The 72,089-nt window shown below is 44.3% G+C and overlaps 2 protein-coding genes and 2 long non-coding RNA genes across 10 annotated transcripts in view; 3 read left to right on the top strand and 1 right to left on the bottom strand.

Annotated features, from left to right (window-relative positions):
- The window catches only part of LOC115117470 (uncharacterized), a 6,196-nt gene extending 3,711 nt beyond the window's left edge, over positions 1-2,485 (top strand). The window contains exon 2 of the long non-coding RNA XR_003861697.2: positions 1-2,485. This exon is cut by the window's left edge and continues 1,392 nt beyond it. This is a non-coding gene — a long non-coding RNA (uncharacterized LOC115117470).
- The window catches only part of LOC115117468 (nuclear factor erythroid 2-related factor 2-like), a 12,196-nt gene extending 7,850 nt beyond the window's left edge, over positions 1-4,346 (bottom strand). The window contains exon 1 of the mRNA XM_029645937.2: positions 4,148-4,346. Coding sequence (XP_029501797.1) covers positions 4,148-4,189 — 42 coding nt within the window. The 5' untranslated portion in view covers positions 4,190-4,346. The remainder of the gene's footprint in view (positions 1-4,147) is intronic.
- Positions 4,347-20,585: 16,239 nt separating this feature from the next.
- On the top strand, positions 20,586-22,278 carry LOC115117471 (uncharacterized). The gene is made up of 2 exons (XR_003861698.2): positions 20,586-21,154; positions 22,029-22,278. It is a non-coding gene; the product is annotated as an uncharacterized LOC115117471 (long non-coding RNA).
- A 2,579-nt stretch (positions 22,279-24,857) lies between these two features.
- Positions 24,858-64,621, top strand: LOC115117467 (alkyldihydroxyacetonephosphate synthase, peroxisomal-like). Of its 7 annotated transcripts, none has more exons than XM_065019474.1 (20): positions 24,858-25,070; positions 31,274-31,372; positions 32,810-32,900; positions 33,006-33,126; positions 33,325-33,402; positions 33,824-33,895; positions 34,117-34,187; positions 38,081-38,161; positions 39,919-40,044; positions 40,375-40,483; positions 42,598-42,725; positions 43,331-43,493; positions 46,949-47,025; positions 47,141-47,253; positions 50,377-50,446; positions 52,009-52,070; positions 54,443-54,535; positions 56,028-56,127; positions 56,302-56,359; positions 62,176-64,141. In XM_065019474.1, exons 1-20 carry the CDS (start codon positions 24,895-24,897, stop codon positions 62,295-62,297), a joined length of 2,010 nt encoding a protein of 669 aa, XP_064875546.1. In that variant the 5' UTR covers positions 24,858-24,894; the 3' UTR covers positions 62,298-64,141. The 7 variants fall into 7 exon arrangements, with proteins under 7 accessions (XP_064875546.1, XP_064875533.1, XP_064875529.1 ...); XM_065019461.1 differs by lacking the exons at positions 31,274-31,372; positions 62,176-64,141 and adding exons at positions 46,579-46,683; positions 64,366-64,621 and having other exon boundaries at positions 24,863-25,070; XM_065019457.1 differs by lacking the exons at positions 31,274-31,372; positions 62,176-64,141 and adding exons at positions 46,579-46,695; positions 64,366-64,621 and having other exon boundaries at positions 24,863-25,070.
- The last annotated feature ends 7,468 nt before the right edge of the window (positions 64,622-72,089 follow it).

The raw sequence follows: 72,089 nt of genomic DNA, 5'->3' as shown, positions 1-72,089 counted from the left end.
CATTTTCGTGTTTGCTTTTAAATCCAGGTCTAGGCTTAATCTGTGTCCAGGAAACTTCCCCAAAAGTTGTTGTTTCATGATACCTTGTTGCATACCGCCCCTTAAATGGGAGTCTGATGACTATATATTTTTCTCACAAAAGAAACGCATCTGGTTAAAACAACTAAGTAGACTCACCTCCTAAACATGACTAAAATCAGGTTTAGTCTTAATCTAGGGGGAAACCTGTTATTCAATTGATAAAACCAAGGTAGCAAGATGGCACAGTATTATTATCCCTCAACCAATTGTGCTATTGTGTCTTTTTTCGCGTTATTATTATTTATTTTATTTATTTCACCTTTATTTAACCAGGTAGGCCAGTTGAGAACAAGTTCTCATTTACAACTGTGACCTGGCCAAGATTAAGCAAAGCAGTGCGACAAAAACAACATAGTTACACATCAACAAACGTACAGTCAATAACACAATAGAAACATTAATGTACAGTGTGTGCAAATGTAGGAGAGTAGGGAGGTAAGGCAATAAATAAATAATTACAATTGAGTTTTAACACTGGAGTGATTAATGTGCAGATGATGATGTGCAAGTAGAGATACTGGGGTGCAAGAGGGTAAGTAATAATATGGGGATGAGGTAGTTGGGTGTGCTATTTACTGATTGGCTGTGTACAGGTACAATGATCGGAAAGCTGCTCTGACAGCTGATGCTTAAAGTTAGAGAGGGAGATATAAGACTCCAGCTTCAGTGATTTTTGCAATTTGTTCCAGTCATTGGCAGCAGAGAACTGGAAGGAAAGTCGGCCAAAGGAAGTGTTGGCTTTGGGGATGACCAGTGAAATATACCTGCTGGAGCGCGTGCTACAGGTGGGTGTTGCTATGGTGACCAGTGAGCTGAGATAAGGCGGGCCTGAGGTAGAGTATCTCAAGATAAGCTGTAGACCACACTATTTTACCAAGAGTTTTCATCAATATTCTTTGTAGCTGTCTATTTACCACCACAAACCGATGCTGGCACGAAGACCGCACTCAATGAGCTGTATACGGCAATAAGCAAACAGGAAGAAGCTCATTCAGAGGCGGCGCTCCTAGTGGCCGGGGAATTTAATGCAGGGAAACTTAAATCTGTTTGACCTCATTTCTACCAGCATGTTAAATGTGCAACCAGAGGGAAAAAAAACTCTCAGACCCAGACCACTTTTACTCCACACACAGAGACTCGTACAAAGCTCTCCCTCGCCCTCCATTTAGCAAATATGACCATAATTGTATCCTCCTGATTCCTGCTTACAAGCAAAAATTAAAGCAGGAAGCACCAGTGACTCGGTCAATAAAAAAGTGGTCAGATTAAGCAGATGCTAAGCTACAGGTATTCTTCAAATGGCATTGAGGAGTACACCACATCAGTCACTGGCTTCATCAATAAGTGCATAAATGATGTTGTCCCCACACTGAAAGAAGCGAGACTAACTCAGAAGCATATAATAAATCCTGCTATGCCCTCTGACGAACCATCAAACAGGCAAAGCGTCAATACAGGACAGATTGAATCGTACTACACCGGCTCTGACGCTCGTCGGATGTGGCAGGGCTTGCAAACTATTACAGACTACAAAGGGAAGCACAGCTGCGAGCTGCCCAGTGACACCAGCCTACCAGATTAACTAAATTACTTCTATGCTCGCTTCGAGGCAAGTAACACTGAAGCATGCATGAGAGCATCAGCTGTTCTGGGCAACTGTGTGATAATGCTCTCCGTAGCCGATGTGAGTAAGACCTTTAGACAGGTCAACATTCACAAGGCCGCAGGGTCAGATGGATTACCAGGACTTGTACTCCGAGCATGCGCTGACCAACTAGCAAATGTCTTCACTGACATTTTCAACCTGTCCCTGACTGAGTCTGTAATACCAACATGTTTCAAGCAGACCACCATAGTCCCTGTGCTCAAGAACACTAAGGTAACCTGCCTAAATGACTACCGACCCATAGCACTCATGTCTTTAGCCCCCAGGTGGTAAGGGTAGGCACATCTGCCACGCTGATCCTCAACACGGGGGCCCCTCATGGGTGCGTACTCAGTCCCCTCCTGTACTCCCTGTTCATTCATGACTGCATGGTTAGGCACGACTCCAACACCATCATTAAGTTTGCAGATGACTCAACAGTGGTAGGCCTGATCACCGACAACGATGAGACAGCCTATAGGGAGGAGGTCAGAGACCTGGCCGTGTGGTGCCAGGATAACAACCTATCCCTCAACGTGGTCAAGACAAAGGAGATGATAGTGGACTACTGGAAAGGGAGAACCGAGCACGCCGCCATTCTCATCGACGGGGCTGTAGTGGAGCAGGTTGAGAGTTTCCAAGTTCCTTGTAGTCCACATCACCAACAAACTATCATGGTCCAAACACACTAAGACAGTCGTGAAGAGGGCACGACAAAGTCTATTCCCCCTCAGGAGACTGAAAAGACTTGGCATGGGTCCTCAGATCCAAAAAATGTTCTACAGCATGGGTCCTCTTTTACAATGCTGCTACTCTCTGTTTATTATCTATGCATAGTCACTTTAACTCTACCTACATGCACATATTACCTCAATTACCTCGACTAACCGGTGCCCCTCACACATTGACTCTGTACCGGTACTCCCTGTATATAGCCTTGCTATTGTTATTTTACTGCTGCTCTTTAATTATTTGTTATTATCTATTATCTATTCTAAATTATCTATTTTTTACTTAACACTTAATTTTTTTCTTAAAACTGCATTGTTGGTTGAGGGTTTGTAAGTAAGCATTTCAATGTAAGGTCTACATCTGTTGCATTCGGCGCATGTCACAAATAAAATGTGATTTGATCAAATTTTATTTGAAGGTCAGCTACATAACTACAACCAGTTTTGGGTTATTATGATAAGCCTAAGGCTTAAGCCAACATATATTTCTCAATTTGACACAATCAATTGAACTCTACAGAGGACCTGTGTAGCCTACATCATGGAAAAGAAAAGAAACTAAATTCCAGGCTGGGCAGCCTGAGATTGTGCAATCAGTTAGTTGTATGGAGCGAAGTAGGCCCAAATATGGTGGATGAATAAAGATGTCTTACTGAGGCTGTTTACCATTGAAAAAATTGTCAAATTACCTATCTTTGTAAGTGGGCGTTCCCACTCTCACGTGAGCATGATAATCTCCATAATCTCTTACATCAAATCAAATCTCTTACATGGCTCACGCGAGAGAGGGAACGCCCACTTACAACAGATAATATACATATATATTTCAATGGGGAAAATGTCCAACAGCTGGCTCTGAGGTACTTACTGGCCCCAACCAGATCAAATGTGACCATGAGATGTCTCGCTTTCTCTACCGTCTATACTCGGTTTATTTAACTCCGGTTTCGTTAGGTTACTGGTAGGCCAATAGATTAGATGCCATCTTTACGGGAAAAACGCTATGGGGCTCTAGTGGCGCATGGGGGGATTCCGACGGCCAAAAAACAAGCGCACTGAAATGAAAATGAAAAAGACTGTCTGGGGATAAGTGTCGTCATCGTCACCTTGACATATGTTTTACTTGACAGTAATTGCATCATTACACATGGACATCGAAATTAAACCGATGTTTTACCGTTCTTTTTTCGCCCACACGGAATTGAGTTGGATGAACCGGCCAGACTTCCATCCATGACTTTGCAAAATTTTCTATGAACGCGTCTGTCGACTACCAGCGCAGAGACATAAATTGTAGAGCTACATGCAGTAGTAGCCTAATGTATTTACAAATGTCTAAACTACAACACGAGAAGTTCACAAATATTATTATGATAACCTATAAGAAAACATATTTACGATGCAGTCGTTTCATTAACTTACGAAACAATATATTTTGAAATAATATATGGAGTAGTATGGGAAACGCACATCGAGTTGAACATGACAGTTTATTAATCAGGTAACATATGAACAGTTTTAATTAGCCCTAATTTTATTTAAATAGTTTGAAATATCCAATAAAATATAGTTTTTCAACAATGAGGATATTGTCTAGCATTGCGTTACTATGCTATAGGTCAACCTTGAGCTATAGTTTCACATAATAGCATATATATATATATATATATAATAACAAAATATGATTTACCTGTTGACTAGGATGAATTTTAGGCATCTCAATTTCCATCATAATAGAGAGTTGTCTCTTCGTAAAGCAAAGTCCAATATATTAAAACAAACAATTTATAATCCTTTAGACCTACAGCAATATAAAATGGTGGACTATCAGAAAGCAAGGAGTCCGGCGCAGCGACGTGTTGGCTATGAAGGAAATGTTGCTTCTAATCGTATGAAAATGTACGGAAAAATCCAAGCAGTCTGATGGCCCTGCCCACAAGTTGCAGCAACCAGTCAATGGCTCTGGGAGAGCTACGCTGGGATCGTCCCCCTCAATATCCTATTGGGCCATAAGACCAGTGTGTGTCTGTGCACTAGACAGCCAATGCAACATTTGCTACAGGTTTATAAAAGAGGAATTTGTTATGCAACCTTAAAAAAATACAAATTTATTCCAGTAACATTTACATAATCTCTGCCCTCATGGATTCATGTTTCTAGATAGAATAGGCCTTTTAGCCCAATTAGCCAATTAGAATTGCATCTTGGTTGACTTTTTAACTAACATAACAATTAGTTATTATAGTGTTATTACAACAACTATTACAACAAAAAGTCGGTAGGCCCAATGTTTAACCATTTAAGTCACATGTATCATCCTGACAGACAAAACTACCCCAGTCATCTCATGCAGAATGCTGTGAAGACGAAGTGTATTTATGTACAGTAGGTTTACAATGTCTTCAGAAAGTATTCAATCACAATCCTTTAATTTTTCCACATTCTGTTGTTGTTACAGTAATTAATTAATGGATTTAAATTGAGATTGTGTCACTGGCCTACACACAATACTTGTTAATTGTTTACTCCATGTGTAACTGTGTGTTGTCTGTCCACACTGCTATGCTTTATCTTGGCCAGGTCGCAGTTGTAAATGAGATCTTGTTCTCAACTAGCCTACCTGGTTAAATAAAGGTAAAATAAATAACAAATTTATTACATTTTTTTAACAAATTAATACAAAATTAAAAGTTTAAATGGATTAGGTCAATAAGTATTCAATCCTTTTCTTATGGCAAGCCTAAATAAGTTCAGGAGTAAAAATGTGCAAGTTCCTCGGCATACACGTCCCTGACAAACTGAAATGGTCCACCCACACAGACAGTGTGGTGAAGAAGGCGCAACAGCACCTCTTCAACCTCAGGAGGCTGAAAAAATGCGGCTTGTCACCTAAAACCCACAAACTTTTACAGATGCACAATTGAGAGCAGCCTGTTGGGCTGTATCACCACCTGGTACTGCAATTGCACCCCCCTCAACCGCAAGGCTCTCCAGAGGGTGGTGCGGTCTGCCCAACGCATCACCGGGGGCAAACTACCTGCCCTCCAAGACACCTACAGCACCCGATGTCACAGGTGCTGTAGGTGCCGACTGAGATGGCCGCCTCGCTTCGCGTTCCTAGGAAACTATGCAGTTTTTTGTTTTTTTACGTGTTATTTCTTACATTAGTACCCCAGGTCATCTTAGGTTTCATTACATACAGTCGAGAAGAACTACTGAATATAAGATCAGCGCCAACTCACCATCAGTACGACCAAGAATATGTTTTCCGAGGCAGGACAACGGAATGGATCGCATGCAGCGACCCAAGGAAACGACTCCGAAAAAGAGGGAAACGAGGCGGTGTTCTGGTCAGACTCCGAAAAAGGGCACATCGCGCACCACTCCCCAGCATTCTTCTTGCCAATGTCCAGTCTCTTGACAACAAGGTTGACGAAATCCGAGCAAGGGTAGCATTCCAGAGGGACATCAGAGACTGCAACGTTCTCTGCTTCACAGAAACATGGCTTACTGGGAAGACGCTATCCGAGGCGGTGCAGCCAACGGGTTTCTCCACGCATCGCGCCGACAGAAACAAACATCTTTCTGGTAAGAAGAGTGGCGGGGGGCGTATGCCTCATGACTAACGAGACATGGTGTGATGAAGGAAACATACAGGAACTCAAATCCTTCTGTTCACCTGATTTAGAATTCCTCACAATCAAATGTAGACCGCATTATCTTCCAAGAGAATTCTCCTCGATTATAATCACAGCCGTATATATCCCCCCCAAGCAGACACATCGATGGCTCTGAACGAACTTTATTTAACTCTTTGCAAACTGGAAACCATTTATCCGGAGGCTGCATTCATTGTAGCTGGGGATTTTAACAAAGCTAATCTGAAAACAAGACTCCCTAAATTTTACCAGCATATCGATTGCGCAACCAGGGGTGGTAAAACCTTGGATCATTGTTACTCTAACTTCCGTGACGCATATAAGGCCCTGCCCCGCCCCCCTTTCGGAAAAGCTGACCACGACTCCATTTTGCTGATCCCTGCCTACAGGCAGAAACTAAAACAAGAGGCTCCCACGCTGAGGTCTGTCCAACGCTGGTCAGACCAAGCTGACTCCACACTCCAAGACTGCTTCCATCACGTGGACTGGGACATGTTTCGTATTGCGTCAGATGGAAATATTGACGAATACGCTGATTCGGTGTGCGAGTTCATTAGAACGTGCGTTGAAGATGTCGTTCCCATAGCAACGATAAAAACATTCCCAAACCAGAAACCGTGGATTGATGGCAGCATTCGCGTGAAACTGAATCTCAATTCAATGGCTCAGACACAAGAGGCATGTGGCAGGGTCTACAGTCAATCACGGACTACAAGAAGAAACCCAGCCCAGTCACGGACCAGGATGTCTTGCTCCCAGGCAGACTAAATAACTTTTTTGCCCGCTTTGAGGACAATACATTGCCACTGACACGGCCTGCAACGAAAACATGCGGTCTCTCCTTCACTGCAGCCGAGGTGAGTAAGACATTTAAACGTGTTAACCCTCGCAAGGCTGCAGGCCCAGACGGCATCCCCAGCCGCGCCCTCAGAGCATGCGCAGACCAGCTGGCCGGTGTGTTTACGGACATATTCAATCAATCCCTATACCAGTCTGCTGTTCCCACATGCTTCAAGAGGGCCACCATTGTTCCTGTTCCCAAGAAAGCTAAGGTAACTGAGCTAAACGACTACCGCCCCGTAGCACTCACTTCCGTCATCATGAAGTGCTTTGAGAGACTAGTCAAGGACCATATCACCTCCACCCTACCTGACACCCTAGACCCACTCCAATTTGCTTACCGCCCAAATAGGTCCACAGACGATGCAATCTCAACCACACTGCACACTGCCCTAACCCACCTGGACAAGAGGAATACCTATGTGAGAATGCTGTTCATCGACTACAGCTCGGCATTCAACACCATAGTACCCTCCAAGCTCGTCATCAAGCTCGAGACCCTGGGTCTCGACCCCGCCCTGTGCAACTGGGTTCTGACTTCCTGACGGGCCGCCCCCAGGTGGTGAGGGTAGGCAACAACATCTCCTCCCGCTGATCCTCAACACGGGGCCCCACAAGGGTGCGTTCTGAGCCCTCTCCTGTACTCCCTGTTCACCCACGACTGCGTGGCCATGCACGCCTCCAACTCAATCATCAAGTTTGCGGACGACACAACAGTGGTAGGCTTGATTACCAACAACGACGAGACGGCCTACAGGGAGGAGGTGAGGGCCCTCGGAGTGTGGTGTCAGGAAAATAACCTCACACTCAACGTCAACAAAACTAAGGAGATGATTGTGGACTTCAGGAAACAGCAGAGGAACACCCCTATCCACATCGATGGATCAGTAGTGGAGAGGGTAGCAAGTTTTAAGTTCCTCGGCATACACATCACAGACAAACTGAATTGGTCCACTCACACTGACAGCGTCGTGAAGAAGGCGCAGCAGCGCCTCTTCAACCTCAGGAGGCTGAAGAAATTCGGCTTGTCACCAAAAGCACTCACAAACTTCTACAGATGCACAATCGAGAGCATCCTGGCGGGCTGTATCACCGCCTGGTACGGCAACTGCTCCGCCCTCAACCGTAAGGCTCTCCAGAGGGTAGTGAGGTCTGCACAACGCATCACCGGGGCAAAACTACCTGCCCTCCAGGACACCTACACCACCCGATGTTACAGGAAGGCCATAAAGATCATCAAGGACATCAACCACTCCGAACCACTGCCTGTTCACCCCGCTATCATCCAGAAGGCGAGGTCAGTACAGGTGCATCAAAGCTGGGACCGAGAGACTGAAAAACAGCTTCTATCTCAAGGCCATCAGACTGTTAAACAGCCACCACTAACATTGAGTGGCTGCTGCCAACACACTGTCATTGACACTGACCCAACTCCAGCCACTTTAATAATGGGAAATGATGTAAATATATCACTAGCCACTTTAAACAATGCTACCTTATATAATGTTACTTACCCTACATTATTCATCTCATATGCATATGTATATACTGTACTCTAGATCATCGACTGCATTCTTATGTCACTAGCCACTTTAACTATGCCACTTTGTTTACTTTGTCTACATACTCATCTCATATGTATATACTGTACTCGATACCATCTACTGTATGCTGCTCTGTACCATCACTCATTCATATATCCTTATGTACATATTCCTTATCCCCTTACACTGTGTATAAGACAGTAGTTTTGGAATTGTTAGTTAGATTACTTGTTGGTTATCACTGCATTGTCGGAACTAGAAGCACAAGCATTTCGCTACACTCGCATTAACATCTGCTAACCATGTGTATGTGACAAATAAAATTTGATTTGATGATTTGATTTGAAGGCCAAAAAGATCATCAAGGACAACAACCACTTGAGCCACTGCCTGTTCATCCCACTATCATCCAGAAGGCGAGGTCAGTACAGGTGCATCAAAGCTGGGACCGAGAGATAGTAGCTGTTTTTCAATCTCAAGGCCATCCAACTGTTAAATAGCCAACACTAGCACAATAGAGAGCGCTGCCCTATATACACTACTGGTCAAATGTTTTAGAACACCTACTCATTCAAGGGTTTTTCTATAATTTTCCTATTTTCTACATTGTAGAATAATAGTGAAGACATCAAAACTATGAAATAACACATGGAATTATGTAGTAAACATTAAAGTGTTAAATCAAAATATATTTTAAATGAGATTCTTCAAATAGCCACCCTTTGCCTTGATGACAGCTTTGCACACTATTGGCATTCTCTCAACCAGCTTCACCAGGAATGCTTTTCCAACAGTCTTGAAGAAGTTCCCACATATGCTGAGCACTTGTTGGCTGCTTTTCCTTCACTCTGCAGTCCAACTCATCCCAAACTATCTCAATTTGGTTGAGGCCTGGGGATTGTGGAGGCCAGGTCATCTGATGCAGCACCCAATCACTCTCCTTCTTGGTAAAATAGCCCTTACACAGCCTGGAGGTGTGTTGGGTCATTGTCTTGTAGAAAAACAAATGATAGACCCACTAAACCCAAACCAGATGGGATGAAGTATTGCTGCAGAATGCTGTTGTAGCCATTCTGGTTAAGTGTGCCTTGAATTCTAAATAAATCACTGACAGTGTCACCAGCAAAGCACCCCCACACCATCACACCTCCTCCTCCATGCTTCACGGTGGGAAATACACGTCTTATAAAGACTCAGTGGTTGGAACAAAAAATCTCAAATGTCCAAGCTTTACAGCGGGAACCACACATGCGGAGATCATCCGTTCACCAACACTGCGTCTCCCAAAGACACGGCAGTTGGAACCAAACATCTCCAATTTGGACTCCAGACCAAAGGACAAATTCCCACCGGTCTAATGTCCATTGCTCGTGTTTCTTGGCCCAAGCGAGTCTCTTCTTATTATTGGTGTCCTTTAGTAGTGGTTTCTTTGCAGCAATTCGACCATGAAGGCCTGATTCACACAGTCTCATCTGAACAGTTGATGTTGAGATGTGTCTGTTACTTGAACTATGTGAAGCATTTATTTGGGGCTGCAATTTCTGAGGCTGGTAATTCTAATGAACTTGTCCTCTACAACAGAGGTAACTCTGGGTCTTCCATTCCTGTGGCGGTCCTCATGAGAGCCAGTTTCATCATAGCGCTTGATGGTTTTTGCGACTGCACGTGAAGAAACGTTCAAAGTTCTTGACATTTTCCGCAATGACTGAACTCCATGTCTTAAGAAGACATGTTTCAAACGCTGCTTAATTGCAAAGTGGTCCCAACCTCTCAGGTGTCAGAATGTTAGACTAGACGCAGTGGTTCCCAAACTTTTTAAAGTCCTGTACCCCTTCAAACATTCAACCTCCAGCTGCGTACCCCCTTGAGCACCAGGGTCAGCACACTCTCAAATGTTGTTTTTTGACGTAATTGTAAGCCTGCCACACACACACTATACGATACATTTATTAAACATAAGAATGAGTATGAGTTCTTTTAAAATCCCAACCGGCTCATGGGAAGTGACAAAGAGCTCTTATAGGACCAGGGCACAAATAATATAATAATCAATCATTTTGCTCTATATTTAATCATCTTATATTTAAACCTGATTTGTTAATTGAAAGTTGTGAATATCTCACCACAGGTTAACGAGAAGGGTGTGCTTGAAAGGATGCACATAACTCTGCAATGTTGGGTTGTTTTGGAGAGAGTCATTTTACACACAGTCTGTGCCTGTATTTAGTTTTCATGCTAGTGTGGGCCAAGAATACACTCTCACATAGGTACATGGTTGCAGAGGGCATCAGTGTCTTAACAGCGCGATTTGCCAAGGCAGATACTCTGAGCACAGCCATATCTAGAAATCTGGCAGTGGCTTCTGATTAAATTCAATTTTCACAGAACCGCTTGTTGCAATTTTGACGAGGCTCTCTTGTTCAGATAGCGGTAAGTGGACTGGAGGCTGGGCATGAAAGGGATAACAAATCCAGTTTGTGTCATCCATTTAGGGAAAGTACCAGCGTAATTGCTCACCCAACTCACTCAGGTGCTTCGCTATATCACATTTGACATCGTCCGTAAGCTTGAGTTCATTTGCGCACAAAAAAATAATACAATGATGGGAACACCTCTGTGTTGTCCTTGTTAATGCAGACAGAGAAGAGCTCCAACTTCATAGCCTCAATTTTGTCCCGCACATTGAATATAGTTGCGGAGAGTCCCTGTAATCCCAGATTCAGATCATTCAGATGAGAAAAAACATAACCCAGATAGGCCAGTCGTCATCATGCAAGTGGTCAGACAAGTGAAAATTATGGTTAGTAAAAATAACTTTAAGTTCATCTTGGCACTTCTGTATGTTGCAAAAGCATTACATGGTCGCTGCCCATATCATTGCATAGTGCAGAAAAGAGTTCAGGGGCCTTGCTTTAACAAAGTTAATCATTTTTACTGTAGTGTCCAAAATGTCTTTGAAGCTGTCAGGCATTCCTTTGGCAGCAACAGCTTCTCGGTGGATGCTGCAGTGTACCCAAGTGTCGGGAGCAACTGCTTGCGCGCGTTACCACTCCACTATGTCTCCCTGTCATGTCATGGCTTTTGCGCCATCAGTACAGATACCAACACATCTTGACCACCAAAGTCCATTTGATGTCACAAAGCTGTCCAGTACTTTAAAAAATATCCTCTCCTGTTGTCCTGGTTTCCAGTGGTTTGCAGAAGAGGATGTCTTCTTTAATTGACCCCCCATAAACGTAATGGACAGCAGCGGATTTAGGTATGGGCGACATAGGCAGCCGCCCAGGGCGGCACAGGGTGCCAGCACAAAAAAACATTTGGATTGGTGACATTTGCGTGATCAGTTTTCTATCGCTCATTTGCATGTCACGTCAATGGTATCATGTCACCGTGTGGAACTGTGGGTCAATTAAACTTGTCGGAGTGGGCGCCCTGATTCTAGTTTGTGAGCTAGGCAGGCTACTGCCTGGGAAGGTCTCCCACTCAGAAGTACGAGATGGGGAGGGGAGCGGGAGGTAGGTTGACCTCAGGTCTCCCCTCTGGAAGCCCGAGGTAGGGGGGCGGGGGTAGGTTGATCTCAGGTCTCCCCTCTGGAAGCCCGGGGTAGGGGTAGCGGGGGTAGGTTGATCTCAGGTCTCCCCTCTGGAAGCCCGAGGTAGGGATAGCGGGGGTAGGTTGACCTCAGGTCTCCCCTCTGGAAGCCCGAGGTAGGGGTATCGGGGGGTAGGTTGACCTCAGGTCTCCCCTCTGGAAGCCCGAGGTAGGGGTAGCGGGGGGTAGGTTGACCTCAGGTCTCCCCTCTGGAAGCCCGAGGTAGGGATAGCGGGGTAGGTTGACCTCAGGTCTCCCCTCTGGAAGCCCGGGGTAGGGGTAGCGGGGGTAGGTTGACCTCAGGTCTCCCCTCTGGAAGCCCGAGGTAGGGATAGCAGGGGGTTGAGGTCTCCCCTCTGGAAGCCCGAGGTAGGGGTATCAGGTCTCAGGTCTCCCCTCTGGAAGCCCGAGGTAGGGGTATCGGGGGTAGGTTGACCTCAGGTCTCCCTCTGGAAGCCCGAGGTAGGGGTAGCGGGGGTAGGTTGACCTCAGGTCTCCCCTCTGGAAGCCCGAGGTAGGGATAGCGGGGGGTAGGTTGACCTCAGGTCTCCCCTCTGGAAGCCCGGGGTAGGGGTAGCGGGGGTAGGTTGACCTCAGGTCTCCCTCTGGAAGCCCGAGGTAGGGATAGCGGGGTAGGTTGACCTCAGGTCTCCCCTCTGGAAGCCCGAGGTAGGGGTATCGGGGGGTAGGTTGACCTCAGGTCTCCCCTCTGGAAGCCCGAGGTAGGGGTATCGGGGGGTAGGTTGACCTCAGGTCTCCCCTCTGGAAGCCCGAGGTAGGGGTAGCGGGGGGTAGGTTGACCTCAGGTCTCCCCTCTGGAAGCCCGAGGTAGGGATAGCGGGGGTAGGTTGACCTCAGGTCTCCCCTCTGGAAGCCCGAGGTAGGGGTAGCGGGGGGTAGGTTGACCTCAGGTCTCCCCTCTGGAAGCCCGAGGTAGGGATAGCGGGGGTAGGTTGACCTCAGGTCTCCCCTCTGGAAGCCCGAGGTAGGGGTATCGGGGGATTCTATCAAATAACACACCTCTAACTTTGTACAGTACTAATGGAATTAATAAAATCAGTCACACTACGAAATGCTACCAAATAAACCACAATTCATTCATAATACTGTGAGTATATAGTCTTACAGACATATTGTTGATTTTTTTTTTTTTTTACTGGTTTGTGCAATATCATTAAGATTAATAGAAAACCAGTCTGCACACTACCTGAGGTCCACCATGTCACAAGAACGCCTTAGTGGCCTTGCTGTCACCAGTATTAAATAATGCAATTGCTGGGCAGTGTTCTTATGATGATGTCATCGATGACTTTGCGTCAAGGAAGGCAAGAAAGGTCAGGGTTTAGATGGCAGTTGTGCAATTTAGTTTGTGTGTTTCTTGTTTGAAGTGCAATAGTGTAATAATCAGATTCTTTTCTTTATAAATGTGTTATTCCATTTGTGTATTTGTGTGATATAGGATTTGTGCAATTTAGTTTTATTTGTGTGTTTTTGTTCGCAATAGGGTAATAGTGCAATAATGAAGTTCTTATTTTATTTGTATTTATATATTACAATTTGTTTCTATTTGTCTTTGTTACTACTTTTTGATATTTGAGTCTTGTTTTTGTATATATTTTTATATTCATATTGTTTTAAATGATATGATGATTTATTTGTGTTGTTCCAAATGTCTGAATAAAAATGACAGTTGGTGGTGGGGATTTTTTGGCTGAAGGGGGTTCGCCCAGGGGGTTCGCCCAGGGAGCCATACAAGGTAGAACCGCCACTGGTAACGGACATATACCAGGGGCTGTGCCAGGCTCTCCACGTCTGTTGACTCATCCAGCTGTAACAGACATATACCAGGGGCTGTGCCAGGCTCTCCACGTCTGTTGACTCATCCAGCTGTAACAGACATATACCAGGAGCTGTGCCAGGCTCTCCACGTCTGTTGACTCATCCAGCTGTAACAGACATATACCAGGAGCTGTGCCAGGCTCTCCACGTCTGTTGACTCATCCAGCTGTAACAGACATATACCAGGGGCTGTGCCAGGCTCTCCACGTCTGTTGACTCATCCAGCTGTAATGCATAGAATTTACTGGCTTGTATGTGTAACAGTATAACTTTAGACCGTCCCCTCGCCCATACCCGGGCGCGAACCAGGGACCCTCTGCACACATCAACAACAGTCACCCACGAAGCATCGTTACCCATCGCTACACAAAAGCTGCGGCCCTTGCAGAGCAAGGGGAACCACTACTTCAAGGTCTCAGAGCAAGTGACGTCACTGATTGAAATGCTATTTAGTGCGCACCACCGCTAACTAGCTAGCCATTTCACATCCGTTACCTATGTGAATTATTCATTGTTTCAAAACATCTCCTGCCATGGTCACTGATGTGTCATGAAACAGTGTTGTTTGATGAAGGCATTGTCTGTATAGTACTTTTGGCCTTTTCCCCCAGCATTGTCCCAGCCATATCTGCAGTAACAGAAAGAATGATGTCCTCCACAATAGCCACTCAGTAGCTCACCATATAAGACTCTTCTAGCCCCTTCTTATTAATGGTATCTGTTGCTTTTTTACATGTCTTACTACTCAAAATGTGTCTTAATTCTCGCTCAAAAAATTCCCGTGGCTTATTTTTTCAAATTGGCATGTTTAAAAAAAAAAAAAGAGTGAAGGTTTCATTGAGTTGTGAGATAGTACTTTTGCACATATAACACACTGTGGCTGAGGAAAGGCACTACTCCCAATATAAGTGAACCCCAAATAAATGTAGTTCTCATCATATTTGCACCTCTTCGATGGTCCAACATCCCTGTCTGTTGTTCAGTGCTTTCCCGGGTAAGGGAGCAGTAGCTCTTGGGCTGCATCAGATTCACAACTGTCAGTGTCCATGCTAGCTGGGCTAACAACAAATGTAGAATTACTGATGCTAGCATTGGATGTGCTCGTGGAAGCAGAACATCTTGTGTGGTCGACAGGTGCAGGTGTAGTACTGCTGGTAGTAGCAGTACTACCAGTAGAGCTGGTATGTGTCTATGGACGCGGGCCTTACTTTTTTAAACCATTTATCAATTTTCGAGTTAACAGAATGAGCAGCAGCTACGTTTGGATACATGCGGACCGTTAGTGGAATTCCCACAAGAGAGTAACGGTTAATGTGATTGGATGTTAATTATTTGAGGCTACCTGTATTTGACATTGTGTTGTTATTTCGCTGAACACTAGATGGTTTCATTTTTATTTTGGGCAGTGAAACAAGGCTACTCAGGCGAGGAAAAAAATGTATAGCCCCGTTGGAAAATATAATAAATGGACTGTTTGAAAATGTGAAGATAATTTTTCTTTTATTTATAAAAAAAAAAAAAAAAAAAGTGAATCACATTTTTATTTGGCGTACCCCGACAGCATTACGCGTACCCCAGTTTGGGAATACATGGACTAGAGGCTCTTATTGTACTAGTTTAATATTCCATCAACACGTTTCAGGATATGCATGCTTTATTTACTTTAAAGAATTAAGACATAGGCCTAAAGATCAAGTTATTGACTATTGGAAGATTAATATAATAATACATTTGAAATCGGAAGTTTACATACACCTTAGCCAAGTGCATTTAAACTCAGGTTTTCACAATTCCTGGCCTTTAACCCTAGTAAAAATTCCCGTTTTAGGTCAGTTAGGATCACCACTTTTAAGAATGTGAAATGTCAGAATTATAGTAGAGGGAATTATTTATTTCAGCTTTTATTTCTTTCATCACATTCCAGGTAGGTCAGAAGTTTACATACACTCAGTTAGTATTTGGTAGCATTGCCTTTAAATTGTTTAACTTGGGTCAAATGTTTTGGGTAACCTTCTACAAGCTTCCCACAATAAGTTGGGTGAATTTTGGCCCATTCCTCCTGACAGAGCTGGTGTAACTGAGTCAGGTTTGTAGGCCTCCTTGCTCACACACACTTTCAGTTCTGCCCACAAATTTTCTATGGGATTGAGGTCAGGGTCAGGCCACTTCAATTCTTTGACTTTGTTGTCCTTAAGCCATTTTTGCCAGAACTTTGGAAGTATGCTTGGGGTCATTCTCCATTTGGAAGACCCATTTGTGACCAAGCTTTAACTTCCTGACTGATGTCTTGAGATGTTGCTTCAATATATCCACATAATTGTCCTGCCTCATGATGCCATCTATTTTATGAAGTGCATAAGTCCATCCTGCAGTAAAGCATCCCCACAACATGATGCTGCCACCCCCGTGCTTCACGGTTGGGATGGTGTTCTTCGGCTTGCAAGTCTCCCCCGTTTTCCTCCAAACATAACGATGGTTATTATGGCCAAACTATTCTATTTTTGTTTCAGCAGACCAGAGGATATTTCTCCAAAAAGTACAATCTTTGTCCCCATGTGCAGTTGCAAACCGTAGTCTGGCTTTTTAATGGTGGTTTTGGAGCAGTGGCTTCTTCCTTGCTGAGTGGCCTTTCAGGTTATGTCGATATAGAACTCGTTTTACTATGGATATAGATCCTTTGTACCTGTTTCCTCCAGCATCTTCACAAGGTTCTTTGCTGTTGTTCTGGGATTGATTTGCACTTTTCGCACCAAAGTAGATTCATCTCTAGTAGACAGAACACCTCTCCTTCCTGAGCGGTATGATAACTGCGTGGTCCCATGGTGTTTATACTTGCGTACTATTGTTTGTACAGATGAACGTGGTACCTTCAGGCGTTTGGAAATTGCTCCCAAGGATGAACCAGACTGACTTGTGGAGGTCTACAAAAATAAATTTGAGGTCTTGGCTGATTTCTTTTGATTTTCCCATGATGTAAAGCAAAGAGTTTGAAGGTAGGCCTTGAAATACATCCACAGGTACACCTTCAATTGACTCAAAGGATGTCAATTAGCCTATCAGACGCTTCTAAAGCCATGACATAATTTTCTGGAATTTTCCAAGCTGTTTAAAGGCACAGTCAACTTAGTATATGTAAACTTCTGACCAACTGGAATTGTGATACAGTGAATTATAAGTGAAATAATCTGTCTGTAAACAATTGTTGGAAAAATGACTTGTGTCATGCACAACGTAGATGTCCTAAACGACTTGCCAAAACTATAGTTTGTTAACAAGAAATTTGTGGAGTAGTTGAAAAATGAGTTTTAATGACTCCAACCTAATTGTGTGTAAACTTCTGACATCAACTGTATATATATGTTTATGTACTTGTGCACACTATACTGGGGAATGTGAAATTCCTGTATTGTGTTGCAAATATCCTTATCTTATCCTCTTATGAAAGGCAATAGTGTGTAGGCTACCACCTGGTCTGGACTCAGTCTGGGGCTTTTCTGGGGCTCTGGTAAAGTTACACGGACTCTGTACACCATAACGTCTGTCTAAATGGCGTGGCTCTGCACAGGGTGCAAGGGCCTGCGACTGCTGTGCTATACAAGCTATTATAAACTGGGTGGTTCGAGCCCTGAATGTTGATTGGCTGACAGTCGTGGTATATCAGACCGTATACCCCGGGTTTGACAAAAACAGTTTTTTTTTTTTTTTACTGCTCTAATTACGTTGGTAACCAGTTTATAACAGCAATAAGGCACCTCGGGTTTGTGATACATGGCCAATATACCACGGCTAATGGCTGTATCCAGGCACTCCGCATTGCGTCGTGTGTAAGAACAACCCTTAGCTGTGGTATATTGGCCATATAACACACCTCCTCGGACCTTATTGCTTAACTGTACAGGTAAATTAAATACTTTGGCATCATCTAACCAGAAGAGGTCGCTATGTATTGTACCAAGTTTCATGAGTTGAGTTGAGTACTAGAGTACTATTGAAAAGAATCACAGTGATCAATATTCTGCACGAGTGTGCCTTTATAGCTTAAATTTAAATTCTTATTATCTTCATTGCATTCCCATTGTAGCATATATTGTGCCTTCAGAAAGTATTCATACCCCTTGACTTATTACACATTTTGTTGTGTTACAGCCTGAATTCAAAAGTGATTACATTTGATTTTTTTCTCTCTCGCCAATCTACACACAATAAGCCATAATGATAAAGTGAAACATGTTTTTGGACATTTTTGAAAATGTTTTGAAAATTTAAATATAGACATTTCATTTACATAAGTATTCACACCCCTGAGTCAATACATGTTAGAATCACATTTGGCAGTGATTACAGCTGTGAGCCTTTCTGGGTAAGTCTCTAAGAGCCTTACACACCTTGATTGTACAATATTTACACATTATTATTTTTAAATTGTTCAACCTCTTGTCAAATTGGTTGTTGAGCATCGCTAGACAGCCATTTTCCAGTCTTGCCATAGATCTTTAAGCGGATTTAAGTCGAAACTGTAACTAGGACACCCAGGAACATTTAATGTCCTTTTGTTAAGCAACTCCAGTGTAGATTTGGCCTTGTGTTTTAGGTTATTGTCCTGCTGAAAGGTGAATTTGTCTCCCAGTGTCTGTTGGAAAGCAGATTGAACCAGGTTTTCCTCTAGGATTTTGCCTGTGCTTAGCTCTATTCAGTTTCTTTTAATCCTGAAAAACTCCCTAGTCCTTGCCAATGACAAGCATACCCATAAACTGCAGCCACCACCATGCTTAAAAATATGAAGAGTGGTACTCAGTAATGTGTTGTGTTGGATTTGCCCAAAACATAACGCTTTGTTTAAATAAAATCAAACCAAATCAAACTTTATTAGTCACATGCGCCGAATACAACAAGTGTAGACTTTACGGTGAAGTGCTACTTACAAGCCCTTAACCAACAGTGCAGTTCAAGAAAGAGTTAAGAAAATGTTTACCAAATCAACTAAAGTAAAATAAATATTTAAAAAACACAATAAAATAACAATATTGAGGCTATATACAGGGGGTACCGGTACTGAGTCAATGTGCGGGGGTACGGGTTATTCAGGACATAAAGCTAGAATCCTGACTAGAACCAAAAAATGTGATCATATTACTCCAGTGCTAGCCTCCCGACACTGGCTTCCTGTTAAGGCAAGGGCTGATTTCAAGGTTTTACTGCTAAACTACAAAGCAGTACATGGGCTTGCTCCTACCTATCTTTCCGATTTAGTCCTGCAGTACATACCTACACGTACGCTACTGTCACAAGACGCAGGCCTCCTAATTGTCCCTAGAATGTCTAAGCAAACAGCTGAAGGCAGGGCTTTCTCCTATAAAGCTACATTTTTATGGAATGGTCTGCCTACCCATGTGAGAGATGCAAATTCGGTCTCAACCTTTAAGTCTTTACTGAAGACTCATCTCTTCAGTGGGTCATATGATTGAGTGTAGTCTGGCCCAGGAGTGTGAAGGTGAACGGGAAGGCTCTGGAGCAACGAACTGCCCTTGCTGTCTCTGCCTGGCCAGTTCCCCTCTTTCCACTGGGATTCTCTGAGTCACTGGCTTACTGGTGCTCTTCCATGCCGTCCCTAGGAGGGGTGCGTCACTTGAGTGGGTTGAGTCACTGACGTGGTCTTCCTGTCTGGGTTGGCGCCCCCCTGCAGTGGCGGAGATCTTTGTGGGCTATACTTGGCCTTGTCTCAGGATGGTACGTTGGTGGTTGAAGATATCCCTCTAGTGGTGTGGGGCTGTGCTTTGGCAAAGTGGGTGGGGTTATATCCTGCCTGTTTGGCCCTGTCCGGGGGTATCATCGGATTGTGCCACAGTGTCTCCTGACCCCTCCTGTCTCAGCCTCCAGTATTTATGCTGCAGCAGTTTATGTGTCAGGGGGCTAGGGTCAGTTTGTTATATCTGGAGTATTTCTCCTGTCTTATCTGGTGTCCTGTGTGAATTTAAGTATGCTCTCTCTAATTCTCTCTTTCTCTCGGAGGACCTGAGCCCTAGGACCATGCCTCAGGACTACCTGGCATGATGACTTTGCTGTCCCCAGTCCACCTGGCCGTGCTGCTGCTCCAGTTTCAACTGTTCTGCCTGCGGCTATGGAACCCTGACCTGTTCACCGGACGTGCTATCTGTCCCAGACCTGCTGTTTTCAAGGTGCGGTAGAGATACTCTGAATGATCGGCTATGAAAAGCCAACTGACATTTACTCCTGAGGTGCTGACCTGTTGCACCCTCGACAACCACTGTGAATATTATTATTTGACCCTACTGGTCATCTATTAGCATTTTAACATCTTGGCCATGTTCTGTTATAATCTCCACCCGGCACAGCCAGAAGAGGACTGGCCACCCCTCATAAGCCTGGTTCCTCTCTAGGTTCCTTCCTAGGTTCTGGTCTTTCTAGGGAGTTTTTCCTAGCCACTGTGCTTCTACACCTGCATTGCTTGCTGTTTGGGGTTTTAGGCTGGGTTTCTGTACAGCACTTTGAGATATCAGCTGGTGTAACAACGGCTTTATAAATACATTTGTTTTGATGAGGTAGTTACCTGGAATACGTTTCAATTAACAGGTGTGCCTTGTTAAGTTAATTTGTGGAATTTCTTTCCTTAATGCGTTTGAGCCAATCAGTTGTGTTGTGACAAGGTAGGGGAGGTATACAGAAGATAGCCCTATTTGGTAAAAGACCAAGACCATATTATGGCAAGAACAGCTCAAATAAGCAAAGAGAAACGACAGTCCATCATTATTTAATGGGGTGGTCATACGACGAGCTCCAACAATTTATCTGTAAAGAGCCTCACTACCTCTAGCAACCTTACCTACAACACCGTACACTTACTTCACTGTTCCACTATCTGCAATTATACGGGTTTTTTTTTCCTCAAGCGCGCCCACGAATACGCGTTCACGTTTGGCAGCTCCACGTCGACATTCTTCCAGCTACAGACTGAACTGCACAGGGCTGAAAGAATAGAATAAGAGGTCAAAACGGCGTGAATGCACCAATACGAACACTGTATTGGAGGCTCCAAAGAGGGACGTCAACCGCGAAATTAGGAAGTGGAAAAACTCTTGCTTGCTTTGATAGTTAGTCCTGCAACCGTTGTAGATAGGCCACTGTTTTTTTTTTTGCATTTTATTATCGGTTTGCCCTCGTGCTTGATCGCAGCTGTTCCCCTTTAAGAGCTCCCGTTTCTACCAGGTACGGTATGATCAGGTGCATTTCTTTAGCTTCTCATTATAATGTTCACATTTAGAATATTAAGCTATGCTATGGCATTTCACATCTGCTAATAGAATTCCAACATATTTTAATTCACTGTTTGATTTTGTACTTTGCAACTTCATGACAACAAGTAACTCTCCAAACTGTATTGAATATACATGTATTTGTTACTGTAATCTGAAGTGGAATATGTTGAATATTTGCCTTGTTGTATAGGTAGACTATATTTTCATTGTGAAAGTCAATCTGTGGCTTGTGGGGAAAAACTCCCAACAAGTAGGTTAAACAGCGTAATGAACGTGGGCGTCTTACCCTTGGAGTGAACGATTCAACATGAACAAATTCATGATTTCAAATTTGGAACCCTTTTAGGCACGTCATCTGTTCCACATATGGAGTGCTCTAATTGTTGCCTTTACTACCTTGAAGATAGTCAAGGTTGAACTGCGAAGTAAACACCTTATGAACGAAAATGTATATTGCCTCTTACTGTGTGATATTGTATGATTTCATCATTTGGTGTGGTGGTGGGGGTGGGTTGGTGTCAGAGTGTGAGAATCAATCCAAGTTTCCAACAGCAGTCTTTCCATTCACTCCTCTCTGTGTTTTAATAAGCCCAGAGAATTAGTTAAAGTTCCACATAATACACTTTTTGTAAAGTACTCAGCTGTGGTTGATTTCAGTTTCATCTCAAATCATGGTGGAGTTTAACTTTTAGGTTTCAATATTGTGTTCAGAAAAGTCATCCCAACCTCCATAATTACATTTTCCACACTACAGTGTTAATTCAAAGTGTTTATCAACCCAGCACATCAATAGGAAACTTACATTTCATTCTCTTATGTTGCAGGTGGAGTAGTGAAAAGGGTTGGCACTGTGGCTGTCCAAGTAAAGTTCTGTGATACACTTTGACTCTAATTGTTTGCAGTCAGTGCATTACAGAACTTTATTTTGGGAGTTAATGCTCTGGGCCTGAGGGAAATAAATCTACCATCTGGAGAGCGGGAGCATTATTCCACAACATGGCCACTTGCAGACTTCAATAGGGAAACTCCTTGTCACTAAATATGTTCTTAGAATAAACTTTCTTTTGACAATGACATGCCTCGTGAGTTTTCACCTACTTGTGAATGTATTTGCTTATAATTAAAAGACTCACTTTGGTCTGTTGGTATCAGAGTGAAATGTCTAAAATGACTGAAAAAGGGAGTAGCAGAAAGACGTGGTAGATTGTTGCATCACTTTCTATAGAGTGACCCAGCGAGCCATATGGAAACTCCAGACTCCAGTCATCCCTCATGTTCACTTTGTCATGTGACTCATGGAGGTGAGAAAGTTAAACAAGAGCAGTTTAAATGTTCAAACCTCTTTTCCAGTGACCTGGATCATAATGTACGGCTCCTACCACATATTAATGAACCCATAAACATTGAGGTCAAATATTTTTTTTAAGGATTATTTTCTGTTGTGTATTGACATTGTATCCTGTGAATGGAAGTTATGCCTAATTATCTGTTGTATCATTCATTGCTAGAGTGTTGCAAATATAAATCTAATAAACTATTTCAGAGATGTATATGACAGCCAATAGGAAGTTAGGATGAAACGTTGCTATTCTGCAGTGTAGGCTGTCTGTCCAAGCAGTATGAATCAACGGTTCTTTCAAAGCAAACTTTTCACACAAAAAAAAGGCAGATAATTACATATAAAAACTAAAAGTGCATCACATCACTGATTCTATAAAGGGCACAAAACTTGTTAGTCTAATTTAGAGATTCTCTGGAACTTTTGTATACTTGTTAGCGCTCACCAGCCAAATGTGATCCCCGAAAATTGCGTACTGAGTCACATGTGTAGATATGTGCTCCACGTCATTACTCTGCTGTGTGTGCGCGTCTTGCTAGCGGTCACTCAAATGGCGAGGGGCTGAAGCTCATTGGCTTAGAACTCGAATTGCTAAGGGGCATGGGGGAAAAGGCACAACATAGCTACCAGAAAGAAAAGTAACTTTCAAACTAGGGATTTCATGGATAATTGAGGTAAAACAGTACATATGCTCATAGATTACACATGTATGAACTACACATTGATACGTCCGGTTCAAAGCGGGAGGATTTAAAAAATACTACGGCCTGCGGTCCAAACACTTAAGACAGACCCCATCCCCTCAGCCATAAAATTAAGTGGACACTTCTGATGACGTGTCATGACGTCTGACGAGTATTCACTTGCAGGGCAAGGGAGGAAGGAAGAATTTTTAAATCGACCACTCTTGGCCGGAAATTCATCACTCTTTCATCCCGCGATGATTGGGTTTGCAGCCACCGGTAGCTACAGTCAATTATGGTTGCAGGTCTACTTATATTATATAAATTATTAATATACACCTACTGTATGATAGCTAGCAAATTAATTAGCTAACTACCGTTGGCCTGCCTAGCTGGAACTTCTGAAGGAAAATATTTTATTTCTACAATTTCCAAAAGATCCAAACCAAACAAAAACATTAAATTTGTACATAGTAGCAAAATGTCTAGCTTATTTGCATTCGTTTTTACTTACACTTGTATGTTGACAACTCCATTGATGTTGTTTTTAAGTTTTCACTGACTTAGAGGATGTACAATTTCGCGAATTGAATTATAGGGAGTTTCAGGCCCCGGGGATGACATTATTGTACACTCGCAAAGCCGACTAAAAACGAGGGCTGAGGGGCTTACTGTTGCACATTTCCCTTGCTTTGGCTAATCATTTGGGCCACCCGCCAAGATGGCAACAGGGATTCCCCCCAAGGGCATAAGGCGAGGGTAAGTGGACGAGGGTGTGTCTTTTAAGTGTTTGGACCATAACCCTAGTAGTCACCAAAGTTCCAGACCATATTTTTAAAGACACATGCACACATTTTAGCATCATGACATATTTTTCCTGCTATGTAAACTAGTCCTATGCCACAAAACTTGTTACGGAGTGATGATAAGGGAAAACTCATTCATTTATATTCTTCCAAGAATCAATATAATTTTTGGAATGACAATTGAACAGCAGTAAATCACACATTGTGCCTTGTAAAAATATTTGTCTAATATAAGCTTTTCCAGTGACTTATAACTCTCATCAACTAGATTCAGCTGCGGGACTATTTTTTTTTTTAAATTTCTTGAGCTGATGGTCTGGGGACCTGAACATAATTACAACTAATTTGACTACGAATTCACTGCAAGAATCCCAAATAGATATATTTGACTAAAACATAATAATTTAAAACCTTGCTTACATTTGTATATGATCACCTGTCTCTCTATTATGCGTGGAATACTTGGGAACAGATTTCTCAAATTAAAATCACTTGGAGCTGATCTCCGGGTGTTTTTACAGTATTTTATGTACAACAATAAAAGATATATATAATTTTAAAAAATATTTTTTTTTTTATTATTATTTTTTTTTTTCTGAAAATGTGTTGGGGCCAAATAAAACCACCCGCGCAAATTCGGCCCGCGGGCCGCCAGTTGGGGAAACGTGCTCTATGGACTACCAGCAATTCAATTAAAGTAACAGCAAAGATATGCGATAATGTAACCAATTTTGCAACATTGTAATATGTATTGAAAACACAAATTAAATGCAAAGCATGAGTGGATTTGATTACAATTTAGCTCATATCCTATTATCGCTGTGACAGCTGCCTTTCCGTGCACAAAAAACACGGAAGCAGTATGGCGTCAAACAACAATAGCTCCGACAGGCAACGAATTGCACAGCAAAGATTAAGCAGAATTGCAGCTCATTTACATAAACATGAGCACGGTAACTCGGGAATTATCGCAAAAGAATGCAAAATTGATGCGACTGGTTCAACGGAAGAAAATAAAGGGACGGTGCGGAGAAAGAGGTAGGAATTGACGGTGGTAATAGGGTAGAAGTGGCTGAATATGAGGGCTATCCATCCTGGCATGCTATCTGGTCATTTAAAAACACATCATTGGTGTCTTACAAACTGAGATCTCCATTGACATATTATTTAGACATCTCTGCTTTAATTTAGCTAAAATGAGCCAGCAGAATGTGCGGTAGTGGTCCTTACACAACGTGTTCATTCATTGAAGTGGGTGCGGCGGGACTGTATTCTATATTCTACGCTAATCTTTTTCATTGTAGTTAGCTAGGCTACTTATTTAAAATGTGTTTCAGTAATGTTTTGATCTCTCACCCTGTTGAAATTAAAGTTCAGGTCAATCCTACACTAGGATTGTACCAAATTTGTCATAGCTTGCCAGCGTTATATGACCCACACTAGCCGACTAAACTCCTAGATTTACGATGGAGTTGAGCGGCGACTAGTGTGGGCGGACTGGAGCTCCTACACCACATAAAATGCTTTTCTTTTTTGTATAAAACAAAACTTCTGATTTCAGAACCCAAAGAATAGACTGGAATTACACACAAGTGTTCTGTTTAATTGCGGGCTATTCTTTTAGGTGCTGGAATTAGTAGGTTATGATAAACACTAATTGTATCTGACCTCGGAGCTCCAGTCTGACACCACTAGTCGTCGCTCAACTCCATCGTAAATCTAGGATTTGAGTTTAATCGGCAAGACCCACACGAGCCGCTCGTGACAGTGGGCAGCTGAAGTTTATGTAAAACCACAAGATCAGCTTGCCAACATTTGTGACTATTTCAAGGTAGCCTATTCCATTATGCGTGTATATTGTTAGCTATAGCTTGATTAAAACTACGGGTGACGTTTTGAATGCTGACAATATTCTGAACAACGACTAGGAAAATGTCAACTCTGTTTGTGACATGAACAGAACAAGCTAGCTAGCTACTATACATTATTGAATAGAAGGCATCATTATAATGGTAATCTTTTTTTTATATTCTTCATTATATTATCGTATCACATTTTTATCTGGAGGTGAATGTTTTTCCAGATTCAGAAATGGGATAAAGTTGAGCAGTTAACTTTAAACTTGGATCTGATTTGGCCAAGACCTGTGGTGGTCTGACAATCAGTTCGTAATGAGACGAGTTGAATGTTAAAGCTTTCACAATCGTGCTGTAGTGACATAAAAATAAAATCAGGGTTAAGTGCCTTGCTCAAGGGCAATTGTCACCTTATCAGCTCGGGTATTCGAACCAGCGACCTTTCATGTACAGGCCTAACGCTCCAACCGCTAGACTACCTACCACCCTGTGACAGCTAGTGTCAGATATGCCTTAGACCACCCTTCCATATTTGCATTACGTAGAGTATTGCATGAACCACTCACCCTTGTAACACTGAACAATCCATTATCCTGCATTCAACTGTGACGTGGCCTGTGTGAGGAAGTGTTACCATCGTTCTACCACAGGAATGTTCATGATTTATTTATGTATTATGTTTGGCTCTTCATTGTGCAGTTGGAAATGTTTTGTGGAGCGATGGGTAATGATGCTTCGTGGGTGACTGTTGTTGATGTGTGCAGAGGGTCCCTGGTTCGAGCCCGGGTATGGGCGAGGGTCTTCATTGTGCAGTTGGGAAATGTTTGATATTAATATAGAATGTTTTTTTTTTTTGAGAAGCAGAAGTGCTGAGGCTTATTTTAAATGAGTGGAGCAGCGGTCTAAGGCACTGCAATCTCAGTGCTAGAGGCGTCACTACAGACCCTGGTTCGATTTCTAGGCTGTATCACAACTGGCCTTGATTGGGAGTCCTATAGGGCGGCGCGCTATTGGCCCAGCGTCGTTAGGGTTTGGCCCGGGTTAGGCCGTCATTGTAAATTTAACTGACTTGCCTAGTTAAATAAAGGTTAAATAAATAACCTGTTGGTCAGTTAGGCTATGGCCAATTCCATGGTAACAGAGTGATGCTGAGACTCAGATTTTTCAGTTTCAAATGTGTCAAACAAAAAACAATTATTGCAAAGTTAAACAAACCATACAACTGTATGCACAAGGATTACATTAAAATTAAAATGTAAGTTATAGATTGAAAGCAAGTCTAAGAAAGCAAGTCCCCGTGTGGCTCAGTTGGTAGAGCATGGCACTTGCAAAGCCAGGGTTGTGGGTTTGATTCCTACAAGGGACCAAGGACAAACAAATATGAAAATGTATGCACTCACTACTGTAAGTCCCTCTGGATAAGTGCATCAGCTAAATGACTCAAATGTAAAGACAATTTTGATCGATTGTATATGCGCTAATTCCCATTCTATCATTTTAGTTTTTGTCTTTCGGTTTTGTACAACAGTTGAAAATACAATGTTTTTGGTTATTGAAAAGATGTTTCACAGTGGTTTAGCAGGTACAGTGATTCTCTACACTATATATGGCTTGTTTTGTCACAAACTGAAATTAGGCGAACTATTCCAATTTTAGCAACCAGGAAATGGCTTGAGTGATTTCTGCATATTGCAGCTTTTTTTTTTTTTTTTTTAAAGTGAAAAATCTGAGTCTCAGCATCACTCTGTTACTGTGGAATTGCCCCAATGCTACCTTTCTGGCGTGATGAGTTTGGTTTAACCTGGAAGCCAGATTTCTGCTGGTTTGTTGGTCTCTCTCTATTGCCAAATGTATGGTCATTTTGTGCTGACGAGTGACCAATTTTTTTAAAATTATGACAATAAATTATAAAGCAGTCTATGCCAAATTCTCCAGTAAGAGCCCACCCCCATTTCCAAATGTAAAAAGAATGTTGAGTACAACTTGTATTCTTATCTGTATGCATAAATGTTACCTTCATGAATTTACCCTCATTCTTTGGACACTGTGTCAACAACCCTCCAGGCAAGCTTCAATGCCATACAACTCTCCTTCCGTGGCCTCCAATTGCTCTTAAATACAAGTAAAACTAAATGCATGCTCTTCAACCGATCGCTACCTGCACCTACCCGCCTGTCCAACATCACTACTCTGGACGGCTCTGACTTAGAATACGTGGACAACTACAAATACTTAGGTGTCTGGTTAGACTGTAAACTCTCCTTCCAGACCCATATCAAACATCTCCAATCCAATGTTAAATCTAAAATTGGCTTCTTATTTCGCAACAAAGCATCCTTCACTCATGCTGCCAAACATACCCTTGTAAAACTGACCATCCTACCAATCCTCGACTTTGGCGATGTCATTTACAAAATAGCCTCCAATACCCTACTCAACAAATTGGATGCAGTCTATCACAGTGCAATCCGTTTTGTCACCAAAGCCCCATATACTACCCACCATTGCGACCTGTACGCTCTCGTTGGCTGGCCCTCGCTTCATACTCGTCGCCAAACCCACTGGCTCCATGTCATCTACAAGACCCTGCTAGGTAAAGTCCCCCCTTATCTCAGCTCGCTGGTCACCATAGCATCTCCCACCTGTAGCACACGCTCCAGCAGGTATATCTCTCTAGTCACCCCCAAAACCAATTCTTTCTTTGGCCGCCTCTCCTTCCAGTTCTCTGCTGCCAATGACTGGAACGAACTGCAAAAATCTCTGAAACTGGAAACACTTATCTCCCTCACTAGCTTTAAGCACCAACTGTCAGAGCATCTTACAGATTACTGCACCTGTACATAGCCCACCTATAATTTAGCCCAAACAACTACCTCTTTCCCAACTGTATTTAATTAATTTATTTATTTTGCTCCTTTGCACCCCATTATTTTTATTTCTACTTTGCACATTCTTCCATTGCAAAACTACCATTCCAGTGTTTTACTTGCTATATTGTATTTACTTTGCCACCATGGCCTTTTTTGCCTTTACCTCCCTTCTCACCTCATTTGCTCACATTGTATATAGACTTGTTTATACTGTATTATTGACTGTATGTTTGTTTTACTCCATGTGTAATTCTGTGTCGTTGTATCTGTCGAACTGTTTTGCTTTATCTTGGCCAGGTCGCAAGTGTAAATGAGAACTTGTTCTCAACTTGCCTACCTGGTTAAATAAAGGTGAAATAAAAAAATTAATTAAAAAATGAATTTACCCTCATTGCCCACATTTTCTAGAATTGCGCTTATCACTGGAGAGTAGGAATGTTTCCTGCTACAAAGCTGGGCTAACTGGTCCTGGTCTTGCTGGAATGTCAGTCTGGATTTGACCTACTTCATAAACAACCTATACATTTGCACCCATCGTTTCAAATGGCATTTTAACCTTCTTAATTTTTTATATATATTTTTTTAGTTACAATTCAGAGTTTGTAAAATCAACAGTGTAACTTCTTGACCTATTGACTCATTATGTTGTAATAACTTGATTGCAGCCACAAAACAAGGCTACCTTTTGAACAAGGTGCTGATCTAGTAGCTAATTACTAGCCTAATGGTCTGGTCATCGTCATGCAGTGTAATATTTGTTAACGTAGCTTCAAAAGATTCCTCCAGCTCTTTGAGGCCAGCCGTTGCTTCCATTTAATTATACAATAAATTCATTAATCTCTGGGCAGTTGTATTCTTCTGCTTGTTGAGGTTGTGACAGGACATCAGAGTTGTGTCATGGTCCGTTGAGATGACAGGCTGTGATAGACTGGCATTGAGAGTATGTCTCACTCACTCACTCACTCACTCACTCACTCACTCATATTTCCCAGGCTCCTCATAAATTACACTGGCTGCCTGTTTGGCAGGCATTCCTCATGGGTTTTTCTCAACCATGTGTACCAACTTAAGGTATGGATCCCTCCTAGGGGTAGTGGCCTGTTTCCTCTGGCCGGCTGCCGTAGTGGCCTGTTTCCTCTGGCCGGCTGCCGTAGTGGCCTGTTTCCTCTGGCCGGCTGCCGTAGTGGCCTGTTTCCTCTGGCCGGCTGCCGTAGTGGCCTGTTTCCTCTGGCCGGCTGCCGTAGTGGCCTGTTTCCTCTGGCCGGCTGCCGTAGTGGCCCGTTTCCTCTGGCGAGGAATATCTGAAAAGCATTCCCTTGGGATGAGCGTAGTGATTTAACACAGACGAAGAAACACATTTACTAAACTGTCAGTTTTATTATTCAGTAGATATATGGAGATACTAAAATTCTTCCTGATACTTTCAGTGCAGTGTTCAAACATGTTTCTTGAATCCTCTAACCTGATTTAGCATAATGCTAAGCCGACAAATGGTATTTATTTGGAACACTTTTAGGAGGATATACCCAACCTTCGTTGGCCTTTTCTCCTAATGATCATCATCTGTGGTTATTCATCATGCTGCTCCCCCTTGGAATGAGATCTAAGCCACTTTCTGTCTAATGACTGCTGTTCATGCTGTTTGAAGGTAACAGGTTTTCTTCCCCATTTGTTACTGTGCCTACAGGCTTTTGTAGTTGGCTGTGTGTAGTCCACAGGGGAACGACCACCTCTGAGACCAGGTGTGACTGGAGCTTCCCATACTGCCAATACACTAAGAAGAGCCAAGATGTGGAAAGCCCATTTTGAATAACGGAGAGCCACGACGTGGAAAGACCATTTTTTAATAACGGGAGAGCCACGACGTAGAAAGCCCATTTTGAATAACGGGAGAGCCGCGACATGGAAAGCCCATTTTTTTAATAACGGGAGAGCCACGACGTGGAAAGCCCATTTTTGAATAACGGGAGAGCCACGACGTGGAAAGCCCATTTTTGAATAACGGGAGAGCCACGACGTAGAAAGCCCATTTTGAATAACGGGAGAGCCACGACGTGGAAAGCCCATTTTTGAATAACGGGAGAGCCACGACGTGGAAAGCCCATTTTTGAATAACGGGAGAGCCACGACGTGGAAAGCCCATTTTTGAATAACGGGAGAGCCACGACGTGGAAAGCCCATTTTTGAATAACGGGAGAGCCACGACGTGGAAAGCCCATTTTTGAATAACGGGAGAGCCACGACGTGGAAAGCCCATTTTTTTTGAAAAACGGATGGCAAAACAAGGGAACTACAACACCCCATTTGCAAATAGACCACTAATCCAAATACTAGCCTACTGTGCAACAGGATGTCAAGTATGAGGGTGCAAGTCCATGGTCTTTTAAAAGTGCTTCCTTGTATTGTCTTGGTCCCTTGACATTTGACCTGTGTCGTCTCTGACAGCGTTATTACTGTATTAGCTTCTACTGCTAACATTAACTAAATTGACCAACTGTTTCTTGTTCTCTCCCAGGCAGGAGATTATGAAGTGGAATGGCTGGGGGTACAGTGACTCCAAATTCCTCTTTAAGAAGAAGGGTCAAGCAGAATTTACAGGCAAACATTTTCAACTGTTGTTTTACTCTCACGGAAGAAAATCTGGATTGTCTCAGACGATCTGTAGGCTAAATAATCTATTCACATGTTTTGATAGAATTCTCAATCTTAATTGTTCACTCCTTTGCACAGGCTACCACCTAAAACTGGTTCCCGATATTTCTTGATTTTTAATGTATTTAAATAGTTGATTATTGGCGTACTCGTTTTGACATTTTACTGCATTGTTAGGAGTCAGTAACATAAGCGTTTCACTGCACCCGCTATAAATCCTGGTGAACTGTGTGTGCCAACTGTGGGTTTCCACAAACTCTGTCCTGGTGCCCCCTCATGGATGCATTTTTGTGTGTTTTTGCCCTCGCATAACACAGCTGACTTGAATAACCAACTCATCATCAAGCTTTGATGATTTGAATCAGCTGTGTAGTGCTAGGGCAATAAACAAAAGGGCCAGGATCGAGTTTCGGGAAAACCCTGGTGTACATGATCAATAGACTTTTGATTTGAAAACCTCCCACTCCTCTCCAGCCTCATTCAGAGTGGGGTACTAGTGCCACCTAGTGGCTGGTATCGGTACTCCGCTTATCTTGTTTTGATTTAGTCCCCAGACATCAGATCAATGAGTGGGATTATCAACTGTTTGAAACTGCCCTTATTACCTTTCATGGAATGTTTCTTCTTACCATTGACTAGGGGTTGGTGCTTTTGTTTTGTTTCTGCTAACAGTTGCCATGGGAACAATTGTTGGAAATATGTTGAGTGCTGATATAGGAAGTGATTAGTTTGAATCTTAAAGAAGCCTAACCTATTGTCTCTCCACTCTCTCTGATAACGAGGGTATGACTTGAATCCACACTGGCTGCAGAGTGGATCTGTTTTCTTTGGCACAACATCTTCTGTTCTGAACCTTTTATCTTTGTCCTGTATGATAAGAGGCAGAGATGGTGACGTATGGGTTTCGGAACAGAAAGCCTGTCAGACATAAAAGCCAAGCGACGTGATGTGATTTTTTACAGGGTGCTGAGTAGCAAATGGTTCCTCTGTTAGTCTTTACTAGAAGTTGTATCAATGACATTTCCTGTTCTGTGCTTTCTCATGTGTGGTTTGAGAGATGGAAGAAATGAAAGTGAATGAGAATTCTCCTCTTTTCATTAAGGAGTGTGTTTTAATGGTCTGCTGGACAAAGACAGACTACAGTTCCCTGGTGTGTTGGCCTCTACTGTGCCAGCGGTTCAATTATACAGCGTCTGGCCTGGGCTGGCGCCACAGGGACAGTGTGGTCACTAGGCTCACCTAATAACCTCTAAGCTCAAACAACCACACACTGACTCCATACCCATAACAGACCGTATGTATTTCAGCAGTTCCCAGCGTAACACCTAGGTCAGAGGGGATGTGTTTATGATTTGGGTAAAGCTTTCTTTTAAGCCTGTGTGTTTTTGGTTCATTGCAGGTATAGGCTAAGTGGGATGACCCTGCCCAGATTGCAGGACTGGTTTGAAAATACCTTTGGTGCCAGTGTGAAGCATAAAAGCCCTGCGACAGTAAGTGCCGTTGGTTTTCAACCCTCATGTCTCCTGTTGGTGTGAATTCCAATGACGGCAGCCAGCGACCAGTTAATGGCTCCTCCTCCCATGTCTTTGTCCCAGCCAGTCCTGAATGCCAGCGTTGTGCCGCCGCCCAGACTGAACGAGGCATTCGTAGAGAACCTGAAGGCCACAGGCATCCCATTCTCCAATGAGGCGGAGGACAGGGTGTTCCGTGCCCACGGTGAGGCATGCTGGGAATGCTCCGGTCCTGCAGGGGACTGGGTCTCATACAGACAGTGTGTGATGCCATCTTTATTCTTACACATGCGGTACATAGGAACACAGCAGTATTATGAACATCGCACTAATTATACTGATCATACAATCAGAATTGCTTTTGTTGTAGTATATATATTTTGTAATTACTTTGTGTTAACAGGTCATTGCTTACATGAAATCTTTGCTCTCAGAGAAGGGAAGAAATTTGAGCGCATTCCAGACATGGTGGTGTGGCCAAGTGAGTTTTACATCAACTCACGTTTCCACCCCCCTCCCTCCCTCCCACAATACATTGCTTCCCATCATCCAGGCTCAGGTTTTTATTTGAAGGGTTAATCTCTGCCGAGGCGTAGGGATATTGATATGTATGAGAGGTGGCTTAATAAGAAGCGTCAGGGGGAGGGCGTTGGACACCCAGTACACCAGGCCCATCACCCTGTCGTCATGAATCATGGCAGATTGGTTCGCTGCAGTTATGGCTGACACCTTTTTATCATGCAAATGTTGTTTTGACTGATGGCTGGAATTTGATTTATCAGACTCTGTGCCGTTGCTGCTCTTGTTATCGATGTAACACTAACATATAGCTGTGTGTTTAGAAAATGACACGGGATAAAATGTCCATCCAAGATATTGTTCTGTATCCTTTGCCTCCGCAGACTGCCACAACGATGTGGTGAAAATTGTGGAGCTGGCGTGCAAGCACAATGTTTGTCTGATACCGTACGGCGGTGAGTCTTTCACTGTTGCAAACCCAATATTATAATGTTTTTATTTATGTTTTTACAAACTTTACAATATATTTCTGATTAGAATGGTATGCCCTGTTTTTTCCTTGTGGCCTGACCAGGGGAAGTGCTGGTTATAGCCTGCTGCTAGGACCCAGAGCTTTCCCCTGGTGATGTGGTCAGGGAGAGGTCCTAACCCCTCTAGTCTCCTGTCCCCCATCCAGGAGGGACCAGTGCTCTAGAGTGCCCCCCGGAGGAGACCCGTTGCATCGTCTCTCTGGATACTTCCCAGATGGTGGGGAATGAACCGACTTGGAGACAGTACACATTAGATCCACTCTGAGAGTCACACGTCGTAGATCTGTAAACAATGCTTTTATACTATACAAGGATCTGCTCCACAAAGCATCTTGTCTCAACACAACTTTACTGTTTCTATAGTACCAAGTATACACTGTGTACCCTTTTCCCCCTCAGAACAGCCTCAATTTGTCAGGGCAATGTGTCAAGTGTTCCACAGGGATGCTGGCCCATTTTTGACTCCAATGATTCCCATAGTTGTGTCAAGTTGGCTGGAAGTCCTTTGGGTGGTGGATCATTCTTGATACACACAGGGAAACTGTTGAGCGTGGAAAAATCCAGCAGCGTTGCAGTTCTTGCCACAGACTAGTGCGCCTGGCATTTACTACCATACCCTGTTCAAAGGCACTTCAATGTTTTGTCTTGTCCATTCACCCTCTGAATGGAACACATTCTCTATTGTCTGAAGGCTTATAAATCCTCCTTAACCTGTCTCCTCCCCTTCATCTACACTGATTTGAAGTGGATTGAACAAGTAACGTCATTAAGGGATCATAGCTTTCAACCTGGTCAGTCTGTCATGGTAAGAGCAGGTTTTTTTTGTATTTAGAGTAAAACCTTGCATGTTAATTATGCATCTTAGTTTTACAGACCGTATAATGTCTTGCACAAGATCAGCTGGCTATATATACTCTCTGTATGGACAATAGAAAGCCAAGTGTTACAGGCCATTTCTTTTGCGACATTAGAGCTTTTTTTTTCTCTGTGAATGTCTGACGCTCTCACGACAGGATAGATGGGGGTCGGTCAGCACGGAGGACGCTCTCACAACAGGATAGATGGGGGTCGGTCAGCACGGAGGACGCTCTCACAGCAGGATAGATGGGGGTCGGTCAGCACGGAGGACGCTCTCACAGCAGGATAGATGGGGGTCGGTCAGCACGGAGGACGCTCTCACAGCAGGATAGATGGGGGTCGGTCAGCACGGAGGACGCTCTCACAGCAGGATAGATGGGGGTCGGTCAGCACGGAGGACGCTCTCACAGCAGGATAGATGGGGGTCGGTCAGCACGGAGGACGCTCTCACAGCAGGATCGATGGGTCGGTCAGCACGGAGGACGCTCTCACAGCAGGATCGATGGGGGTCGGTCAGCACGGAGGACGCTCTCACAGCAGGATAGATTGGGGTCGGTCAGCACGGAGGACGCTCTCACAACAGGATAGATTGGGGTCGGTCAGCACGGAGGACGCTCTCACAGCAGGATAGATGGGGGTCAGTCAGCACGGAGGACGCTCTCACAGCAGGATAGATGGGGGTCGGTCAGCACGGAGGACGCTCTCACAACAGGATAGATTGGGGTCGGTCAGCACGGAGGACGCTCTCACGACAGGATAGATGGGGGTCGGTCAGCACGGAGGACGCTCTCACGACAGGATAGATGGGGGGGTCGGTCAGCACGGAGGACGCTCTCACGACAGGATAGATGGGGGTCGGTCAGCACGGAGGACGCTCTCACGACAGGATAGATGGGGGTCGGTCAGCACGGAGGACGCTCTCACGACAGGATAGATGGGGGTCGGTCAGCACGGAGGACGCTCTCACGACAGGATAGATGGGGGTCGGTCAGCACGGAGGACGCTCTCACGACAGGATAGATGGGGTCGGTCAGCACGGAGGACGCTCTCACGACAGGATAGATGGGGGTCGGGATCAGCACGGAGGACGCTCGGTCAGCACGGAGGACGCTCTCACAGCAGGATAGATGGGGTCGGTCAGCACGGAGGACGCTCTCACAGCAGGATCGATGGGGTCGGTCAGCACGGAGGACGCTCTCACAGCAGGATCGATGGGGTCGGTCAGCACGGAGGACGCTCTCACAGCAGGATAGATTGGGGTCGGTCAGCACGGAGGACGCTCTCACAACAGGATAGATTGGGGTCGGTCAGCACGGAGGACGCTCTCACAGCAGGATAGATGGGGGTCGGTCAGCACGGAGGACGCTCTCACAGCAGGATAGATTGGGGTCGGTCAGCACGGAGGACGCTCTCACAACAGGATAGATTGGGGTCGGTCAGCACGGAGGACACTCTCACAGCAGGATAGATGGGGGTCGGTCAGCACGGAGGACGCTCTCACGACAGGATAGATGGGGGCCGGTCAGCACGGAGGACGCTCTCACGACAGGATAGATGGTTGTCGGTCAGCACGGAGGACGCTCTCACGACAGGATAGATGGGGGGTCGCTCTCACGGCAGGATAGATGGGGGTCGGTCAGCACGGAGGACGCTCTCACAACAGGATAGATGGTTGTCGGTCAGCACGGAGGACGCTCTCACAGCAGGATAGATGGGGGTCGGTCAGCACGGAGGACGCTCTCACAGCAGGATAGATGGGGGTCGGTCAGCACGGAGGACGCTCTCACAGCAGGATAGATGGGGGTCGGTCAGCACGGAGGACGCTCTCACAACAGGATAGATGGGGGTCGGTCAGCACGGAGGACGCTCTCACAACAGGATAGATGGGGGTCGGTCAGCACGGAGGACGCTCTCACGACAAAAGATAGGGGTGGGTCAGCACGGAGGACGCTCTCACAACAGGATAGATGGGGGTGGGTCAGCACGGAGGACGCTCTCACAACAGGATAGATGGGGGTCGGTCAGCACGGAGGACGCTCTCACGACAGGAAAGATTGGGGTCGGTCAGCACGGAGGACGCTCCTATATCCACGTCAAAGCTTATTCAGACGTCCAGCTGTTTCACTCTCTTTATCTTACTTTCGGAGAATCATAAATTTGCTAAACTTTTTCCTCAGAGAAAAATACTGTGAGGGAAGGAAACCCAATCGGAAACAGCATTTAGTATCAGTACTGTATCATAGAACTGTTGGACAGCTGTCTACCCAGGTGATATATTGGCGGTCTGGTCATTGCTAGTCCAGCAGTCACTGAGGAGGTGACGTAAATACCAGTGCGCTGGGTCACAGGGCATAGCGGGTCTGAGGGAGTCACATGAAAGACTGTGTATGACCGCAGGAGACACTTTATTACCTCTGGAGAATGAATGATGGCTCAAGCTGTTCCGGAGGTGACTGGAGAGGTTAACCTTTTGGAATCTGACTAACACTGTGTCCTCCCCACGGCCCAGTCTTCTAGTAACGACAGCCACATGTTCGTATCTCACAAGTGCTACTGAAATACCCCCCCTCCCCAAACACGAGCTTGGTTGTTATTACCTTTCTCGTTGATAGATATTGTGGTCACCATAGCATCAGGCTTTTTCTCACAGTCATTATAAAAGGCTGCATACTGGCCTTTTTTGGGGGTTCTAGAATTAAGACTGGAATGTATTTGATGTAATTCATTTGGTGAAGGCAGTTTTAGAGAACATCCTTGGATATGCTGTCAACACTACTACTCCAATCATTAAAATCCTCTCCCTCTAACCTGTATGGGATGTATCCGACACAGCATGCTTTTCATCAGGGCTAAACTCAAGGCATTGTGTTTTTGTCCTAGTGGTCTAAACCAGGGATCATCAACTAGATTCAGCCGCGGGATCGGGGAGCCGGAACATAATTACAAATAATTTGACTGCGAATTCACTGCAAGAATCCCAAATAGATATAATATTTGACTAAAACATAATAATTTAAAACCTTGCTTACATTTGTATATGATCACCTGTCTCTCTATTATGCGTGGAATACTTGGGAACAGATTTCTCAAATTAAAATCACTTGGAGCTGATCTCCAGGTGTTTTTTTATAGTATTTTATGTACAACAATAAAACAAATCCATAAAACCACCAGTTGGGGAACCGTGGTCTAAATGATGTAAGCAGTGAAATGTTTTGAGCTCATTAGTTTTGTCTTTGTTTTTATCTACAGAACCGCATATTGTGGCTCGACGAGCAGAATTTAGTCGCCCACATTGAAGCTGGCATCATCGGTCAGGGTCTGGAGAGATTAGTAAGAGATTGCCCTCATACATACTACATACTACATACTACATACTAAGTGCCTTGCCCTCATACATACTACATACTAAGTGCCTTGCCCTCATACATACTACATACTAAGTGCCTTGCCCTCATACATACTACATACTAAGTGCCTTGCCCTCATACATACTACATACTAAGTGCCTTGCCCTCATACATACTACATACTAAGTGCCTTGCCCTCATACATACTACATACTAAGTGCCTTGCCCTCATACATACTACATACTAAGTGCCTTGCCCTCATACATACTACATACTAAGTGCCTTGCCCTCATACATACTACATACTAAGTGCCTTGCCCTCATACATACTACATACTAAGTGCCTTGCCCTCATACATACTACATACTAAGTGCCTTGCCCTCATACATACTACATACTAAGTGCCTTGCCCTCATACATACTACATACTAAGTGCCTTGCCCTCATACATACTACATACTAAGTGCCTTGCCCTCATACATACTACATACTAAGTGCCTTGCCCTCATACATACTACATACTAAGTGCCTTGCCCTCATACATACTACATACTAAGTGCCTTGCCCTCATACATACTACATACTAAGTGCCTTGCCCTCATACATACTAAGCCATTTCATGCTGAATGATATCCCATGCAAGGGCTCATTGTTGCTAAGATGGGTAAGTATTTTACTTTTTTATTTTACCTTTTATTTAACTAGGCAAGTCAGTTAAGAACAAATTCTTATTTTCAATGACGGTTTAACTGCCTTGTTCAGGGGCAGAACGACAGATTTGTACCTTGTCAGCTCGGGGATTTGAATTTGTCCAACGCTCTAACCACTAGGCTACCCTGCCGCCCCAAGTATAAGCTGTCTTCTACAGGATCTTTCACCTGTAGCCTGCCATGCCGTTCCACCCTGGGTTAATGGTTTCCAGAGAGTGCAGAGATCCTATGCTAGGCAGGTCTGAATAGGAGAAGAGGTAACTACGTTAGAGCTTGAGGCTCGGGCGATGAGCAGATGGCACCATCAAGCTAATTTTGAAGGAGGCTGTGTTTGACGTGAAGGAATGCGTGCTCTGTGTCTCAAACTGGCTCCACCTTTGCATATAGAGTGGCCATTTTGACGGAGCAGATGGCTCTGCATTAAAAGCTGCCTGTCGGGAGAGCAGTGTCATGAATGCACGGCCTGACTCCTCACGTCACCTGGTAGACGGGAGCCATTAGAGTAGGCCATGCCTGCATGCTGCTGGGGCCCGGCGCCGAGACCAGGGGCCCAGGCCACATCTGACATCTTTTTACTCCCCCCTTTCATTTTTTCTTCTCCTCCACTTATTTTGTGGTTCATTTTAGGCTGTTGTAAAAAAATTAAAAAATGTCATAAAGCCCATTATTTGAACATAAAAGCCCCTTAACAAGCCCATCATTGAATCCAGTGGTGGAAGAGGAATTTGATTGTGATTTGGTTTCATATTTAAAATTGTTGTGGTTTTAGTGGTTTACACCAGGAGTTGGGTGCACGTTTTGGTTTTTGCCCTAGCACAACATGGCTGACTCAAATAATCAAAGCTTGATGAGGATGGGTTGGTTATTTGAATCAGCTGTGTAGTGCAAGGGCAGAAACCCAAAACGTGCACCCGTGGGAGTGCCAGGACTTAGTTTGGGGGAAAACCCAGATTTTTAGACGACGTAGGTCTAAACTCTGCTCCTATGGATACTGATGAGTGTTTCTTTGTCACTCTCCCTCTCCCCAGCTCAATGAGAGTGGCTACTGTACGGGGCATGAGCCAGACTCCATGGAGTTCACTTCGCTGGGCGGCTGGGTGGCTACTAGAGCATCGGGCATGAAGAAGAACGTATATGGTAACATTGAGGACCTGGTACGTTCCCTCTCTGTGACTAACTCTGATCTTACTGGGCGATTTGTAAATGGACAAAAGGTTGTAACTGGAAGTTGCAGGTGCGCCCATCAAAACAGACTTGCGTCATGCTAATGTATGGGAACCATTCTATTTGGATTTGCTGTGACGAAGGAGCCTGCTTCTTTTGTTTAAGCTCTGCCAATGATTGACAGAATTTAGCCTTGAATATGAACTCGGCAACCGAAATGGCGCTTGTTTTAACCTGGCTATTTCATCACTCCTCTCTGCTGTGGGTTTTAAAGTCAAGCTAAGTGACTTGAGCTGCCATCTTGTTTGTCGTATGTCCAGGTGATCCACATAAAGGCGGTGACCCCTCGAGGGGTGATAGAGAAGAGCTGCCAGGGGCCACGCATGTCCACTGGGCCAGACATCCACCACTTCATCCTGGGCTCAGAAGGTAAGACACAACACTCCTCCCAGGGATCAGGACTTCAACACGATTGTAAGTTGACCCTGTGTGTGTGTGTGTGTGTGTGTGTGTGTGTATAATGTAATAACCTGACTGGCTAACTTCATCCAGGGTGGGAGAAGAGATGCAGTTATGGGGGAGGGGTATTGGTTTTGGGCCTCTGTGTGTCAGCCTAGTGGTTAGAGCGTTGGACTAATAACCGGAAGGTTGCAAGTTCAAACCCCCGAGCTGACAAGGTACAAATCTGTCGTTCTGCCCCTGAACAGGCAGTTAACCCACTGTTCCTAGTCCGTCATTGAAAATAAGAATTTGTTCTTAACTGACTTGCCTAGTTAAATAAAGGTTAAAAAAAATAAAAGAATGTCTGTCCTTGTCCCCACCCCTTCTGTCCCACCCTGTCCTAGTGAGAGCCCAGTGACAATACTGCCATATGCCAGGTTGAGGAAGTGCAGGGACTCCTGGGCACTGCAGTGCTCAACAGCTGTGGATACATACGCCTAACAAAGCACTGCAAGCTGTTTACTGACTATACACTGGGAGCTGGGCAGAGCTCTCCATCTGGACTCATTACAATGTTTACTTAAAGCACATCTGCTAATGAAAGCCTAACTAATAATGTATTTAATTTAGACCAATCATCTTCTTTTTTATATTTTTTAAATGACCTTCAAATCAGCGACAAAAATAGTTTGAAGTAAATATGTCTGTCTGTCTCTCTCTCAGTTCTACCTCCACCACAGTGTGGGTGTGACAGGCCCCCTGAGAGGAGGCCCAGGGAATGTGATCATGATTGAGTCACATCATTACTGTGTGAATTCAGAGCAAAAATAGTCCAAGACAGCGTATGGCTCCACTTGACCTGACGATATGTAATTATTGTGGATATTTTCTCAGTCTCAACGTTCATAAACACTCATTTAAGTCTTTAGGAAAACATCTGTTTTTTTTAATGGAAATAATTTTGCTAGGTAGTGCACTACATAGTAGGGAATAGGGTGCCATTTTGGACATGGAGAGCTTCCTCTTGGTAGGGAGGATTCCACCTGTCACTAAACCAAGGTGGAACATAACCCATAAAGCGGCAGACACAGTGGATACTGTGGGGTCAGGGGTCATGCTGGGTGACGTGATGAGGACTTGGTGTCCCGGGACTTCCCTTGATATGCACCTGTTTTTTTATTTCCTCCAACCCCCAGTCGATGAATCTCACTGGACTCCTGTGAGCAGCATGAAACCAGATAACAGGAGAAAATTAACATATACTGTGGTTAAAAACAACAGGTCACTGCCAGTGAGGTAGTGGTTAAAAACGACGGGTCACTGCCAGTGAGGTAGTGGTTAAAACGACGGGTCACTGCCAGTGAGGTAGTGGTTAAAAACAACAGGTCACTGCCAGTGAGGTAGTGGTTAAAAACAACAGGTCACTGCCAGTGAGGTAGTGGTTAAAAACGACGGGTCACTGCCAGTGAGGTAGTGGTTAAAAACGACGGGTCACTGCCAGTGAGGTAGTGGTTAAAAACAACGGGTCACTGCCAGTGAGGTAGTGGTTAAAAACGACGGGTCACTGCCAGTGAGGTAGTGGTTAAAAACGACGGGTCACTGCCAGTGAGGTAGTGGTTAAAAACGACGGGTCACTGCCAGTGAGGTAGTGGTTAAAACAACAGGTCACTGCCAGTGAGGTAGTGGTTAAAAACAACAGGTCACTGCCAGTGAGGTAGTGGTTAAAAACAACAGGTCACTGCCAGTGAGGTAGTGGTTAAAAACAACGGGTCACCCAATGCCAGTGGGGTAGTGGTTAAAACAACGGGTGGGTAAGCGCTGATCGCCTTTCTCAGTGAGCTAAGTAATGCTCTCTCTACTTTCAATGCATTTTTTCCGCAAAATGTGTGTAAATGTCATGCAAAATAAATAAAAAACTGCGGTTTAGATGCTCTTCTCTACACCACTGGTCATCACCAGCCCAAAGGCTGCTAGGAATGTTAAAGCATCATTTTAAGTAACACAATAAAACGCAACCAATGTCAGGCTATCGTTTTAAAAACCATTCTTCTATGAGAACTTTTTGTTTCTGTGACACGTGCGCCCCTGTGTTTTCCCCCTAGGAACCCTTGGTGTGGTTACCGAGGTAACGATGAAGATCCGACCAATCCCAGAGTACCAGAAGTATGGCTCGGTGGTCTTCCCTAACTTTGAGGCAGGCGTGGCCTGCTTACGAGAGGTTGCCAAGCAGGTCAATTACATTTCCATCTTGTGTTTGTACAGTCTGGTCTTTCCTCTTGAAGACCTCCTGTATACTGACAACATTTAGTTCACATCTATCCAATCACATGAAAAAGTGACTTGTAGTTGTGATCTTTAATCTTTTGGTTATATGACAGTATGTAAAGTAGCTAAACTATGCAGATCAATGATATATTGTAGTGTTCAAACAAAAGTGGTTGGGTTGTGATTGGCAGAGCCCTAATTCTGGGAAGGGATGATAATGAAGCGTGTCCCGCTCTGATTGGGTAGTGCTGATGCCGCCGTCATCGATGACTGCATGCGTATGGTTTATGCAGCTCCGATCCTTGGTGAATCCTGTGGTTTAGTTTAACACACAATGAAGGAATTCACCATTTCGAGCACTGGCTTGTCATGGACGTATCCACACACTACCAGGAATATCTACTCGTGCCTCGAGGTTGTGTATCAACTGTTATTTCAAAGTTTTTTCCAACTGTTATTTAGAAAGGTAATGCAGATCAAAACTGCACGCCAACGGTGTGTGGGATGGGGAAATGTTTACAATGTTTAACACATGCTCCTGAATGAGTTGTTGTTTTTTCTCTCTCCCAGAGGTGTACACCGGCTCCCATCCGGCTCATGGTCCCAGAGGTGTACACCGGCTCCCATCCGGCTCATGGTCCCAGAGGTGTACACCGGCTCCCATCCGGCTCATGGTCCCAGAGGTGTACACCGGCTCCCATCCGGCTCATGGATAACAAACAGTTTCATTTCGGTAAGTCAACATCGTTCTGAACCATTCGATCTCTGTAAAGGAACCGTTTGATACAATGCCTTCAGAAAGTATTCACACTCCTTATTCCACATTTTGTTGTGTTACAGCCTGAATTCAAAAGTGATTCAATTGTTGTTGTTTTTTCTCACCCATCTACACGCAATACCCCGTAATGACAAAGTTTAAACATGTTTTTAAAAATGTTTGCAAATGAAATGCAGAAATATCTCATTTACATATATATTCACACCCCTGAGTCAATACATGTTAGAATCACCTTTGGCAGTGATTACAGCTGTGCGTCTTTCTGGGTAAGTCTCTAAGAGCTTTGCACACATTGATTGGACAATATTTGTACATTATATATATGTTTTTGAATTGTTCAACCTCTTGTAAAATTGGTTGTTGGTTATTGCTAGACAGCCATTTTCCAGTTTTGCCATAGATATTCAAGTGGATTTAAGTCAACTGTAACTAGGCCACCCAGGAACATTCAATGTCCTCTTGTTAAGCAACTCCAGTGTAGATTTGGCCTTGTGTTTTAGGTTATTGTCCTGCTGAAAGGTGAATTTGTCTCCCAGTGTCTGTTGGAAAGCAGATTGAACCAAGTTTTCCTCTAGGATTTTGCCTGTGCTTAGCTCTATTCCATTTTATTTTTATCCTGAAAAACTCTCTAGTCGTTGCTGATGACAAGCATACCCATAAACTGCAGCCAACACCATTCTTGGAAATATGAAGTGATACTCAGTGACGTGTTGGATTTGCCCCAAACATAACGCTTTGTATTCAGGACAGAAAGTTGATTTCTTTGCCACATATTTTGAAGTTTTACTTTAGTGCCTTCTTGGTTTCCTTCTTCTCCGGCAACTTAATTAGGAAGGACAACTGTATCTTTGTAGTGACTGGGTGGATTGATACATCAGTCAAAGTGTAATTAATAACTTCACCATGCTCAAAGGGAAATTCAATGTTTACTTTTTTAAAATACATTTTAACCATCTACCAATAGGTTACCTTCTTTGCAAGGCCTTGGACAACCTCCCTGGTCTTTGTGGTTGAATCTGTGTTAGAAAGTCACTGTTCGACTGAGGGACCTTTCAGATAATTGTATGTGTGAGGTACAGAGATGGGAGTTATTCAAAAATCACTTATTGCACACAGTGAGTTTAAGCAACTTAAGTGACTTGTTAAGCACATTGTTACTCCTGAATTTATTTAGACTTTCGAGGCTCCCGAGTGGCGCTGTGGTTTAAGGCACTGTATCTCAGTGCTGGAGGCGTCACTACATACCCTGGTTCGATCCCGGGTATCGCAACCGGCCGTGAGTCCCTTAGGCCCAGCATCGTCCGGGTTAGGGGAGGGTTTGACCGTGGTAGGCCGTCGTTGTAAATAAGAATTTGTTCTTAACTGACTTGCCTCTTTAAATAAATAATATATAAAAAGACTTCCCATAACCAAGGGGTTGAATACTTATTGACTTAAGATATTTCAGCTTTTAATTTTTTGTTAATTTGTAAACCTTTTGGGAAAACTTAATTCCACTTTGACATTATGGGGTATTGTGTGGAGGCCAGTGATGACAAATCTCAATTTTAAATTCAGGCTGTAACACAACAAAATGTGGAAAAAGTCCAGGGGTGTGAATACACAGGGCCTTCAGAAAGTATCTCTGTATCACATGGGAGCTCAGAAGTGAAGCCATACTCTGACTGCTCTCTGGCTCTCCCTACTAACCTGTGCTTGGGACTGACCTTATTTTCATTTCTGATTCCTTTACTCTGCCGTTCTTTAAAACTGGAATCCATTTGAGAAAAGACCACTGCATTGGCAGCGTTTCTTCACAATGCTTTTTTCTTCCGCCCTCTGTTGCGTTACTCCGCCCTCTGCTGCGTTACTCCGCCCTCTGCTGCGTTACTCCGCCCTCTGCTGCATTGCATTGAGTTCAATTGATTGTTATTTCACCAGTGGAGTAGCTAGCTGCACGACTTGTGGATAGAAGCCCGGTAGAAAAATGACTGGGGGAACAATTTAAGCAGTTGTTATATTGAAGTTCTACAAAAATAGTTTCTTGAGGTCTGGTGGAAGGAATCGGGCGTTGGTGCCAGACATCTTTTTAAAGTTCTTCAGTCCCCTGGGATCTCATTACGCTCCCTATATTCCCACTTCTTAGCTTTAAGCAGGCAAGAGGAAGCTATTCAGGTTTCTCACTAATATCTTAACCTCAGTCAGGGCTCTATGATAGGACACCTTCTTGGGCTTATTAGTGCCTTGTCTTCCCTTTTTGAATCACCCGGTCTGCTGAGGTGAAGGGGTCTGCTGAGGTGAAGGGGTCTGCTGAGGTGAAGGGGTCTGCTGTATTTCAGAATGGGACAAGTTGTATAAAATACAGGGCCACGTATCTCAATACGCTAGTCAGATGAGAATGGCAATTAAATGTGCATTAAAGAGAGCGGGAAAAATTGACCCCCCTATATGTATAATCACCCTCTCTTTCTGGTCACTGAGTATTTCATTAAAGAGTGATGGCTGCAGGACACCTAAAGATCCACAATCAGATTTAGAATGGAAACAATGAGGAAACGAAGTGATGAAGAGACTGAAACAGAGGGGAAGGAATGAAGTGTTGAGACTCAGGACTCTACCCTGCTGTGACGTGTTGAGACTCAGGACTCTACCCTGCTGTGAAGGGTTGAGACTCAGGACTCTACCCTGCTGTGAAGGGTTGAGACTCAGGACTCTACCCTGCTGTGAAGGGTTGAGACTCAGGACTCTACCCTGCTGTGAAGGGTTGAGACTCAGGACTCTACCCTGCTGTGAAGGGTTGAGACTCGGGACTCTACCCTGCTGTGACGGGTTGAGACTCGGGACTCTACCCTGCTGTGACGGGTTGAGACTCGGGACTCTATCCTGCTGTGAAGGTTGAGACTCGGGACTCTATCCTGCTGTGAAGGGTTGAGACTCGGGACTCTACCCTGCTGTGAAGGGTTGAGACTCGGGACTCTACCCTGCTGTGATTGATAACCATCCCATCAGCTCCAGACCCTCATTTTTGCTTGTCCATGTCTGTTTTCTTGTGTCCGATCAGAAACAAACCAAGCGGTGCGGTGGCTGAGGACGACTGATGTAGCCATGTCAAGCCCCCCCATTGGAAAGCTGCTGATGTATTGTCCCTGTTGCAGCCGGCCTACTGGTTACTTGTCAAGTTATTCACGTTACCATTCATTTTCCTCCGTTTAAATTTTTTTTTTTTTATCCCAAATTCAAATAAATATGACTGCTGCCCTGTTGGGAGTCCTGGAGGAAACGGGGAGGAGATGGGTGGGCTAAGATGAGACCAAATGTGTGAATAACCGACATCAGTGGTTTCTTTCAACTGTATTGTCCAAAAGACAGAGGTCCACTTGGCTTTGAGTTGAGGGACTTGACCCTCTCTCTCTCTTTTTCTGTTTCCACAGGTCATGCCCTGAAACCTCAAGTGTCGTCCATTTTCACACATTTTGTTGAAGGGTTAAAGAAATTCTACATCACCAAGGTAACGCGTTCTTAATGCTTTGGCATGAATCATAACTCCTCCTTTTTCTCTTTATGTAATTTCTATTTTTTGGGGGAAAGTGTTAAAGAAATGGTTATTTCCCTGTTTACCCCAGTTGAAAGGTTTCGACCCCCACCAGTTGGTGGTTGCCACCCTTCTGTTTGAAGGGGACCGCGAGAGGGTCCTGCAGCATGAAAAACAAGTTTATGACATCGCAGCAACATTTGGGTAAGTTGGTGGAAATAGGTGATCTATCAGCTGGAGAGGGATTCTCCATTCAACATGTCTTCTACTTAAGCTACAACAGCAACAAACCTGCGTTCCTCTTTGACTTTCCTGACATGTTCAATGCTCTTGCACGCGTGGAATTTAGGAAACTCTTTTGCCCTTCGTAACAACCCTGTAGACTACTGAAAGGCAAAACGAATCGATATACACGTGTGTGTGTGTGTGTGTGTGTGTGTGTGTGTGTGTGTGTGTGTGTGTGTGTGTGTGTTGTCCCAAAGGAGTCCGTGAGTAGGGACTTGGTAGTGAAGCTGTACTGCGAAGCCCCTGTCTGAGGTGCCTGAGGTCTTCTGCGCTGGGCTGGGCCCCAACCCGCCTGGAGCCACACAGTTCCACACCATTACAGAAGAATCAGATCATACTGTAGCAACTCACTCCCTCCTTCCCTAGACACACCATCCTAGTTTCAAGTTTTATTAGTCGTATGTACAGGATACACGTGGTGTACACCGTCCAACGGGATACACGTGGTGTACACCGTCCAACGGGATACACGTGGTGTACACCGTCCAACGGGATACACGTGGTGTACACCGTCCAACGGGATACACGTGGTGTACACCGTCCAACGGGATACACGTGGTGTACACCGTCCAACGGGATACGTGGTGTACGGGACCGTGGGGTACCATACGGGATACACGTGGTGTACACCGTCAACGGGATACACGTGGGGGTACGTGTGTGTACACCCAGTCCAACGGGATACACGTGGTGGTACACCGTCCAACGGGATACACGTGGTGTACACCGTCCAACGGGATACACGTGGTCAACGGGATACGTGGGGTACCGTCCAACGGGATACACGTGTGGTACACGGTCCAGTACACCGTCCAACGGGATACACGTGGGGTACACCGTCCAACGGGATACACGTGGGGTACACCGTCCAGGATACACCGCGTGGGGTACGGTCCAACGGGATACACGTGGGTACACGGTACGGGATACCGTGGGGTAACGGGGATACGCGTGGGGTACACCGTCCAACGGGATACGCGTGGGGTACACGTCCAACGGGATACGCGTGGGGTACACGTCCCAACGGGATACGCGTGGGGTACACGTCCAACGGGATACGCGTGGGGTACACCGTCCCAACGGGATACGCGTGGGGTACACCGTGGGGTACACGTCCAACGGGATACGCGTGGGGTACGCCCAACGCGTGGGGTACCGTCCAGCGGGATACGCGTGGGTACACCGTCCAACGGGATACGCGTGTGGTACACCGTCCAACGGGATACGCGTGGGTACCGCGTGGGGTACCAACGGGATACGCGTGGGGTACACCGTCCCGGGAACGTGGACCGTCCACGCGTGGGGTACACGTCCAACGGGATGCGCGTGGGGTACACCGTCCAACGGGATGCGCGGTGGCCCAACGTGGGGTACACCGTCCCAACGGGATGCGTGGGGTACGTGGGGTACACCGTCCAACGGGATGCGCGTGGGGCGTGGGTACACCGTCCAACGGGATGCGCGTGGGGTACACCGTCCAACGGGATGCGCGTGGGGTACACCGTCCAACGGGATGCGCGTGGGGTACACCGTCCAACGGGATGCGCGTGGGGTACACCGTCCAACGGGATGCGCGTGGGGATACACCGTCCAACGGGATGCGCGTGGGGTACACCGTCCAACGGGATGCGCGTGGGGTACACCGTCCCAACGGGATGCGCGTGGGATACAGCGTGGTGTACACCGTGGTGTACCCGTCCAACGGGATGCGGTGGGTATGCGGGATACACGTGGGTGTACGTGGGGGGGTACACCGTCCAACGGGATGCGCGTGGGGTACACCGTCCCAACGGGATGCGCGTGGGGTACACCGTCCAACGGGATGCGCGTGGGGTACACCGTCCAACGGGATGCGCGTGGGGTACACGGCGTGGTGGATACACCGTCCAACGGGATGCGCGTGGGGTACACCGTCCAACGGGATGCGCGTCCAACGGGATACGCGTGGTGTACACCGTCCAACGGGATGTGGGGTACGCGTGGGGGGATACACGTGGGGTACACCGTCCAGCGGGATGCGCGTGGTGTACCCAACGGGATGCGCGTGGGGTACACCGTCCAACGGGATGCGCGTGGGGTACACCGTCCAACGGGATACGCGTGGGGTACACCGTCCAACGGGATACGCGCGTGGGGTACACCGTCCAACGGGATACGCGCGTGTGGTACACCGTCCAACGGGATACGCGTGTGGTACACCGTCCAACGGGATACGCGTGGGGTACACCGTCCAACGGGATACGCGTGTGGTACACCGTCCAACGGGATACGCGTGTGGTACACCGTCCAATGAAATACTTCCTTCAGGTTCCTCCTCGACAATGCAGCAACAACAACAACAATAATAAATAATCAAATATCAGAACATAAAGTACATGTCTCAGTAGAATAAACATTATTAACATCACTATAATACAGGAAGGCACAATTTACAGTCCAATATTTCCACGTATCAGGGAAGGGGGGATTGGGGACCTAGTCATCATAAACAAACCTTTCATTAAAACGCCACCTAATGACAAATTCCATTCTATTGTTGGTGAGCCTATGGATTTTGTAAGTTCCTGGTCCAGTGCACAGCTTCCAGTCCGTTCCTCAGGTCACAGGCTTAGTGCCCTTCAGGCAATATCCCTAAACAATTCATGAGTTTAATAATTGATAAGGCCTCAACTACCAGGCGGTGCATTTTATTTATTTTCTCCATTTATTTCAAGTCAACCATCGCCTGTCGAGCGCCTGTGATAGATGGGCTGGGTCTTGAAAGGGATATTTCTGTTTGTTTTTAAGAAACTAGGGGAAAAGAACAGCTAAATCAATACAGTGATTTCCTAATGAGCACTTCCTGATTTTAGTATTGGATTAACATTTGATTACCTGTGGTGGGTGATGGATGTGTGGGTGACTTGTAGGCATGTACGGAGATCCAATCATTGACCTGTGCATTGGGGAAGTGACGGGCACCACCGGCATCTGTGGTCCGAGGGAGTTGACCGGGCCAGAGAGGAATCTGTTTTAAATATGAACCCTGTTATCTGTTTCCAGGGGCCTGGCAGCTGGAGAGGACAATGGGCAGAGAGGCTACATACTGACCTTTGTCATCGCTTACCTCCGGGTGGGTCATATCTCCCCCTCTGTTCTTTCCCCTCGTCTCAAATCAAATTGTATTGGACACATACACATGGTTAGCAGATGTTATTGCGAGTGTAGTGACATGCTTATGTAAATCAATCTCTCTTCTCCTCCTTCTCCCCCTCTGTTCCCCTCCTTCTCCCCCTCTGTTCCTTCTCCCCACGTGTTCTCCCCTCTCTTCTCCTCCTTCTCCCCCTCTGTTCCTTCTCCCCACGTGTTCTCCCCTCTGTTCCTTCTCCCCCACGTGTTCTCCCCTCTGTTCCTTCTCCCCTCTGTTCCTTCTCCCCACGTGTTCCTTCTCCCCCCCGTGTTCGTGTTCCTTCTCCCCCTCTGTTCCTTCTCCCCTCTGTTCCTTCTCCCCACGTGTTCTCCCCTCTGTTCCTTCTCCCCTCTGTTCCTTCTCCCCACGTGTTCTCCCCCTCTGTTCCTTCTCCCCACGTGTTCCTTCTCCCCACGTGTTCCTTCTCCCCTTCTCCCCACGTGTTCCTTCTCCCCTCTGTTCCTTCTCCCCTCTGTTCCTTCTCCCCTCTGTTCCTTCTCCCCCACGTGTTCCTTCTCCCCACGTGTTCCTTCTCCCCACGTGTTCCTTCTCCCCACGTGTTCCTTCTCCCCTCTGTTCCTTCTCCTCCTCCTCCCCCCTGTCTGTTCCCACGTGTTCTCCTCCTCTCCCCGTGTTCCTCCTCTGTTCCCCGTGTTCTCCTCCTCTGTTCCCACGTGTTCTCCTCCTCTCCTCCTCTGTTCCCACGTGTTCTCCTCCCCCTCTGTTCCCACGTGTTCTCCTCCTCTCCTCCTCTGTTCCCTCGTGTTCTCCTCCCCCTCTGTTCCCACGTGTTCTCCTCCCCCTCTGTTCCCACGTGTTCTCCTCCTCCTCTGTTCCCACGTGTTCTCCTCCCCCTCTGTTCCCACGTGTTCTCCTCCCCCTCCCCCTCTGTTCCCACGTGTTCTCCTCCCCCTCTGTTCCCCCCCCTCTGTTCCCACGTGTTCTCCCCTCCTCTGTTCCCACGTGTTCTCCTCCTCCTCTGTTCCCACGTGTTCTCCTCCTCCTCTGTTCCCACGTGTTCTCCTCCTCCCCCTCTGTTCCCACATGTTCTCTCCTCTCCTCCCAGTGTCCAGAGATAGAAGGAACACATACTGTATCACATCCGGCCGTGATTGTCCCATAGGGCGACGCACAATTGTCCCAGCGTCGTCCGGATTAGGGTTTAGCCGGGTTAGGCCATCATTGTAAATAAGAATTTGTTCTTAATTGACTTGCCTAGTTAAAATAAAAGGTTAACTAAACAAAGGCTGCAGAATGTGACCTCTGAGATATCTGACCTCTCCGTTTTAGTCAGGGATGTCATGTTGTCATCCTCGCTATCATGGCACAAGTAATTGCCTCAGTGAAAATCGCAGTTTAAAAAAAAAAACATTGAAAATAAATTGTGAATCACTATTTAGTTACTTTTATTTTTTTCACATATTGTCCCCTTTAAAAAAAAAAAATAATAATAATCCAAATAGTACAGAAATACTTGTTTATTTGTTGTTGTCTTTTATCAACAGGACTTGGGGATGGACTACTGTGTGGTCGCAGAATCCTTTGAGACATCGGTGCCTTGGGACAGGTAAAGTTTAACCTTTTTTTGTAAATGAACAAGTATCTCTGATGGTGTGACACTTCTACATCACTCTCTCACACACACACCTGCTTTCGCCCTCCATTAACTGGTTGTGTGTGTGGGAAGGAAGACTGCCTGACACTGCTGGAGGAGAGAGGGATGGAGTGACACAGCCAGTAGGAACAGGAATCTCCAACATGATTGAGTCAGCCTGTTAATTCGGTGTAAAACCCTTCTCGTTAGAAAACCACAGCTCTTCCCACACATGAGGACGCCCCCACCCCCCCTCTCTTCCACACTCAGACACCAACACAGGCATGCTCAGTGTTCCACTGTGTAGACTGCCCGAGGGGGGAGCCAGGCATCAGGCGTGCAGACCAGCATTACACCTCCTCCTCAATCTCTCCACACTCTGCTGCACATGCCTAGAGGAGAGTGAGCCAGTCTCTCACAGCTACCTAGCACTGCTGCAGTCTCCATAATGCAGTCTACCTAGCACTGCTGCAGTCTACCTAGCACTGCTGCGATCTACCTAGCACTGCTGCGATCTACCTAGCACTGCTGCAGTCTCCATAATGCAGTCTACCTAGCACTGCTGCAGTCTCCATCATGCAGTCTACCTAGCACTGCTGCGGTCTACCTAGCACTGCTGCGGTCTACCTAGCACTGCTGCGGTCTACCTAGCACTGCTGCGGTCTACCTAGCACTGCTGCGGTCTACCTAGCACTGCTGCGGTCTACCTAGCACTGCTGCGGTCTACCTAGCACTGCTGCGGTCTCCATGATGCAGTCTACCTAGCACTGCTGCAGTCTACCTAGCACTGCTGCGGTCTCCATAATGCAGTCTACCTAGCACTGCTGCGGTCTCCATAATGCAGTCTACCTAGCACTGCTGCGGTCTCCATAATGCAGTCTACCTAGCACTGCTGCGGTCTCCATAATGCAGTCTACCTAGCACTGCTGCGGTCTCCATAATGCAGTCTACCTAGCACTGCTGCGGTCTCCCCATAATGCAGTCTACCTAGCACTGCTGCAGTCTACCTAGCACTGCTGCGGTCTCCATAATGCAGTCTACCTAGCACTGCTGCGGTCTCCATCATGCAGTCTACCTAGCACTGCTGCGGTCTCCATCATGCAGTCTACCTAGCACTGCTGCAGTCTACCTAGCACTGCTGCAGTCTACCTAGCACTGCTGCGGTCTCCATAATGCAGTCTACCTAGCACTGCTGCAGTCTACCTAGCACTGCTGCGGTCTCCATAATGCAGTCTACCTAGCACTGCTGCGGTCTCCATCATGCAGTCTACCTAGCACTGCTGCGGTCTCCATAATGCAGTCTACCTAGCACTGCTGCGGTCTCCCATAATGCAGTCTACCTAGCACTGCTGCAGTCTACCTAGCACTGCTGCAGTCTACCTAGCACTGCTGTAGTCTACCTAGCACTGCTGCAGTCTACCTAGCACTGCTGCAGTCTACCTAGCACTGCTGCAGTCTACCTAGCACTGCTGCAGTCTACCTAGCACTGCTGCAGTCTACCTAGCACTGCTGCAGTCTACCTAGCACTGCTGCAGTCTACCTAGCACTGCTGCAGTCTCCTACCTAATGCAGTCTACCTAGCACTGCTGCCATAATGGTCTCCATCATGCAGTCTCCCTAGCACTGCTGCGGTCTCCATAATGCAGTCTCCCTAGCACTGCTGCGGTCTCCATAATGCAGTCTACCTAGCACTGCTGCGGTCTCCATAATGCAGTCTCCTAGCACTGCTGCGTCTCCATAATGCAGTCTACCTAGCACTGCTGCGGTCTCCATAATGCAGTCTACCTAGCACTGCTGCGGTCTCCATAATGCAGTCTACCTAGCACTGCTGCGGTCTCCATAATGCAGTCTCCTGCCTAGCACTGCCTAGCACTGCGTCTCCCATAATGCAGTCTACCTAGCACTGCTGCGGTCTCCATAATGCAGTCTACCTAGCACTGCTGCGGTCTCCCATAATGCAGTCTCCTAGCACTGCTGCGGTCTCCATAATGCAGTCTACCTAGCACTGCTGGGTCTCCATAATGCAGTCTACCTAGCACTGCTGCGGTCTCCATAATGCAGTCTACCTAGCACTGCTGGTCGGTCTCCACTTGTCTGTCAATGTACTCCACTGTTCATGGCCAGAGATCACCTTTTCTCAAACTCAGACAGCTCAGCGTCTCCTGTTATACTGTGTTAAATCATGGTGTTAATGCAGTCTACCTAGCCTATTCCCTATTTATAGTGCCCTACTTTTGACTAGGGCCAATAGGACTCTGTCTCCAGGGAATAGGGTGTCATGTGTGAAGCAGACATGGCTTTCATCACGTCTTCATGATATGTTTCCTGTGTTGTCTTGTCTTCAGGGTATTGGACCTTTGCCAGAATGTCAAGGAGAGAATTATCAGAGAGTGTAAAGAAAGAGGAGTCCATCAGTTTCAACCGTTGACCTCGTGCAGGTACATTTAGCACCTGTCTCTGTTCCTTGCTAAAACACACTTGCTGGCATTGTGGAGGTCATCTTAAACAGCGTCTCTGCATAATCTCTATGTAATGTCTGTGTCCAGCTAGATGAGTCAACGACTGTTTCATCACGTCTTCAGTTTCGTGTTGTCTTGGGGGACCTTTGTAGGTCAGGAGAGAATGCGGGGGACTGTAGGTCGTGCACCTGGGGACTGTGGCAGGTCGTGCGTGGGGGGATGAGTGAACTGTAGGTCGTGTGTGTGGGGGGGGGACTGTAGGTCGTGTGGGGGGACTGTAGGTCGTGTGTGTGGGGGGGGGGGACTGTAGGTCGTGTGGTGGGGGGGGACTGTAGGGTCGTGTGGTGGGGGGGGACTGTAGGTCGTGCGTGCGAGGGACTGTAGGTAGTTTGAAAAAAAAAAATCTGCATTGGACCATTGTGGTTGATCCCATGACTCTCATCTAAGATGTGTTCTCTGCTATCAGTGGGCCTGTAGTGTGTGACCAGACAGGAGAGGAATCCTGGGACCTTCCTGTGTGACCTGGCAACACACAACATTGCTTCTTGCTCACTGGGGACAAATTACAACCTGATTATGCTTCAGCCATTCATTTCCGTCTGCAGTCTTGTCAACAAGATAGATTTGTCCGTTTAACCTCTAGAAGCCAGCATACCCGCTGAGTGATAGGCCAGGTCACTGGAACAACGGCTCTCCCTACAACAAAGGGACACAGAAAAGAAACAGGAAATCACTTGTACACTGTTTCCATCCCTGAGGCACAGTGTTGTATTATAAGGGTCTAGTTTCATGTTCAATGCAGACATTTTGACCCTGGTTAGAGAGAGCTATAGTAAATAATACACATGACTACTAAGAAGGATGATATCCATCGATTTGCTAATGAAAAGAAATCAAACATGAATTATGTCACATTAGTCCTGTACTTCTTGGAAAAAGAAACAAATAGCCCTTAATTTGTTTTCATCTTTTGAACGGTGCAAAAAAATTGTCACAGTAATTTATTATAGCTTCCTGTTGCATATTCATGTGAAAGGAACCATCTTTAAGTCAATCATGGACAGCCAGTGTTGAAGCATGTTGTGTTCTTAACCATTGTAAATGTAGCTCAGAGGATCAATCGGAGTGTACTGATGGCCGTTTCAATGTCCTGATAATGGGGCGTTATTCAAGGTGGCAGATCCAATGCACCTCTCCTCCGCTTCTCAGAAACCATGAGGGGTGGGTTCAGAGGAAAGCCCCCTCTCAGCTCAGTCTGCTTGCCCTCTGATTCAAATGATTTTTTAAAAATGCATTAATTGTTACAAAATAGATTTTGGTTCAACAATTTCGACATTTCCCTCTTTTAAACTCGTAGAGATAAATTACAGAGGGACGAGTGATGGAAAAGCGTTAACAACAAATGGTGAACAAGCCTATATTTTCTGTTGCGTATATCATGACGTTAAAACCCTTTTCTCCTGTCTTGCAGAGTGACTCAGACCTATGACTCTGGCGCATGTATATACTTCTACTTTGCCTTCAACTACAGAGGACTGGCGGATCCAGTCCATACATACGAACAAGTGGAGGTAAATCTACGGAGCACTCCACGCCTGTACTGCCTAACCGCTCAGAGACATGCATTATATCTAACCTGAAACGTTACCTCTGAGGAGGGAACATACACAACCATGGTTTTAAGGTGATCGTCATAGTTACATAATGTGTTAATTGATGTATTTATTGATATTGTCCTTTCCCAGCATGCTGCCAGAGAGGAGATCCTAGCCAATGGAGGAAGCCTCTCGCACCACCATGGAGGTAGTCAAGTGAACATTCCTACGTCTAGCCACGCCCCTACGTCTAGCCACGCCCCTACGTCTAGCCATTTCATCTTTTTCCAAATTTCTTCATATCAAAACCTACAAATTCATAAAATTGACTTGCCTATTCACTTACGCAGATGGACGGCACGGAAGTGGTTTAAAGATCCCCTTAGATGGCACAGCAGTGGTTTTAAGATCCCCTTAGATGGCACGGCAGTGGTTTTAAGATCCCCTTAGATGGCACAGCAGTGGTTTTAAGATCCCCTTAGATGGCACAGCAGTGGTTTAAAGATCCCCTTAGATGGCACGGCAGTGGTTTAAAGATCCCCTTAGATGGCACGGCAGTGGTTTAAAGATCCCCTTAGATGGCACGGCAGTGGTTTTAAGATCCCCTTAGATGGCACAGCAGTGGTTTAAAGATCCCCTTAGATGGCACGGAGGTGGTATAAAGATCCCCTTAGATGGCACAGCAGTGGTTTAAAGATCCCCTTAGATGGCACGGCAGTGGTTTTAAGATCCCCTTAGATGGCACGGAAGTGGTATAAAGATCCCCTTAGATGGCACAGCAGTGGTTTAAAGATCCCCTTAGATGGCACGGAAGTGGTATAAAGATCCCCTTAGATGGCACAGCAGTGGTTTAAAGATCCCCTTAGATGGCACGGAAGTGGTATAAAGATCCCCTTAGATGGCACAGCAGTGGTTTAAAGATCCCCTTAGATGGCACAGCAGTGGTTTAAAGATCCCCTTAGATGGCACAGCAGTGGTTTAAAGATCTCCTTAGATGGCACGGCAGTGGTTTAAAGATCCCCTTAGATGGCACGGCAGTGGTTTAAAGATCCCCTTAGATGGCACGGCAGTGGTTTAAAGATCCCCTTAGATGGCACGGCAGTGGTTTAAAGATCCCCTTAGATGGCACGGCAGTGGTTTAAAGATCCCCTTAGATGGCACGGCAGTGGTTTAAAGATCCCCTTAGATGGCACGCCAGTGGTTTAAAGTCTCGTGAAGGCAGTCTGTCAGGCTCTGTGCTGCTGTATAGAAGTGAGCCAGTCTTTTTCTAAACCTCCTGTTTTGGCTTGGAGATCTTCCATCGCTTCCTTCCCACCTCCAAAGTTTCCCACAGTACAGAGAAATGGCGCTTTGTTCATCTTAACACGGGCCAAATGAAACGTGAGCAGGGGAGGGAGTGTGAAGCAACTATCAGGGCAAACCCTAATGGCTGCCTCATCTATATTGCCAGGCGCCTCGTCTGTTTTCATACATCACTTCAGGCTATTCTTCACGCCTGCCAGAAACAGCACGCAGTGAATCAGCTGCGATATGAAATCACCATTTCTCCTGAAGGTGGGGAAGGTTAAAAATGAACAGATTGCTAATATAAGAAGGCAGTGGGCCAGGGTAAATGATGTTGCTGTTATCACCCAGTATTTACTGCCCTCCAAATAGTGGGCCACCACCCAGCCAGCCACCCAGCCAGCCAGCCACCCACCCAGCCAGCCAGCCACCCACCCAGGGCTGAGTAGGAGGGTGTGCAGCCGGAGGAGGGATATTGATGCAGCTCCTGGGTGCAGAGGCCCGCTCTGTAATTGTGATTAATAACAGCCTGCTATCTGGGCGCAGACAGGCGGTTTGTCTGCCCACAATCAACACATGACAAATGGAGCTCGTCTCACTGGGGTGTGTAGCAAAGAAAACCAATGTAGTCTGGGAAGGAAAGGTGGGAGGGGCCACCACAGGAAATATACATTATTCTAACCTGTGTTTACACAAGGTCAGGGTGTGCAGAGATAGTATTCCACCCCCTGATTCAATACACGTTAGAATCACCTTTGGCAGCGATTACAGCTGTGAGTCTTTCTGGGTAAGTCTCTAAGAGCTGTGAGTCTTTCTGGGTAAGTCTCTAAGAGCTGTGAGTCTTTCTGGGTAAGTCTCTAAGAGCTGTGAGTCTTTCTGGGTAAGTCTCTAAGAGCTGTGAGTCTTTCTGGGTAAGTCTTTAAGAGCTGGAGTCTTTCTGGGTAAGTCTCTAAGAGCTGTGAGTCTTTCTGGGTAAGTCTCTAAGAGCTGTGAGTCTTTCTGGGTAAGTCTCTAAGAGCTGTGAGTCTTTCTGGGTAAGTCTCTAAGAGCTGTGAGTCTTTCTGGGTAAGTCTCTAAGAGCTGTGAGTCTTTCTGGGTAAGTCTCTAAGAGCTGTGAGTCTTTCTGGGTAAGTCTCTAAGAGCTGTGAGTCTTTCTGGGTAAGTCTCTAAGAGCTGTGAGTCTTTCTGGGTAAGTCTCTAAGAGCTGTGAGTCTTTCTGGGTAAGTCTCTAAGAGCATGTGAGTCTTTCCGGGTAAGTCTCTAAGAGCTGTGAGTCTTTCTGGGTAAGTCTCTAAGAGCTGTGAGTCTTTCTGGGTAAGTCTCTAAGAGCTGTGAGTCTTTCTGGGTAAGTCTCTAAGAGCTCTGAGTCTTTCTGGGTAAGTCTCTAAGAGCTGTGAGTCTTTCTGGGTAAGTCTCTAAGAGCTTTGTACACCAATATTTACACATGATTCTTTTTTATATTGTTCAACCTCTTGTCAAATTGGTTGTTGATCATTGCTAGACAGCCATTTTCCAGTCTTGCCATAGATATTTAAGTCAAAACTCTAACTAGGTCACTCAGGAACATTAAATGTGTCCTTTTGTTGAGCAACTCCAGTGTAGATTTGGCCTTGTGTTTTAGGTTATTGTCCTGCTGAAAGGTGAATTTGTCTCCCAGTGTCTGTTGGAAAGCAGACTGAACCAGGTTTTCCTCTAGGATTTTGCCTGTGCTTAGCTCTATTCCGTTTAATTTTTATCCTGGAAAAACTCCCTAGTCCTTGCCGATGACAAGCATACATACCCATAAACTGCAGCCAACACCATTCTTTGAAATATGATGAGTGGAACTCCGTGTTGTGTTGGATTTGGGGCGGCAGGGTAGCCTAGTGGTTAGAGCGTTGGACTAGTAACTGGAAGGTTGCAAGTTCAAACCCCCGAGCTGACAAGGTACAAATCTGTCGTTCTGCCCTGAACAGGCAGTTAACCCACTAGGCTGTCATTGAAAATAAGAATTTGTTCTTAACTGACTTGCCTAGTTAAATAAAGGTAAAATAAAATAAATAAAAATTGCCCCAAACATAAAGCTTTGTATTCAGGACATAAAGTTGATTTCCTTGCCACATTTCTTTGCAGTTTTAATTCGGGGCCTGTTTTGGAGTGTTTCACTCTGTCATTTAGGTTAGTATTGTGGAGTAACTACAATGTTGTTCATCTATCCTCCTCTTTTCTCTCATCACAGCCATTAAAATAACTGTTTTAATGTCACCATTGGAGTCATTGTGAAGTCCCTGAGCGGTTTCCTACCTTTACAGGCTTCCTTCCTGACGTAGATGCCGGAATATTTGTAGTGACTGGGTGTATTGATACACCATCCAAAGTGTAATTAATAACTTCACCATGCTCAAAGGTATAGCAAAAAATAAAATAAAAAGCAGACATTGAATATCTCTTTGAGCGTTGTGAAGTTATTAATGACACTTTTGGATGGTTTATCAATACACCCAGTCACTACAAAGTAACAGGTGTCCTTCCTTCCTTCCATCTTCCTCAGGTGCCGGGGAGGAAGGAAACCGCTCAGGGATTTCACCATGAAGCCAATTGTGACTTTAAAACAGTTAGTTCTCCTATCACAGTCATTTAAAAACTCTGAGGATGGATCAACAACATTGTAATTACTCCACAATACTAACCTAATTGATGCAACAGAGTGAAAAAGATAATCCTGTACAGAATAAAAGTATTCGAAAATGTGCTTCCTGTTTGCAATAAGGCAATAAGTTAAACTGCAAAAAATGTGGCAAAGAAATTCATTTTTTGTTTGGGACAAACACAACACATCACTGAGTACCACTCGTCAAGGTTTTAAACATTTTTAAAAAATTACTTTTACCCCTTTTTCTCCCCAATTTTGTGATATCCAATTGGTAGTTACTCTTGTCTCATCACTGCAACTCCCATGCGGACTCGGGAGAGGCGAGGCTCGAGAGCCATGCTTCCTGACACACGACCCAACCAAGCCGCACTGCTTCTTGACACAATGCCCTCTTAACTAAGGAAGCGCCATCGCCTGGCAACCGTGTCAGCGTGCACTGCACCCGGCCCGCCACAGGAGTTGCTAGAGCACGTTGGGACAAGGACATCCCTGCCGGCCAAACCCTCCCTAACCCGGACGACGCTGGGCTAATTGTGAGCCGCCCCATGGGTCTCCCGGTAGCGGCCGGCTGCGACAGAGCCTGAACTCGAACCAGGATCTCTAGTGGCACAGCTAGCAACTGCGATGCAGTGCCTTATAGACCACTGTGCCACTCTGGAAACTCATATTCTCAAGCATGGCGGTGGCTGCATTAAGTTACTGCTATGCTTGTCATTGGCAAGGACTGACAAGTGTTATGCTGTTGGATGAAAAATAATAGAGCTATGGTGAACTCTACACTGGAGATGGTTACCAAGACGACAGTGAATGTTCCTGATTGGCAGAGTTGGTTTTGACTTAAATCGCTTTGAAAATCTATGGCAAGACGTGAAAATGGCTGTCTAGTAATGACCAACCAACAACCAACTTGACAGGGTATTATGTGTAGATGGGTGGGTGGGTGGGGGGCGGACGGACGATTGGACTCCATTTTGAATTCAAGCTGTTACACAACAAAATGTGGAATAAGGGGTACAAATAGTTTCTGAAGGCACTGTATGCTCTGTGTACTACCAAAGTATGTGTTCATGGCTCCTGCTCAAGTTCATTCTGTTCTCGGGGCTGTTTTATAGAATAGTGTGCTGTTCTAAAAACTGCGTGACCTTATGATTGACCCTTACCCAGACACTGAGCAAACACACTGCTAGCTTCCTACTCTTCAAGGATCCAATGTTTTGCTTTCAGATTGAATCTTGTTTCATCAACATTGTGTTTGCTCGTTATTTACTTCCTAAATGAATTGTGTGTTATCTGACGAAAGGAATGAGGTTGCTGTGACCTTTTATTCACGATTTGGGGAGATGCAGGAGTCTATTGCCATTCTATAACTGACAGTGGATTGAACATTTTCAATGCAGCATTTGTAAGTCCTAAACTCCTGGCCTACAGACATCCTGTGGTCAGTGTTGGGTTCTTGGTGTTGACGGTGTCCCTCTCAGGGACCAGTGACAACCTGTCCCTCTCAGGGACCAGTGACAACCTGTCCCTCTCAGGGACCAGTGACAACCTGTCCCTCTCAGGGACCAGTGACAACCGAGTCCCTCTCCCAGAGGCTCCAGACTCCCTGCATAGGTCATGGCAGGACTGGGGGCTCTGGAATGTGTCTGTTTGGACAGCTGGTAAAGCAGAGCGCTGGTCTTGGTACCTTGCTGGGCACCCTGGCCAGGCCTGACCCATGCTGTTCCACCTCCATTGGCCCACGGCCAGAAGAGAGGTGTGTGTGTGTGTGGTGGGGGGGGGCAGCCCACTTGGACTTTTAGGGTTGTTTTATTCAGCCTGAGGAGAACAACACACCCACAGTGACATCTGTGGGAGGAGAATGGGCTTGGTGAACATGAGAGAGGGAAAGGCAGAGCCAGCCGGGGAACACACAGAGCCTAATGAGTTTGATAGGCTGTTGGGCTCCATAAATCATGCCATGCAAAATATTTCTCCTCTCTGAATAAAGGCATTTATCACCCTCTGTTTATTCACTCACTCTAACAAGATGGATTGTCTCCCAGCAGCCACCTGGGCAATCGGGCTGATTTCGCCTCCTTGGTGTTTTTTTCTTCTCTCTATCTCTCCAGTTGGGAAACTTCGTAAGGAGTGGATGAAGGACAGCATCTCTAACGTGGGCGTCGGGATGCTCAAGTCCGTTAAGGACTATGTGGACCCGGAAAACATTTTCGGCAACCGAAACCTCCTCTAATTTATTTACATGACATTTTTATAACAACCTCTTGGAATAATGGTTACTAAATATGACGAGCAGTATCAATGTCATTCACCTTCGGGGTGACTTTGTTGTGCAGTCAACATCAGTCAGATGACTTGCCTTACTGCACTTAACATGCTGGGGCGGCAGCGTAGCCTAGTGGTTAGAGCGTTGGACTAATAACCGGAAGGTTGCAAGTTCGAATCCCCGAGCTGACACGGTACAAATCTATCGTTCTGCCCCTGAACAGGCAGTTAACCCACTAGGCCGTCATTGAAAATAAGAATTTGTTCTTAACTGACTTGCCTAGTAAAATAAAGGTTAAAATAAATGCTGTAACGGTCATAATGGTCTATGATTCATTTAGAAGCTCATTGCATCAGGTCCTCAGTAGTGTCCTCGTCCAGGATGATCTGGTGAATGAAGCCGTGTGTATCATACTGACGATAGTACTGTAAATGTGTGATGAGATGCGGTCATTTCAGTCACGTGTCTACAACCACGCCGTAAGAATGCCCTTTTTCATATTGTACATGATGCAGGATAACATCCCATATTTGCCTATAATTTAATTTTCCTATAATTCTTGCCAATTTCATTAACTAGATGTTTTTTTGGTAGATGTTTATTTTACCTGTGTATTGGCAGTACTTTAGCAGGGAGTTCTAGATGAATGCTTTTTCTAAAGCTCTGTGCCTTTCTGAAGATGTCTGTCTTCACCCTTTCCTACACAACACACACACACTGGTTTATTTATGGCGTCCTGTATGTTCCCTTATGTGCGTGTCCTTCATTCTAGATGTCCTGTTTCCAGTTGGTCTTTGCTTCTCCACTCAAGCCGTGTATTACTTATACTATTAATGATTACTGGGAGATGTGTGTTTTGTTTTACCTACCTAAGAGGATTTATATTACGTTGGAAGTCGTGCCTCTTCTGAAAATGTACCTTTGGGTTAAAATGGCCCTCAAACCCAAACGTTAAACTGTATATGAAGAAACTAGGATATGATGCATATCAACGTATTTTTTCTTATTAAAAAAAAGTTTTATTTTAGATTTGACCTTGCATGGTTTTTGCCTGTCATACAGAGTTCAGTTTGTGGACAGAGACATACGTGCTTTTAGTGTGAACATTTTACAGACTACTGAATCCCAATACCCATGTTTGTTCCAAAGACTTTCAGCACAGCCCTTTCACTACTTTATATAGACCATGCAAACATCCTGGATATGTAGGTCTGTACATGCCGTATAGTTAAATGTATGGCACGTTCATACAGTTAATACATGAACCTATATCCTGATTAAACTTCTTTTTTTTTCGATATGCAAATTTACAAATATCAAAAGATGTGTTCATATTTGTTACTTTAAATGTTACGTGTTCATGTCAAAGAAAAACATTTTCTTTAAATTCAATTACAATATTTTGTCACTACTTAAAACAGTTGCTTGAGGTTGTATTTAGACAACAACGAAATGCATCCGACTGGTGTCTGTTCCCTGGTGAGCGTCCCAGCGTTGTGGTAATGTTGGAAACGATACATTTGAGTGAAAGATAATTGTACCTTTCGTCACAATTTACAGATGATTATGCTTATCAGTTTGGCCTCTTTGCGAGGCATGTGTCGATGTTGTGCCCAATCCTAAACTCAGAAATGGGATTGTACTGTACGGTGCTTGAGTAAGATGCATGAAATGTATTGCTACCGTTTTACTGTCACTACTGCGTTCCTCCTGTTCTCGGCGTCGCAGCTTTCCCACAATGCATTGTCACCTTCCTGCCCAAGTATCTCTTTTTTTTTTTTTTTTTTTTTTTTTTTTTTATTAACAACAAATCAATACATAAAGCACATGAGGGAACACCAGCATACATAGATTACAAACAATGGACAATCGAGCTAGGGGCGGGGCTGGGGGGCAGGGGCTAGGGGCGGGGCTACAATATCACATTACAATTACACAGGACCTTAAGGGACATGCATATACCCACAATTCTAACAGCTTTTTTGTTAGTAGAGCATTTAACCGTCTTAAAATACAGTTCAATTTCTTTTTGTAGGATACGAATCCTGCCCAAGTATCTCACCTCTCCACCTTCAAAGGAAATGGTGGAGCCGGAGGCAGCGTTTATCTAATCAGTTTCATGATTTTACTTCCTGTGATGGTTCCCGAAAGAGAACTTAATGAGAGCTTGAAATCTGAATGTTATGCATGTATTTTATTTATTTTTTAACTTTTTTTTTTATTCTTAAAAAGTTAACATTTTAAGTACATTTTATCAATGATGTTTGTGCAATAAATACATTGAAATGAAACGAGCAGTTTTTTCAGATATGTTGCTACATCCATAGCAATTGGTTGATTTCAATACTGTAGTCAAAGATCCATACCCAACAATGCACACAGCAATTATTATTTATTTATTTTTTACTCCAATGAACAAATCTACAAGACAATTCATAGCTTCCATTTTTAACTTTTATTTAGGATAATGCAGCTACACCATGGCCCTTTCTGTTCTACAGGGAACCAACTGGGTTCACAGTTTCCCTTCAATTCATCAGCAATAGGACAATTGTACGTTTTTAATTTTTCTGAATCGTCAATCTGTGGCTCTGGAAGAGTCGTTTTGTAGTGACATGGTATTCTGAGGTACATGCAAGGAAAGAGCTGCCCGTTACACTATTTGTGGGACATTCGATACACTTTTTTCCTCAGCTGAAATGGCATCAGCAGTTGAACATAACCATTCTCTGTTCAATCAACATGCACAATAGTATAACATTTACATTGCAGTGGTGATCTAACAGACTGATAACAAGCACGTCGTTGAAATCATTCATCAAATGTGAAATGATCATAACTATTTTGTAAAGGCAAATTTCTGTGTGATTGATCCTATTTCAATCATGTGGCGTATTAAACAACTCTTCGGGTCAGTAAGACTTCTAATGTAACATGACATAGTAAGACTTCTAATGTAACATGACATAGTAAGACTTCTAATGTAACACGACATAGTAAGACTTCTAATGTAACATGACATAGTAAGAGTTCTAATGTAACACGACATAGTAAGGTTCTAATGCAACACGACATAGTAAGACTTCTAATGTAACATGACATAGTAAGAGTTCTAATGTAACATGACATAGTAAGAGTTCTAATGTAACATGACATAGTAAGAGTTCTAATGCAACACGACATAGTAAGAGTTCTAATGTAACATGACATAGTAAGACTTCTAATGTAACATGACATAGTAAGACTTCTAATGTAACACGACATAGTAAGACTTCTAATGTAACATGACATAGTAAGACTTCTAATGTAACATGACATAGTAAGACTTCTAATGTAACACGACATAGTAAGACTTCTAATGTAACATGACATAGTAAGACTTCTAATGTAACACGACATAGTAAGACTTCTAATGTAACACGACATAGTAAGACTTCTAATGTAACATGACATAGTAAGACTTCTAATGTAACATGACATAGTAAGACTTCTAATGCAACACGACATAGTAAGAGTTCTAATGTAACATGACATAGTAAGACTTCTAATGTAACATGACATAGTAAGACTTCTAATGTAACACGACATAGTAAGACTTCTAATGTAACATGACATAGTAAGACTTCTAATGTAACATGACATAGTAAAGTTCTAATGCAACACGGCATAGTAAGAGTTCTAATGCAACATGACATAGTAAGAGTTCTAATGCAACACGACATAGTAAGACTTCTAATGTAACACGACATAGTAAGAGTTCTAATGTAACATGACATAGTAAGACTTCTAATGTAACCACGACATAGTAGAAGTTCTAATGCAACATGACATAGTAAGAGTTCTAATGCAACACGACATAGTAAGAGTTCTAATGCAACATGACATAGTAAGAGTTCTAATGCAACATGACATAGTAAGGTTCTAATGCAACATGACATATTAAGGGTTCTAATGTAACATGACATAGTAAGAGTTCTAATGTAACACGACCTAGTAAGAGTTCTAATGTAACATGACATATAGAAATAATTATAATGTAACAAACTCAGCAAAATATAGAAATGTCTCGCACTGTCAACTGCATTTATTTGAAGCAAATTTAACGTGTAAATATTTGTATGAACATAAAGATTCAACAACTGGACTATAAACTAAACAAGTTCCACAGACATGTGACTAACTGAAATTATACTGGCTATATGTATAGACTGGAATAATGTGTCCCTGAACAAAGGGGGTCAAAATCAAAAGTAACAGTAGGTATCTGGTGTGGCCACCAGCTGCATTAAATACTGCAGTGCATCTCCTCCTCATGGACTGCACCAGATTTGCCAGTTCTTACTGTGAGATGTTACCCCACTCTTCCCTGATCACCTGCAAGTTCCCAGACATTTCTGTGGGAATATGCCCTATTCCCTCACATCTCTGTTTTTATTTGTGGGAATACTCTGGGAAACATATTTATTTTCTTCTTTTTTCAATTTAAAGTTTTATTAAGTTTTCTTGTTTTTCAATCAACCAACAAAACATATTCACATTCACAGATGTGACAGCCTTAAAAAATACAAATAAAAAGTCAAAAAATATAATAGTACATTTGAAAAATTAAAATACAATTAAAATGAAAAGATAATCAAGAAAAACACTTATTTTCTTAATCTATTTTATTTTGAAACATATTTCTTAAACTAAATTCCTGGTGAAGCTGAATTACTCTGGTGACCAGCTCTGCCACCTAGAAAGGACATCAGAATAACTATTATTAGCAAGACAGATAAAGTTTTTTTATGAATACAGTGAAATGACAGGCCTGATAGTATTCACAATAACCTAATATAAACTTGTCAGGTCAAAAGATTTTTTTTTTAAACATATCCGTCTTGCACCTTGTGTGATATTTCCCAGGGTTTTTGGTGCCGGACCCCAAGTTACACGCTGTCATCAGCATGGACCTGGAGAGTTCAGGCAGACAGTCATGATCTCAGCTAAAACATCCAGTTGTCTGGCTATACACGTCTCTGTGGCCTTTCACATTCAGTCGACTCGCGCAAAAAAAAACATGTTCCTGTTCCTAAAGAGACTGCATAGATTCTAGTCCATTTTGTTCACTGGGGCGTAAGTGATATAAAAATCCACAAGGGGCAGTACAGACTAGAATATTTGTTAACTCACCAAGAGCTGTGATGAGAATACAGATTCTTTACTTGTACATCAGTTCGTATGTCAAAAGATGAAGCCAGTTATCATATATATGGGCAAAAAAACTAAAACGATTGCACTAGGCTTTTGAAGTGAGTTGTATGGACTATATCTCCTCAAATATGTCTATATCAAATCCCATCTGGTGTACACAATAAAGTACATACAAAAAGTAGAGCATGAGGTCTGTGGCCACGATGGACTGTTTCAACAGCTGCATAGGAAACTATATTCTCTGGATGACAGCTTGGAGAAGATGTTGTGTCCCTGAGGAATCACACAGGAAGGATTGGCCAAGATGGCTGCTTGAACAGACGGCTTTTTGCAGGCTCCGTTACCAAACTTCAGAAAGATTGTGAAAAATTGTTTTAAAAAAAGTTTAGTCATTATTATTTTTATTTGTTCAAAGATATAAGACCTTTCCTGTGACTGGAATGATAATTGGATAATTTATTTCAGCATGTCCATGCAAAGTCGTGACAAAAAAAAGAAAGGAAAAGTTAGCCGTTCTGTTAGCTAAATCAACAAAGAAACGTGCTTATAGACAACTGCCATAACTACACTTGGCTATGGATAATATCATGCTTTCGAATGCTGAAGATGACGAATTCCCCTCTTTACCGGTTACTCCGTGCAAACCTCCACCCTCAAAAAACCCAACATGAACTCTGACATCGTTGGCTACCCTCTCACTTACTCATCAACTCCAGGTGTGACGCCATTGAGAAAATGGTAGCCGAGGAACACTATGGTGTTATCGAAGGCTTGAAAAAGACTGTGGGTTTGCATGTGGTGAAATTAATGATGTGAAAACGAGAGTGACAAAAGTTGAAAAAATGTGGAAAGGGTGGAAAAGAATAACAATGTCTACCATAGACGTCTCACTGATCTGGAACAATACACAAGAAAATGGAACCTGAGACTCTACGGCTTGCCAGAGGTGGAGAATGAAGATGTGTGGGAGAGGCTATCGTATCTGCCAAGAAGTTTTGCCTGCAGAGAAGAACAAAGTTGGTGATAACATCGACGTTGTACATCGCCTCGGCAAGAAAGCAACAACAAAGCGATTCAAGACCCAGGGGTATCATCATCTATTCACTACCAGATTCTACAGGGATGCTGTCTGGAAAGCTGCTAGGAAGAACGCCTTCCTTCAGAGCCATGGTATGCGTTTCGCCCGACATCTCAGCCCGGAGGAAGACATAGAAAGAAGGAACAAGTTGTGGCCAGCTGATCAAGATATGAAGTGAGGAAGGAGCTGCTTACTTAGATGGGAGGCGAGGTTCATCAGCGGTTCGAAATCCATATTCCTCTAAAATCTCTGAAGGAACAGGTTGATTGATGGTTTCAGCTGGTATTCTCATTTTCCTTATGTTGTTTGCCTAACAAGTATCAGGTGACTATTTAAAAGGAATACTCAGGTATTTCAATTCATTAGTTTGTTCTTGTATGACCAGAAGTCCTATTTTGTTTATAAACTTAGAAGAAGATTGAAAACTGAATTTATGTTTTATGTATACAGTAACTAAGATACTGTTTTAAATGGCATACTGGGTCTGCTCTGACTTTACGAGTTATTGTTCTATTTAGTTATTAATACTTATTTCCAAAAAGTCTTAGAGACGTTTATATAAAACATTTTGTTATTCAATTATTTTATGATCAGTTTTCATATGTACTTAAATAGTAAAATTTTCCCTTTTATTTAAATTATTAATTGTATGATTTCTCAGAATAGTTCCTGATTACACTAAGAGGGTTTTTAGTCTCTGTACTACAAGAACACTTGGTTTGGTCTTGAACATTTTCCAGTTGAGTTGCATTTCAAAGGTTATGGAATAAGCTATTTTCACTTTAAATTGACTTAAATGATTGAATCTCGGTTCCTTATCGTTTTACGTTCACTGCTCCTCTCTTTGACTCATCCTACTACAGTTTATACTTTTATATAATCTTTGTTGTTTTTGTCTTTGTCTATATTATCTCTTAATGCTAGGGAGTTCTGAAGCAGTGTGAAGCACAAGGCCTTATTTTTATTTGCTAAACAATTTGAACAGATTTTTGCTTTTTCCAAAGTCTCCTCAATTTCTGCTGATGTCAACTTATAGGTCAATTGGGAGCGATATTTGAAGCTTTCCACATGGATCTGGCTTGCTCTGCTGGTGTCACTACAATAAAAATACCTTTGGTGGTAATATTCTACACTCAGGAATGTGACCCCTTTGGTCACTTTATTTGTCTTAATGATCCCAGTTTTAATGACATTACACTCATTACTATAACTTCTCTCTGGTACAACATCATCCGATCAGACCTGCCTCACACAGGAGGCGGCGCGAGTCCTAATCCAGGCACTTGTCATCTCCCCGTCTGGATTACTACAACTACGCTGTTTGGGCTCCCTACCTATTATTAAGCCCTACAACTCATCAGCCGCGGCAGTCGGTGTTCAACCTTCCCAAGTTCTCTCCGTCACCCCGCTCCTCCGCTCTCTCCACTGGCTTCCAGTTGAAGCTGCATATCCGCTACAAGACCATGGTGCTTGCCTACGGAGCTGTAAGGGGAGCGGCACCTCAGTACCTCCCGGCTCTGATCAGGCCCTACACCCAAACAAGGGCACTGCGTTCATCCACCTCTGGCCTGCTCGCCTCCCTACCACTGAGGAAGTACAGTTCCGCTCAGCCCAGTCAAAACTGTTCGCTGCTCTGGCCCCCCAATGGTGGAACAAACTCCTCACGACGCCAGGACAGGCGGGTCAATCACCAACCCCTAGGAGACACCTGAAACCCCACCTCTTTAAGGAATACTAGAATGGATGGTAAATCCTTCTCCCCTCCACCCCTTAAAGACTTCTAGATGCACTATTGTAAAGTGGCTGTTCCACTGGATGTCTATAAGGTGAAAGCTTAATTTAATAAGTCATCTCTGGATAAGAGTCTGCAAATGACTTAAGTAAATGTAAATGTACAACACCAAACATGAGAATGATGGGTTGCTTGAATCTATAGAGAAACATATACTTCATTGGTTATCTAAATTTCCCAATTCGTTATTATTGATAAGGAGGGGACTTTAACATTACAATAGATAATTCAACTGATAGATGGCCCAGGTAGGCCAACCAATCAAATTTGGGTTTAATGCTTTTTATGGAAAAGTTTGATCTTACTGATATATGGAGAGGTTTCAAACTGACAGATCATTCATTGGTAACAAAACAGGCTCAGACAATCCAGAATAGATTTGCGAGCATATCCAAATGTATTGATGAGTAGTGTGTTACTACAAATATTTGTACTACTCCCTCACAGACCATAAGGCTATTTACATTGATATCAAAATATTTACCCTGATACAAACCTTGGTAGAGCATCCTACTGGAAGCTAAATAGCTCATTATTAAATAATGATATAGTTACATTTGAGGTTAAAGATCTGCTCTCACACTTTTGGAAAAGGGCTTGTGAAAAAAATCTTATTGCAGAACTGGGAGCTCTTTTTTGGTTGGTGTCAAATAACTCTTAGAAAATATGGTAGTAATCTGCTAAGACCGAAAGAGCTGAGAGGAAAAGGTGATCATTAAGATAGCTTCCCGCTCTCAGGAGTCCCCATGATATGGCAGGGAGAAGATGGAACTAGATGATTACAAAATAAACGAATGTATATACAAATTAAGCAGAAGAATTTATTAGATCTGGGAAAAATGGATTGAGGAGGGAGAACAGAATTCATCCTATTTCTTTGAACTTGAGAAATTTCGCTCTACATGCTTTATCCATAGGATTAGAGAAACATTGATGGTGTTACCACAGATGACCAAAAATTAATCTCTAAATACTAGACAATTTTGACAGAAAATTGTAGCTCGTACTGTCGGAATCCACGAATCAACGTTTTTCAACTCATAGATAATGTTCTCTATCGATGCGTACTAGAATCTAAACGATGTGATGAACCCATCAAAGGATTGAAGATTATAGAGGTCTATCAAACATAAAACAATAATCTGGTGATAGATAAATCAATTTTATAAGTATTTTCTGAATTAGTAGCTCCCTTCTACTATTTGAAGTCTTTTTAGAGTGACAAAAACAATGTTCTCCCTCCTACAATGGGAGTCAGAGAGTTAATAACACTGATACCTAAACCTAAAAATTCTGCTCATCGATAACTGGCGTCAATTTATCTCTTATGTGTCTCTGAATATTAGCTTCACACTATACAAAAAGAATTAAAGAAGTTTGGATGCAATCATTGATGGCACGATCTGGCTTCGCGAAGGTAGACATATTTCTAACAATGTCAGACTAGTAGGCGTATGACTACTCAGACCTAATAACCGGATAGCTTCATATTATTTTTAGATTTTATAAAGCATTTGGCTGAGTAAGAGCATCAGTTTCTCTTCCACTCCCTTGAGAGACGCCTTTGAGGGATTTTTCAAGTAAGGCTATTAAGACTCTCTATGCAAATGGTAATAATAAAGCTCTATCAAGTAGATATGGCACCTCACCTAGATTTGAGTTAAAGAGAGGTGAAGCAGGTTGTCTATCTCTCCGT

Source organism: Oncorhynchus nerka, linkage group LG1, assembly GCF_034236695.1.
Source record: "Oncorhynchus nerka isolate Pitt River linkage group LG1, Oner_Uvic_2.0, whole genome shotgun sequence".
Lineage (NCBI taxonomy): Eukaryota > Metazoa > Chordata > Actinopteri > Salmoniformes > Salmonidae > Oncorhynchus > Oncorhynchus nerka.
The sequence above is the reverse complement of the archived record's forward strand: the minus strand, read 5'-3'. Positions and strand labels throughout refer to the sequence as shown.

Bases quoted from the DNA above. Each gene is read 5' to 3' on its own strand.
- LOC115117467 (XM_065019457.1), top strand. From the start codon at position 24,895: ATGGCGTCAAACAACAATAGCTCCGACAGGCAACGAATTGCACAGCAA. The intron at 56,128-56,301 runs GTAAATCTACGG...GTCCTTTCCCAG, and splicing joins ATACATACGAACAAGTGGAG to CATGCTGCCAGAGAGGAGAT. The intron at 56,360-64,365 runs GTAGTCAAGTGA...TTCTTTTTGTAG, and splicing joins CCTCTCGCACCACCATGGAG to GATACGAATCCTGCCCAAGT.